The sequence below is a fragment of the Scyliorhinus torazame genome, chromosome 7 (assembly GCF_047496885.1).
Source record: "Scyliorhinus torazame isolate Kashiwa2021f chromosome 7, sScyTor2.1, whole genome shotgun sequence".
Classification (NCBI taxonomy): Eukaryota; Metazoa; Chordata; class Chondrichthyes; order Carcharhiniformes; family Scyliorhinidae; genus Scyliorhinus; species Scyliorhinus torazame.
This window is the reverse complement of record NC_092713.1, coordinates 263,321,073-263,393,161: the sequence shown is the minus strand read 5'-3', so window position 1 is coordinate 263,393,161 and position 72,089 is coordinate 263,321,073.

Below are 72,089 nucleotides of genomic sequence, written 5' to 3'. Positions count from 1 at the left end.
CTGTTCCGGTCGGGTGGGGGGGAGCTGCGCGGCCTTATGAGCCGTCATGCCGTGCAGCGCGTATGACGCTGCACGGCGTGAACCACTGCGCAAGCGCGGATCCCGTTACGTCGCTGCTAGCCCATTTCGGGCCGCAGACTATCGGCCCATTTTTATGACGTGACGCAAGTGGGATTTGCGCCGTTTTTTGCGCCGATCGGCGGAGTTTCCGCCGATAACGGAGAATTTCGCCCCAGATGTGGGGAGTATTTCTTAAATGCTAAGGGAAAGCACAGATATACAAAGGAACTTGGGTGCCTTCGTTAATAAATCACTGAAAGTTAATTGTCAGATGCAGCTAGCAATTAGGGAGGCTAATGGAATGTTAGCCTTTATCGCAAGAGGATTTAAGTACAGGAGTAGTGAAGTCTTGCTTTAATGGTATAAAAGCTTGATTAGATAGCACCTGAAGGTAAAGTGGTCCCCTTACCTTCAGAAAGATATTGGCCGGAATTCTCTATCCTTTCATGCCGTTGGGAATCTCCGTTCCTGCTGCAGTGAATAGAGTTCGTTCTTGCTGGCAGAGGTTGCAGGGAAAACTGAGATTCGTGAATCCCGGCCATAAGGCACAATTCTCCCATTTTGAGTCGAAGTGCTCCCGCCTGCAGAGAATCTGGACTGTTTCCCGCTGGCACTAGGAGCGATGCTGATGTGCAATTTTTTTTTTATTCGTTCATGGGATGTGGGCATCGCAGGATTTGCCAGCATTTATTGCCCATCCCCAATTGCCCTTGAGTGGCAAGCTTGGGGGGCTGGAGCATCCCCATTGCTGTGGGTCTGGAGTCAGGCATAGGCCAGACCAGGTAATGACAGCAGATTTCCTGCCTAAAGGACATTAATGAATCAGATGTTTTTTTATGACAATCGACAATGGTTTTATGATCATCATTAGACTTTTAATTCCAGATTTCTATTGAATTCAAATTTCACCATATGCAGAGCATTGCCCTGGGTCCTCTGGTTAACTAGTCCAGTGACAATAACACTATGCCACCGCTTCCCCTAATTCAATGATTTCATAAGGATTGAGTTTTTCGCTGGACTTGAGAGGAGAAGGGCTTAATCTTAAGGGTGCCCAGATCTCAGAATACTGTTGCAGCTACCTGCACCCCCTCCCCCACCCAATTGCTGACAAGGCCCCCCCACTTACCAAATAGCTGGAAAGGCCCTCCCCCCACCTTTCATATTGACATGCTGGCAGAGAGTTTAATGATTTTGAAGACAACAGATGAGAAACGACCAAACGACCCCATCCTAGGAATGACTCCCGACCTGACCCCTCCAGCTCAGCCCAAGTCTCCCTGACTCACACCTCCCCTGAAGGACACCACTCAATGCCCTGGAGGCAATTATGGGGTGGGTACTCACCCACTTTCTCGCCCTTTGGGGTGCAAGGTGCCAGATCCCTGCTTGTCAGGACTTACACCAATTCACGCCACCGTGACTCCCAGCTTGGGGTACTGAGGCATCCCAAGAGGCCGGTGCATCAGACTTCCTGTCCGAGAATGATATTTAAAGTTTAATTAGGTGTTATTCTTGCCTGCTCTGGGCTGGGAGACTCGCAACGTCAAACCCATTTTTGGCCTCACGCCCGATTCAACGGGCCATCGCGATTCTCACCTGAGATTAGCAGGCCTCGATTATGCCTCCCATTATTGCCATGGAGGGAGTGCAACAAAGGTTCATGAGACTTGTTCCCTGGATGGCAACTGACCTATGAAGAGGGATTGAGGAAACTGTGATTGTATTCTCTAAAGTTTTGAAGAATGAGAAGTAATCTCATTGAAACAAAGTACTTTGAAGGATAGGGAGGGTAGATGTAGATAAGATGCTTCCCCTGATTGAGGACTCTAGAACTAGAGGACACAATTTCAAATTAAGAGGAAAGCCACTTACGTCCGAGAAGAGGCAAAACATTTTTACACAGAGGGTTGTGAACTTTTGGAATTCTCTACCCTACATTTATTGTGCATGTTTAAAGCAGAGATTGATAGATTTCTAAATACCATTGATATGAAATGAAATGGGTATAGTGTGGGGAAAAAGGCATTGAAGTGGATGACTAACTCTGAACGTACTGAATGGTGGAACAGGCTCAATAGGCTGAATGTCCTGCTCCTGCTCCCATGTTCATATGATAGCTTTCACCATCCAGCAGCCACCCTCATAGTAGTACAGTGGTTCGCACTGTTGCTTCACAGCGCAAGGTACCCGGATTTAATTCCCGGTTTGGGCCACTGTCTCTGCGCAGTCTGCACATTCTCCCCGGGTCTGCGTGGGTTTCCTCCGGGCGTTCCCATTTCCTCCCACAAGTCCTGAAAAACGTGCTGTTAGGTAAATTGGACAGCCTGAATTCTCCCGCAGTGTACCCAAACAGGCGCCGGAATGTGGCGACGAGGGGATTTTCACTGTAACTTCATTGCAGTGTTAATGTAAGCCTACTTGCGACACTAATAAAGATTATTTTTATTACTCTGGTCTCTCACCGTGGCTCAAAAACAGATGTCATCGCAAAGTGGCACAGAATAAAGGCATCATGACCAGGATGATACGCTGAGCATGGCTGGAACCAGCCAGACATTGAGGAAGTGGAAGCTTTTGTGGTTGTAATACAACTTTGAATTTGCATGTGGCCCAAAGCATTATGTTGTGCAGTCAATGGCATCCTGCACTATGGGGAAGCCACTCTCCTGGTGAAGGCACTGCATTCTCAACTTCTTCACTCTGAAAAGGGAGAATCCAATGTGTAGTGATCTGCATATCTGTATATATGTAAGGGGTCAATGTAAATGCAATACAACTAAGTAGTCACGAGAGGGAGCACGGGAGATGTATAATTACAGACAAACAGGAAGTCAGGGACTCTTCACAGGAACGGCAGCTGGTGAGCAGGACAGAGACAGGCAGCTCAGATGTAACATAGTATAAGCGCTGGAGAGAGAATGAACTCACAATAAAGCATCTACTTTTACTGTAAGACTACGAGCTTTATTCAGACACAAGGAATAACACATGGTACCAGGAGACTTCAGAACACTTAATATAGGATTACACAAGATGCAGAAAAAGAAAGATCGAAATGACAAGAAAACTCGTACCGGACATTCGACGTGGGAAGACTTCGCTGATTTAATGGAATTTATTGGAATTCCACCGCAGCTGAACACAACCAGTAATTTAAGTCATAGCTGGAAAAGTTTTAAACAAATGTTCGACATATATATCATAGCTTATGATTTGAAAGCAGCCTCAGAAGAAATGAAAATTGCACTGCTCCTCGCGGGACATGAAGCTAGAGAAATATATAACAGCTTTAAATACTTGAAAGTTGAAGACAACACCAAATTTGAAGTAATACTGAAAAATTTGAAGAGTACTGTAACACCAGTAACAATGCTGCTTTAAGACATTCAATGCTTGGAGACCAAATTGCACAGGGAATGAGTGATGCAAATCTCAACCAATCATTACCAGAACAGAAAGGTTTAACACTGGAAATCGTGATTGACAAGTGCAGATCGCAAGAAAAAAGTAACTTCAAGTGCTTACCTAGAAAAAACAATGATAAAGTTCTTTTCCACGGGTCTGAACAAGTTAAAATGGCGTCTGAGCACATTTTAAACTGCCCGGGGAACAAAAGACGCAAATCTGGGTCTGCGCATGTGCAGGAAACCGCATCCGCGCATGCGCAGTTGAAATCAACCATTTTGCATTAAAAAAGACGTTTGGGGTGCAGATCGATCTGCGCATGCGGAAGCCGCACATGCGCAGTCAGCAGAACATCGAACACCATTCGTCAATCTGCGCATGCGCAGTTGAAAGAAAAGGCTGCACCGTGCAGAAATTGATCTGCGCATGCGCAAGCCGCGCACGCGCAGTTTATAAAAAAGCGCACAGTAAAGGAAACTCGATTTGCGCATGCGCAATCGTTTCCTACGCTTTATGTCACGAGCATCATGACGTCATCAGACACAGACCACGCCCACTTAAAGGGGAAATGCCCGAAAATCACAAACAAGACTTTTAAAGACACAAAACCACCAAATTCAACCTCAAAAGGCACAACATTGCCTGAACTTCTACCAGCAGTTGAAAATAACTTTCGCAGCACCCTGGAACAAGCAGTTTGCTCCACCCAAAGTGAAGAGCGCAATGCCAAATCCAAAACCAAAGAAGATGATTTATTCATTGAACATGAAGAGAATGATAACAAATCCGAAACAAAAAAAGATGATTTGTTTGTCGAACAATACTACCCAGACATGGCTGAACTATTCGGATATGCTGATCACAGCATCAGCAACACTGTTGCAAAGCTCAACACAACTCTACTCATGGTAGATGAATCCAATACCATGATGCAATGGCAGATCATCGATACATTGGATGACAGCAACCTGTCAAATACCCAAGAAGAAAACAATGCCACACAGCAAGTACTGACCGACTCCGTTGAGAGAGCACAGATCAACTCCACAAAGAGGACACTGCACGACTCCACACAGAGAGCGATGAAAGACTCCACAAAGAGAGCGACGCAAGCCTCCACAGAGAACTCATTGACAGATTCCAAAATGGAAGCAACCAAACGCTCCACAGCGAACTCCATGCATTATCAAGACTGTGACGGTCTACCCACCGTATCTGAGCAACCAGAAGAAGACAATGTAAGTCTACCCACTGTATGTGAAAAAAGTGACAATGTGATCACAATCGACATACAGGGTGTGCAGGATCACAGCGAGACTGACAGATCTCAGCTCGTCTGTACAGAAGCACAGAGTAGAGCTACTTATGAGTCCAGAGAGACCACGTCAATTGAAACCTCATCCACTCTAAACTAACCACAAGAAAATGAAACCTTGAAGATTTTGACTCCAGAAGAGGCGCACCAAGACCCACAACAAAATGAAATCTTGAAGATTTAGACTCCAGAAGAGGAGCACCAAGGAAGCGAAGAAGAGGAATCAAATCCACCACAGATGACTGATGTCACCAAGATCAATGCAACATCAGATCATTCTCACAATCCTCAAGAAAGAACGCTCACTGAAACAGCAGATACCACAGAGGACAATGACACCAATAACTTGGAGAATGACTCAAATTATCCACACGGAGCAGTCATTGAGCGCAACAGGAACAATAAAAACAACAACAAGAAGCATAACAAAGACAACAACAGCAACAACAAAGACAATAACAAGCATGACAAAAACAACAACAAAAACAACAAAGACAGAAACGACAGAAACAACAACAATGAAACAACGACCTGTACAACATGGTACAACTCTGCACATGAAGGACAATGCAACATTACACTCAAAAACAATGACAAGAGTACAAACATACCATGGCATGACAACGAATCTCACAATTTCACATTTGCTCCAGAACAAACAAGAACACCAGCTTTCAAGGCAGATGACACACTAAATTGATACCACAAGCACAGAAAAAAGTATGTCATAATATGCACCCATGCAAATCATGAGGTAAAAGCAAGCAGTGACAGACACCAAGGTGAGCCAATCAACATACAGAACAGAACACGACCAATCACCAGCCAGAACACCATAGGGGGGCTTCCAACTATAAAACACACGAGGCATCAGCACTCTGTTTCCTTCCACAGGTGACAACTGTACTGACAGTCAGGATGTACAAATCATTCAACACCTTCTACACGTGAATCAGAGCTAGCCTGGTCTCGATAGTTAATTTTAGTTTACTTAGAGTAGTACAGAGCCAACCCACAGGCAGCTGTGTGCTTCGTTACTGAAGTTCAATAAATCTTATTGAACCAACACCTAAGTTTGGTGTAAGCTTGATCATTTTACTGCATCGTGTTGCAGCCCGTGTTACCCCAGGGTGAATAACACAACATGATACCAGGCGTGGCTACTGCTTCTTAAGTAATTTATCTTCAAAAATTCACTGACAGCCAGCAACTGCCTTCCAGTGACATGGAAATGATCCAGGCACCTCCACAGCTCCAGATCTCCGGGAACCTTGGCGCCAACTGGCGGGTCTTCAAGCAGAAATTCAGTCTACATCTTGAGGCCTCGGGCCTTGAAAGTGCGTCCGATGCCCGAAAAACCATGCTGCTGCTATCTACTGCGAGGGATCAGGCCATCCAAATCTTCAATTCGCTCACTTTTGCCGACGGTGAGGACAAGACCAAGTTCCAGACTGTCTTAGTCAAATTCGACAGCCACTGTGAGGTCGAGATGAATGAAAGCTTTGAGCATTATGTCTTCCAGCAGCGCCTTCAGGATAAGGATGAGCCTTTCCAGTCTTTTCTCACTCATCTTCGCATTCTAGCGCAATCCTGCAACTACGGTGACACCGCTGACTCCATCATCAGGGATCAGATCGTGTTTGGCGTCCACTCCGACGCCCTGCGGGAGCAGCTCCTAAAAATAAAAAATATGACCCTGCCTGTGGCCATCGAGACGTGCAAAGTCCACGAACAGGCGAAAAGTCACTATTCCTGTCTTAAGTCGGTAGAGCAGGACCAACTTGCCTCTCATGAGGCTGAGTGTGTACAGGCCATCGCCCAAATGCGGAGCCTGAGCATCAATGAGGGTGGCCATTTTGCGCGCTTTTCCAGGGGTCCCACGCATGCGCACCACGGTCGGAAGAATGAAGCGGCCAAAGATTAAATTGCGCAGGTGCGAGCGGCGGCTGATCGCACTTCGCATGTGCGACGACGCACCGAGCGTCACGACGTCAACGTGATGACGTGCCCCAACTGCGGCACCGCCCATTTAATGTGGCAAAGCCCTGCAAGAGGCAGGCGATGTCTCAAATACAAGAATCTTGGCCATTATGCGGCTTTGTGCAGGTCTGCACCTCCGATAGGGGGCCAACGATCCCAGTTCCAATGCAGATGCGTTCGAAGTGTGCAGCAGGGGCTGCTGGATTTGGAACCTGATCCCGTCACGGATCCAGAGGACGACTGTTCCGGCCATTCATGTACCTGACCTGGATCACCTTCCAGTGCTGCAAAAGATGCAGCAGATCAGAACCCGGCAAAAGCTGACATATGGTACTCATGCTACTGATCTGCCCGTGCTCTCTCCGAAGGATGCTGTTCGCATCAAATTGCCTGGTGGAGGCTGGTCAGCTCCAGCTGTTGTTGTTCGACAGGCTGCTCCCAGGTTGTTTGTGGTTCACATGGCTGATGGATCTATTGTCAGACGCAACAGAAGGGCACTACGCAAACTTGCCTGCCCACCACCGGATCTCACGTTCCCAGATATCGTTCTGCCTTTTCTAGACACCTCGCTCCACGGGGCCACCAATCTGGTTACATGCCAACCTGTCAAGACACCATCATCCCCGCCTCCACCTCTTAGGTGGTCCACAAGAATCCGACGACAGCCCCAACGACTGGGCGTATAAATAGTTTCTTTGTTTATATACTGTTATGTTTCTGCATGCTAGATACCTTGGGCGGGATTCTCCGACCACCCCCCGACGGGTCGGAGAATCTCCGGGGGCTGGCGTGAATCCCGCCCCCGCCGTGTCCCGAAGTGTCCGCCACCAGAAATTCGGCGGGGGTGGTAATCGCGCCCCGCCGGTCGGCGGGCCCACCACCGCCGATTCTCCGGCCCGCCACCGCCGATTCTCCGGCCCGCGATGGGCCGAAGTCCTGCTGCTGGAATGCCTGTCCCGCCAGCGTGGATTAAACCACCTTTTGAATGGCGGGACAAGGCGGCGCGGGTGGGCTCCGGGGTCCTGGGGGGGGGCGGCGCGGGGCGATCTGGCCACGGGGGGTGCCCCCACAGTGGCCTGGCCCGCGATCGGGGCCCACCGATCCGCGGGCTGGCCTGTGCCGTGGGGGCACTCATTTTCTTCCGCCTTCGCCATGGTCCTCACTATGGCAGAGACGGAAGAGACCCCCTCCCCTGCGCATGCGCGGGGATGACGTCAGCAGCCGCTGATGCTCCCTCACATGCGTGGAACCGCGTCGCCCGGCCCGCCCAAGACCCGGCCCCGGCTGGCGTGGCGCCAAAGGCCTTTTTCGCCAGACGGTGGAGCGGAAACCACCCAGGCGCGGGCCTAGCCCCTCAAGGTGAGGGTTTGGCCCCTAAAGGTGGGGAGACTTCTGCACCTTTGGGGCGGCCCGACACTGGAGTGGGTCCCGCCACTCCATCACGCCGGGACCCCCCGCCCCGCCAGGTAGGGGAGAATCCCGCCCCTTACATCTACATATCCATTCATTCACCAATTGCTGTATATAGTTACTTTTGTAAATATGTCATATATGCTCTAAGCAGCCGACAAATCTTTTAAAAAGGGGGAATGTCATAATATGCACCCATGCATATCATGAGGTAAAAGCAGGCAATGACAGACACCCAGTTGAGCCAATCAATATACAGAACAGAACACAACCAGTCACCAGACAGAACACCAGAGGGTGGCTTCCACCTATAAAACACACGAGGCATCAGCACTCTGTCTCTTTCCACTGGTGACCACTGTAGTGACAGTCAGGGTGTACAAATCATTCAACACCTTCTACACGTGGATCAGAGCTAGCCTGGTCTAGATAGTTAATGTTAGTTTACTTAGAGTAGTACAGAGCCAACCCAGAGGCAGCTGTGTGCTTCATTACTGAAGTTCAATAAATCTTATTGAACCAACGCCTACGTTTGGTGTGTGCTTGATCATTTTACTGCATCGTGTTGCAGTCCGTGTTACCCCAGGGTGAATAACACGACAAAGTCCACGTCAGTCAACATCAGTGGTTCGACCATTCGAACACCTCGTGATGACTCGTTGGTTACTTAAAACACAAGAACACTTGACGACATTCACAAAGAAGTTACAATATCAATATCACCACATTAACAACAGAAAAAAAAACTCAACCGAACAAATTCATAAAGTTTGGACTCATGAATGTTTTTATCACGATTGGACTCATAAATATTAATTGGCTTTGTATAATAACCAATATCATCACCACTTGTACAGATATACATATCAAAAGTAATCTAACTGTTTTGTACAATTTTCTTTAACACTGTACAAAAAGTATGTAAAAGAAAAAATGGAGGATGTAGTAATCTGCATATCTGCATATATACAAGGGGTCAATGTAAATGCAATACAAATAAGCAATCACGAGAGGGAGCACGGGAGATGTATAAATACAGACAAACAGGAAGTCAGGGACTCTTCACAGGAACAGCAGCTGGTGAGCAGGACACAGACAAGCAGCTCAGATGTAACATAGCATAAGCACTGGAGAGAGAACAAACTCACAATAAGCCATCTACTTCAACTGTAAGACTACGAGCTTTATTCAGACACAAGGAATAACACACAATGTATTAAACCCCTTTCTTTGCATAAGGACTATCTGTGACTTTCCTCAAATAACTATGAACTGCAAGGTGAGGGGATTGCATAAGGATCCTCGACAGAGCCAGACATGAAAAGGTTCATTGGCTTGTTCACTTTTATACCTACTGAAAAACTGTTCTAACTCTCTTCTGAAGTTGCAATCTGCCTGCAACAGGTTGCAGATTTAAGTGAGAACGTTGATCTTGAAACAGAAGAATGACGTATACTGACTTAGGTTCCAGTAGGAGAATTTCTCCCTGAAGCCCCTGAATAAATATGTTCTCCAGCAGAGTACCTTTCTCACTCCGTCCTCCTCCACTCTCTTCTGTTTTGCCTCTATTCTTCTCCCTGACACGCTGTAGCTCAAGGAGGATGGAAACTGCAGCAGCCCAGACATGGAGCAAAGCTTCTGAATGAAAATCTTGAAGTGAGACCAAGGTCTCCACCATGTGCCTCTCCACCCCCTTTATACTCACAAACTGTAAATGGCTGTGCGGCATGGTGGTACAGTAGTTAGCACTGCTGCCTCACAGCACCAGGGACCCAGGTTCAATTCCAGCCTTGGGTGACTGTGTGGAGTTTGCACATTCTCCCCGTGTCTGCGTGGGTTTCTTCCAGGTGCTCCGGTTTCCTCCCACAGTCCAAAGCTGTGCAGGATAGGTGGATTGGCCATGATAAATTGCCCCTCATTGGCATGATCAATGTGCCGAGTTACGGGGATAGGGCAGGGGAATGGGCCTAGGTGGAGTGTTCTTTCACAGGGTAGGTGCAGACTCGATGGGCTGAATTGCCTCCTTTTGCAGTGTAGGGGTTCTATGGGATTCTATGGGAGACCCATCCGTACATTCAGAAATAGTCAATTGAAATCAATAACAAGACTCACTGTTGATCCTCCCGCCAAGTTATGTAACTGTGGAGTTGTACAACAACCCAAATGTTCCCACACAGGCCACGCAAGTCAGTCCCTTTAAAGTGCTCGTATGTACAACTGTGCAAAACAAAAATTAAAAGGCCTGTGCACTTGAGTGAATTGGCCACATATTACTAAAAAACAATTAGAGGGTGTAGCGCACAAAGACTCACGAGAGACGAATAGAGATGAAGTCGATGAGGCTTTATTAAGCGTGACTTGTTCCCCGCAGTTCAGTAACAGACTGGCCTGCGGGGGAGAACTCCTGGTTCTTATACTCCGCCTTCAGGGCGGAGCTAGAGGTCAACAGCCAACCAGGACCCGGGATCTGTCAGCCAATGACATCACGGCTTCACAGTCCCACATGACCCCTAATGCATACTACCACAGAGGGTATGCTGTTTCATCATAAAATTGTCGAGAGGAGGGTGTGGTTAGCCTGTTGGGAAAGCCAGCTGAGCAATTTTGCAGCCTCCAACCTCACCTCTGCCTGAAAACCCACCGGCGAGGGGAATGTAAAATTCTGCCATCGGTGGTACAATGGGTTGCACTATGTCAGGTTTCATAGTGAAATCCTATGGGGCACCGCTTTCTTCCAGGATATCTTACTCCTGGCTATCTTCCTTGGGTTAGGAGAGTCAGGAAGGCTGCGCCGTGTACTTGTCCTCCTTGAATCACTGGACCATATTGTAGCCGTGGACTAATTTTTTCCTCAAACTGTTTTGTCGAGCTTTGTGTAATTCTTATCGACCACAGATCATCAAATATTCCAGAAAATATTCTCATATGAATAAATTTCCAGTTCTTATCTTTTCAATGAATTAGTGTCTCTGACATTTGATTGTTGTCATCTTCTCCATCAAAGTGTGAGAAATACTTTCACATCAACTGAATCTCTGTGAGCAGCCATGTCATCTGGTAGTTTCAGGGGCTGGATTCTCCGCACCCCGACGCCGAAATCGTGTTCGGCGATGGGGCAGAGAATCTAGTTCCCCGCACGAAACCGGAACCGACGTCGGTTTCGTGATTCTCCGCCCCCCGAAAAGAGGCGTACTCCGCCGCTTATCCACCGTCTCAGGCCATTGCCTGAGGCCTGCCCCGCTATTCTCCAATGCCGACTGGCCAAATTCCCGATGGCGTGGACCACTCATGGTCCCGCCGTCCGTGATACTCGCATGGCGGCTGTGGAATCAGTCCGGGGCCGTGGCGGTCGAGGGAGGGCCGATCAGAGGACAGGGGGGGGCCTCATCCAGGACTGGGTTGGGGGCTATGTGTGCGGGAGGTCCAGGTCAGGCGAGCACGATGCGGGGCACTATTTCTGACCCCGTGCGCATGCACGGCCTCTGACCCAGAAGTGCGAGGGGCCGTATCGGCACCTGGAGCTGCGAGCTCCATGACAGCTGCCTGCTAGCCCCCTGCAAGGCTGCGAATTTGTGGCCTTTTGACGCCAGATTTCCTGACGTAAAAAACCACAGTTTTCACGACGGCGTGGGGATTTAGCCCCGAAAACAGAGACTCCCGCCCCAGATTTGAGAAATCAGAACAATTCAATATATTTAAAAGAAATGATAGGCAGGATGTACTGGAATGGCTGGCAATGCTTAGAGTGGATAAATGGCCTGGCCTGGATGGTTTGCATTCCAGGTTGCTGGAGCAAATGTGGGAGAGAAGCCTTGCCATAATCTTCCAAACTTCCCTAGATATGGGAGAGATGCCGGAGGATTGAAAAGTGGTGAATGTGACCTTGTTTAAGAAAGTGTGTAAGGATATTTCTCACAACTACAAACTGGTCAGTTTAATATCAGTGGCGGATTAGATCTTGGAAACAATTATCAAGGAACCAAATAACTGGCACTTGGAGAGGTGTCAGTTAATTAAGGAGAGACCACATGGATTTCCAAAAGGCAAATGATGTTTGACTGGTGTAGTTGATTTTCTGTTAGAGTATCAAAGAAGGAAAAGCAGTGGATGTTGTCTGTGGATTACAAGAAAGTGTTGGGCGGTACTGTGGCACAGTGGTTAGCACTGCTGCCTAACAGCAACAGGGACCCGGATTCAATTCCAGCCTTGAGTGACTCGCCCTGTAGAGTATGTACGTTCTCTCCATGTCTGCGTGGATTTCCTCCCACAGTCCAAAGATGTGCAGGTTAGGGGGATTGGCCATGCTAAATTGCCCCTTAGTGTCCAAAGATGTGTAGGTTAGGTTAAGTAGGTTAAGGGGTTATTGGGATAGGGCGGTGGACTGGGCTGCTTTTGAGTGCTCTTTCAGAGGGTCAGTGCAGACTTGATGAGCTGAATATCCTCCTTCTGCATTGTAGGGATTCTGTGATTCTAAGTACCAAATAAAATTAAAGCTCACTGAATAGGAGGGTCAGTGTCAGCTAGGATTAAAACAATTGGCTTATGGACAGAAAATGGCAAATTGTGAAAAATGGTTGTTTCTCAGGCTGGAGGAAGGTAGACATTGTTTCCCAGGATTAGAGCTCGGACCACAGCTTTCTTTGATATATACAGACAACTTCAATATTGGAGTATGAAGAAAAAATTCAAAATTTACCAAATTTCGAGATGTGGCAAATATGATCCCAACGAACTGCAACAAGGCAGACTGGGCAAACAAATATCAGATGAAACTTAATACAAAGTATTGTGAGATGATGTGTTTTGGCAGAGGGATAGGGGGAGGCAATATATACTTGATGGCACAGTTTCTGAAGATTCAGAGGACAAAGCGACCTGGGGTTCATGTACATAGATCTTTGAAGCTGGAAAACATATTCAGAGAGTAGTTAGCAAAGCAGATGGGATCTTGAACTTCATGAATAGACGTAGAGCAAAAAATTAGGGAACTGATGTACAAATTGGAAAAAATGGAGTCATTCATCTTGGAGTAAAGTAACAAAGTCACCATAGTCCCAGATGACCATTAGCTGCTTCTCCCTCTGAGGGGGAGAGCTGACTGGTGGTGATTTAACCTGAGGATCACCACACCTCAGGTGAGGGGCAAGGTTGAGAAGGTGGGCCTCACATCCTTTAAAAAGTACCTGGATGAGCATTTGGCACGTTATAACATTCAAGGCTGTGGGCCAATTGCTAGCAAATGGGATTAGGTAGGCAGGTCAGGTGTTTTTCACCTGTTAGTGCATACTCGATGGGCCAAAGGGCCTCTTCTGCACTGTCTGATTCTGAGATGATCAAAGATTTCAAAGTAAATCGTATCGGCACTTGAGAGAAGGAAACTTGCAAAGAGCAGGGGAATGGGCCTGAATGGACCTGACTGGATTGCTGCACAGAGAGTCTCCATCTATGCCATAATGACAATACATAGGGCTGGATTCTACGTTCAGGAGATGAAGTGCTACCACCAGTGTAGAAATGCAGGAACTGCACGCCCCCTCATGGAGCACCGGCCAGGAGAAATTCATGTGATGCTACTGGGCCAGTACGTTGCCATGTGCAGCCTGCCCGATTCCCAGCCCTGCAGGTTCACTGGGTGTGGTAGACCACTGTTGCACCTCTATTAGGTGATGTATGGTAGGACCCGTACTACAGGTACGTTGGTAGTCCCTGCCCAGTAGGCGGAGTATAAATATGTGTGTCCTCCATGCTGCAGCCATTTTGCCAGCTGCTGTGCGAGGCCACACATCTCAATTGATCGTATGGTTTTCTTTACATTTACATTTACAATATTTGATAGAGAGAGGAGAAAAAAAATGTCTTTTGAAGTCCAGTGGACCAGTTAGAAGTGTAACCGGTCCGGGGCCTTGATGTGCTGCTGGGAGCGACGTAGTGGTGGCAGCGATGCCGATGCTGGTCTGATGTCCGGTGCCTCCGGGAGCGTGCCAAAATCCTCTTCATCCTCGTGCATGGGCAGGGGGAGGACGGATGGTCTCGGGGGAGGTTGCTGCTGGGAGCACTGGGGGAGGGGAGGGAGACAGTATCCTGGCGGCCGTCAGGGTACGCCACATAAGCGTACTGGGGGTTTGCATGGAGCAATTGCACCAACGGGTCCGCCTTGTGGAGTCGGACGTGCCTACAGAGCAGGAGGGGTCCTGGGGCTGCAAGCCAAGTCGGGAGCAACACTCCGGATGTGGGGCGAAATTCTCCGGAAACGGCGCGATGTCCGCCGACTGGCGCCCAAAACGGCGCAAATCAGACGGGCATCGCGCTGCCCCAAAGGTGCGGAATGCTCCGCATCTTTGGGGGCCGGGCCCCAACATTGAGGGGCGAGGCCGGCGCCGGACGAATTTCCGCCCCGCCAGCTGGCGGGAAAGGCCTTTGGTGCCCCGCCAGCTGGCGCGGAAATGACATCTCCGGGCGGCGCATGCGCGGGAGCGTTAGCGGCAGCTGACAGCATTCCCGCGCAGTGGAGGGAGTCTCTTCCGCCTCCGCCATGGTGGAGACCACGGCGGAGGCGGAAGGGAAAGAGTGCCCCCACGGGCACAGGCCCACCCGCGGATCGTTGGGCCCCAGATCGCCCCGCGCCCCCCCCCAGTACCCCGGAGCCTGCCCATGCCGCCTTGTCCCGCCGGTAAGGTAGGTGATTTAATTTACGCCGGCGGGACAGGCATTTTAGCGGCGGGACTTCGGCCCATACGGGCCGGAGAATCGAGCGGGGGGGCCCGCCAACCGGCGCGGCGCGATTCCCGCCCCCGCTGAATATCCGGTGCCGGAGACTTCGGCAATCGGCGGGGGCGGGATTCACACCAGCCCCCGGCGATTCTCCGACCCGGCGGGGGGTCGGAGAATTTCGCCCATGGACTTCCGTATCCGGGTGGATGAAGCTTTCGATGCTCCCGGAGTCCAGCAGGCAAGAGGACACGTGTCAGTTGATTTTAACGCTGGTCGATGCGGTGGCCAGGACGAGACTGGTCGATGGTCACTGAGGTGAGTTGTGGTCGGTCGTCGCTGGTGCCGGATGATGGGGAGCCCGGGCGGCACAGGTCCTGGAACGCTGGCGGTGCCCATGTGCCGTGGGGGAGAAAAGATGGCGACGCCTGAAGATCTTGAGGAGGACAAAATGGCGGCACCCATGGGCCACACGTGGCGGGGATTGAACAAGGTGGCGGTGCCTATGGGCCGCACGTGTTGCTTGGAGGGGAAGATGGTGGCACCCACTGGCTGCGCTTGGTCTGAGGGGGAGAAGATGGCAGCACCCACTGGCTGCGTGTGGTCTGAGGGGGGGAAGATAGCGGCGCTCATTGTCCATAAACGAGAGGGGTGAGGGCGATAGCGGTGACTGCATGGGCCTGGCACACCGTGGCGAAGTGCCCCTTCTCGCCACAAGCCTTACGAAGGGCAGCGCAGGCCGGGCAGCGTTGGCGGGGGTGTTTCTGCTGGCTGCAAAAGTAGCATCGGGGACCCCCGGGGTTCGCTGCCTGGCGCGTGGCGCAGGCGTATTGACTGGGTAAGGCCCCCGCTGGGGCAGCCTTCTGTGGGGTCCACTATGCGTAGGAGGGGTGGGCCGCGCGGCTGGGGGTGTAGGCCTGAACGTTGCGAGGTGACCGTCATAGAGAGCGCTAGTTTCATTGTCTCTGCTAGGTCGAGTGTGGCCCCCTCTAACAGTCTCTGGCGTATGAGGTCCGTTCCAATCCCCGTAACAAACGCGTCCCGCATAAGGAGGTTTGAATGTTCCGTGGCCGTAACGGCCTGACAGTCACAGTCCCGGACGAGTGAGATTAGGGCCCGCCAGAAGTCTTCTATGCACTCACCAGGGAGTTGAGAGCGAGTGGCGAGTACATGCCTGGCGAAGAGCGTGTTCGTCTTATGAGTGTAATGCTCTTTGAGAAGCGTCATGGCTTCAGCGTAGTTTGGCACGTCATGGATTAGCGGAAAGACGCTGGAGCTCAACCTTGAGTACAGGATCTGTATCTTCTGAGCCTCCGAGACAGGGCAGGGCGCCGAGTTGATGTGCGCCTCAAAACAAGCTAGCCAGTGTTGGAAGTCCTTTTTGGCATTGCTTGAATGCGGATCCAGCTGCAGGCGATCCGGTTTGATACGAAGGTCCACCTTTTGAAAATTTTAGAGCAAGAAAGCCTCAGTTGTACTCAACTCAAGTCTTTGTGCAATTGATCGTGCATCACTGGGTATAGAATCGCATTCAGAGCCTGACAAGCTGAAGCATCTTTTAAGCGCCTCACTTAGCACAGATTGTCATTCCAGCCAAGAGGATGGCTACTAAAAGATCAGCTCCCAGGTTCCTGGAATCAGAGATATACTGAATGCTGGATGCCATTGAGGAGGGAAGGGACACCCTCTTCCTCAGGATAGGGCAGAGACTCAAGCCCTAGACCTGGGATGAGGTGTGAAAGGGTATCAGTGCTGCCAACCTTACCAAGAGGACAGGCACGTAATGGCTAAGAAAATGCACAACCTCCTTGGAGCAACTCAGTTGAGTAACCACCTCTGTGCCCCGCCATCATTCCCGTCCCTCATTCCTCACATCTGCCCCCAAACCGCGAGAGGCCAACAACACCCCCACATTCCTGCATCTCCCTTACCACCCACCCTCCACATGTATTGTCCTCTTTGGCCAGGAGCCTTGCACACACATGGGCAGCACGGTAGCATTGTGGATAGCACAATTGTTTCACAGCTCCAGGGTCCCAGGTTCGATTCCGGCTTGGGTCACTGTCTGTGCGGAGTCTGCACATCCTCCCCGTGTGTGCGTGGGTTTCCTCCGGGTGCTCCGGTTTCCTCCCACAGTCCAAAGATGTGCAGGTTAGGTGGATTGGCCATGATAAATTGCCCTTAGTGTCCAAAATTGCCCTTAGTGTTGGGTCGGGTTACTGGGTTATGGGGATAGGGTGGAGGTGTTGACCTTGGGTAGGGTGCTCTTTCCAAGAGCCGCTGCAGACTCGATGGGCCGAATGGCCTCCTTCTGCACTGTAAATTCTATGATAAACCTCCCATAAAACACCGAGACCCAGCATCTCACTATGTCCTTGTGGTGAATGTAAATACAGTTAATTCACCAGTTATGTTCTATGTTATTAACCCTGTGGGTTTTATCTGTGGGCCATTGTATGGCTTCACCCACACGGGGAGATGTTGGAGGATGTTGGAGCATGTACGTGCTCCGCCCATGGCTCCGCCCCTTTGAAGGAGTATAAGAGTTGCTGGCCTGTGGGACTTTCCTCCGTATGTACCAGTCGCAGTCAGGCAAAGTTGATAGTGAATTAAAACCACTGTTTTACTCCGACATGAGTCCTTGAGTGAATTGATGGTCGCATCAATTTAATTAACTATCTGAACAAAAACGATTATGGAGTCAGCCCTCAAACCTGGCAGACTGGAGTTCGGTCCACAGGCCGCGGAGGCGAAGGAAATTTTTTCACGCTGGCTGCGGTGTTTCAAGGCCTACCTTGCCGCGTCGTCGTCATCCGTCACGGACGAACAAAAATTGAGTCTCCTCCATGCACGGGTGAGTCACCGCATTTCTGTGCAACTCGAAGAGGTCACCTCATATACCGCCGCTCTCGCAATCCTCGAGCGCATCTACGTGCGGCCTGTGAACGAGGTCTATGCGCGACATATTCTCACTACTCGACGCCAGCGCCCCGGGGAGTCACTCGACGACTATCTGCGCGACCTCAAAGCCCTCGCGCGCAAATGCAACTATCGGGCCGTTACAGCCACTCAGCACATGGAGCTCGCCGTCTGAGACGTCTACGTTGCGGGGGTCAGATCAAATTACGTGCGGCAGCGACTGCTCAAGAAAGGGGCCCAGGACCTGGACGAGACGGTGAAACTGGCGACTTCACTGGAGGTCGCTGCATTTGCCTCACTGCATTTCCGGCTGAACACTCAACCCCCTCGTGGGCTCCCGACCAGAGACTACCCCAGGCCTGTGCTGCGCGCCCACCCGCTTATCAAGGAGGATTGCCTTGTTATTTTTGCGGCCAGCCTCAACACCCTCGACAGCACTGACAGGCCCGCAACGCGCACTGCAACAGTTGCGGCCGAAAGGGCATTTCGCCAAGGTCTGTCTCGCCAAGCCTAAGCACGTGAACTCTCAGACACGGACTACCAACTCTCAGGCCCGCAGACCTCACAATGTGGCAGCGTGCCTGCCGACTCCGACTCCGCACAGCACGTGCGACTCACGGGGGCCGCCATTTTGTCCATCCGCCCCCACGCGGCCAGCCACGTGCGATCCATGGGGGCCGCCATCTTGGACACTAGCTTCCTCGACGCTCGACGCGCACGACCTGCTCGGACAGTCACCGGGGGGGGTCGCCCCAACACAGCCGACCACGCCACCGGTTACCCTCAACTCAGCGCAGTCACCTTGGACCAGTCGCGACCCAAGCACCTCAAGAGCTCAATTATGGCCGTCCGGGTTAACGGGTACGAGACACCTTGCCTGTTCGACTCCGGGAGCACCGAGAGTTTCATCCACCCGGATCTGGTAAGCCGCTGCTCGCTCCCGATATTCCTGGCGCAACAAACAATTTCCCTCGCCTCCGGGTCGCATTCGGTACAAATCTGAGGGAGCACTACGGTAACCTTCGCAGTACAGGGCGCTGAGTACACTAATTTCCAGCTGTACGTGCTACTAGACCTCTGCGCCCCCCCTCCTTTTCGGGCTTGATTTTCAATGTAATCTCAAGAACCTGACGCTTAGCTTTGGCGGATCCCTGCCCCCACTCACTGTGTGCAGCCTAGCCACTCTGAAAGTCGACCCTCCTTCCCTCTTTGCTAATCTCACTGCTGATTGCAAGCCAGTAGCCGCTCGCAGCAGGCGATATAGCACGCAGGACAGAATATTTATTAGGTCTGAGATCCTGTGTCTCTTGCGGGAAGGAGCCATAGAGGCCAGCAATAGCCCCTGGAGAGCTCAGGTGGTGGTCGTCAAGACCGGGGAGAAGCTCCGGATGGTGGTTGATTACAGCCAGACCATTAACCGGTTTATGCAACTTGATGCGTAACCCCTTCCCCGGATTGCAGACATAGTCAATCAGATCGCTCACTACCGCGTGTTCTCCACGGTGGATCTGAAGTCTGCATACCACCAGCTCCCAATCCGCCCGGAGGATCGCCACTGCACGGCGTTTGAGGCAGACGGCCGCCTTTTTCATTTCCTCCGGGTCCCTTTTGGCGTCACAAACGGGGTTTCGGTGTTCCATCGAGCAATGGACCGAATGGTGGACCAGTACGGGCTGCGGGCCACGTTTCCGTACTTGGACAAAGTCACCATCTGCGGCCATGATCAGCAGGACCACGACATCAACCTCCACCGATTTCTCCAAACCGCCCAAAAACTTAATCTCACCTATAATAGGAGAAATGCATTTTCCGCACCACCAGGCTAGCCATCCTCGGCTACGTTGTGGAAAACGGAGTCCTAGGGCCCAACCCTGACCGTCTGCGCCCCCTCCTGCAACTCCTTCTCCCTCACTGTCCCAAGGCCCTCAAGAGGTGCCTTGGATTTTTTTCATACTACGCCCAGTGGGTCCCCCAGTATGCGGACAAAGCCCACCCACTATTTAAGGCCACCCTTTTCCCTCTGGCAGCCGAGGCCCGCCAGGCCTTCAACTGCATCAAGGCGGACATCGCCAAAGCCGCGATGTGCACGGTGGACAAGTCCGTCCCTTTTCAGGTGGAGAGCACTGCATTAGAGGTCGCTCTCGCCGCCACTCTCAATCAAGCAGGCAGACCGGTTGCGTTTTTTTCACGCACCCTCATCGCCTCTGAAATCCGACACTCCTCGGTCGAAAAAGAGACTCAAGCCATCGTGGAAGCCGTGCGGCACTGGAGGCACTACCTCGCTGGTAGGAGGTTTACCCTCGTCACTGACCAACGATCGGTAGCCTTCATGTTCGACAATACGCAGCGGGGCAAAATCAAGAACGATAAGATCTTGAGGTGGAGAATCGAACTCTCCACCTATAATTACGATATAGTTGTAGGACCATCGATCACACACGAGGCGAGACGTAAAGAACTTCAATCGAGGCTTTATTGAGCAGACTTGTTCAGACACGTTCCCCAGCAGCTCAGTCACAGAATGCAGCTGCGGGGATTAAACCCAGGTTCTTATACCCCGCCTATCTGGGTGGAGCCCAGTAGGCGGCGGATCCAATCGGGATCCAGCATCTGTCCTCCAATGGCTCCTCGGTATTCATGGTGTACCGTATTACCCTTAATACATACCACCACATTCTCCCCTTGTTAAAAAAGAACCCGGCGGGGTGGTGGGTGGTATGGTGGTAGGGGTTTACAGGGTCGGTACCTTAACCATTGAACTATATACAATCATGCCGCTTTTACTGGGCCACCGAATTATTCACATTTTACCCAATTTGCAGCGTTAACTATTTACAACAATGCCGCTTTACTGGGCCACTGAATTATATACATCTTAAGTCGATTTGATGAGTCGAGATGGTGCTCTGGTCGCCCTTTCCGATCGTCTCAGCCCGGGTGGTGGTGGTGGTGGTGCTGGCTCGGGTCCGGTCGACTCTGGAAGCATTCTGTGACTGAGCTGCTGGGGAACGAGTCTGAGCAAGTCTGCTCAATAAATTGTAGCACCATCGATCACACACGAGGCGAGACGTAGAGAACTTCAATCGAGGCTTTATTGAGCAGACTTGTTCAGACTCGTTCCCCAGCAGCTCAGTCACAGAATGCAGCTGCGGGGATTAAACCCAGGTTCTTATACCCCGCCTATCTGGGTGGAGCCCAGTAGGCGGCGGATCCAATCGGGATCCAGCATCTGTCCTCCAATGGCTCCTCGGTATTCATGGTGTCCCGTATTACCCTTAATACATACCACCACAATAGTATATCATCCTGGGAAGCTCAACGAGTCCCCAGATGCCCTGTCCCGCGGCACATGCGCAAGAGGACCGACTACGGGCTATCCACGACGACCTCTGCCACCCAGGGGTCACCCGGCTCGCCCATTATATCAAGGCCCGCAACCTGCCCTACTCCACCGGGAAGGTCAAAGCTGTAACCAGGGACCGCCAAATCTGTGCGGAGTGTAATCTGCACTTCTATCGACCAGATAAGGCCCACCTGGTGAAGGCGTCCCGGCCCTTTGAACGCCTCAGTATCGATTTCAAAGGGCCCCTCCCCTCGAATAATCGCACAACCTACTTTCTCAATATTATTGACGAGTTCTCCCGTTTCCCGTTTGCCATCCCATGCCCTGACATGACCACCCCCACTGTTATCAGAGCCCTGCACAGTGTCTTCACCCTGTTTGGTTTCCCCAACTACGTCCACAGCGACAGGAGCTCGTCGTTCATGAGCGACGAACTGCGTCAGTACCTGCTCAGTAAAGGGCATCGCCTCGAGCAGGAGTACCAGTTACAACCCCCAGGGAAACGGACAGGTGGAGAGGAGAACCCGACGGTCTGGAAGACCGTGACCCTACGGTCCAGAATCTCCCGGTTTCCCACTGGCAGGAAGTCGTCCCCGATGCGCTCCATGCGATTAGGTCCCTCCTTTGCACGGCCACAAACCAGACTCCTCATGACCGCTTGTTCATTTTCCCTAGGGGGACTACCTCAGGGGCCTCGCTCCCACCCTGGCTGATGACACCGGGTCCGGTTCTCCTCCAGAAACACGTTTGGATCTATAAGACCGATCCCCTGGTAGAGAGGGTCCAGCTCCTGCACTCAAACCCGCACTACGCATATGTTGAGCACCCCGATGATCTACAGGATACTGTCTCCCTCCGAGACCTTGCGCCCGCAGGCTCCGCCACCACTACGTCCACAGTACCCCCCGCGCTGTACCCCGCTCTTTCTCCCATGCCCAGCGCCCCCACGCCCATTTGGCTCCCGCGCTCCCTTCCACCCGGCACACCAATCCGCAGGAATGAAGCTCAGGAAGAGCCACTCCCGGAGTCCACCCCTGGGGCTGCACCGGACCCATTTCCACAGCCACCTGAAGCGGCTGCAACACCAATGCTTCGGCGGTCGCAGCGTACGATCAGGGCGCCGGACCGGCTGAACTTGTGACCCCCTCACCACCGCCGGACTTTATTTTTTTTACAGGGGGTGTATGTGGTGAATGTAAATACAGTTAATTCACCAGTTATGTTCTATGTTTGTAAATACAGTTAATTCACCAGTTATGTTCTATGTTATTAACCCTGTGGGTTTTATCTGAGGGCCATTGTATGGCTTCACCCACACGGGGAGATGTTGGAGGATGTTGGAGCATGTACGGGCTCAGCCCATGGCTCCGCCCCTTTGAAGGAGTATAAGAGTAGCTGGCCTGTGGGACTGTCCTCAGTATGTACCAGTCGCAGGCAGGCAAAATTGATAGTTAATTATAACCACTGTTTTACTCCGACACAAGTCCTTGAGTGAATTGATGGTCGCATCAGTCCTTTCTGTGGCCACAAGGATAAAGCATCCCATAATCGCCAGGATCGCCAGAACACAGGAGGGGGCATCCCAGATATTCAGATGCAAACTCGTAGAGGAGGCCGAAGAGAGGGCAGTGGCTGCAATGGAGTTCGGCATGAGTCAAATAAGTGAGAGTCCAATGCGAGTCACCCATCTCCCACAGACCAGTCCATCCGGCAGGGTCGCACAGTGATTAGCACTGTTGCTTCACAGCGCCAGAGACCTGAGTTTGATTCTCAGCTTGGGTCATTGTCTGTGCGGAGTCTGCACGTTCTCCCCGTGTCTGCCTGGGTTTCCTCCGGGTGCTCGGGTTTCCTCTCACAAGTCCCGAAAGACGTGCTTGTTAGGTGAATTGGACATTCTGAATTCTCCCTCAGTGTACCCGCACAGGCGCCGGACTGTGGCAACTAGGGGATTTTCACAGTAACTTCATTGGAGTGTTGAAGTCAGCCTACTTGTGACACTAATAAAGATTATTATTCTCCCAAGATCTCACCCCATGTCTTTTGTCTTGCAGGGTCACCTTCAGATGAAGCCGGCTGCCCGGGTCACTGCCCCCATCCGGACCCTCAGAACAGCCGAGACCACCACTCCGGAGACGATAATGACCAGTTGCAGCTGTGGTAGTCACCACTGTTGTATATAGTGCACGTATGAGATGTAATACGGTACTACAGGTACGGGGGTAGATCCCTGCCTGCTGGCTCCGCCCAGTAGGCGGAGTTTAAATGTGTGTGCTCACCGAGCTAGTGGCCAGATGTAGGAGGCCACACATCTCTGTGTAATAAAGCCTCGATTACTCTCTACTCTCATCTCGTCGTAATTGATAGTGCATCAGCAGCACAACAGGTGGTGGTAGGGACGCCTGAGGGAGTAGACGGTCGGCTGCTCGATCCCAGGGAACAGCTGTCACACAGGCAGATGTTGCGCTTCTGGAAAAGACGATCCCATCACTGTTGCAGATGCAGAAGCAGAGCCAGAATCTAAAGGAGGGGTGTCAGCAACATTCCAGCACCTGCAAGTACAGCTGGTGCAGGAGATGTTGCCGACAATGCTTGGACCCAGGCCAACAGTGAAAGGGTGGCGTCCACAGTGGAAGGCCTGAGGCAAGATGTCAGAGCTATGTGTCAGGATGTCCAAGACTTTGGGCACACTGTTCATGGCTGAGGTGCAGGACAGGAGAGCCCAGTCATAGGCGGACATGTTCCGGGTGCAGATGAACTTTGCTGTGGCGCTTCAGAGCTTGGCTCATTCACAAAGGGTCATGGCCAAGGGCATTGAGAGCCTTGGTCGGGTGCTGACTGACCTTAGCCAATCACAGCAGGGCATGTCACAGGCACTGAGGGACATGACCGAGGCAGTGAGGGACATGGCTCACTCGGTGAGGGACAACCTTATTTCAGTGCGCCAGGGCTGAGGGCATCAAGACCATGATTCAGATGAGGGCAGGCCTCCAGGACTGGAAGCGGCAGGCGACGGTGGTGCCTCTGGACCTCACTCTGGCCTCCCCACCCTCCCGTGAAGTCATTAAGGGGGCAGCGAGCACCCCGAAGGAGGAGGAAGTAACGGGGCCCTTGCCGGGGCCTCCCACAGGGGAGACTCTGGAACATCTCAGTCCTTCTGAATGCCCCCCCCCACCCCCACCTGATATCTCACGGGCAGCAGGAAGAACAGGCTGATACCTCATTACTTGTGACACCTGAAAGTCAGCCGATCCCATCCAGGCCCAGGCCCTCCAGAGGACGATCACCAAGGGCATCACAGGGCAGAGGGTGAGACAAGCAACCGGCTGCCTCCACTTCTGGGGTAACACCGAGAAGAAGTGGTAGGCCATGAAAGAGTAGAGAGATAGATGACACTTACATTGGCAGGGGTGTGGTAGATAGTAAAGGGGAAGGGCACAAACATTGTAAATATTCACCACTTTTGCACCAGTCCGACCTTCCCCTAATCTCTGTCTCATGGGTGTGAAGGATGGGCTGGAACTGGGTGTTGTGCGGCAGCCGGGTGGGATGGGGCACCCATGATTTATGAACACCCCAAATGGTTGCACCCTCACCAGGAAGTGGCAAGGTATACGGGCAGCAGTGTGGGCCTGCCTTGTATCACAGCATCGCCAGTGAGTGAGCCCTCACCGTTCACCATCTCCCACAACTCCACACCCCCTCCCAACGTATTTGGGCCTTCGAGAAGGAATTTCTGGCATATATTCAGGGATCATCCACTGGGACAGTGGTATATTAACTTAGAGACAGAAGTCAGGCTTTTCAGACAATGAGGAGCAGCAGAACTCATCTCATAATGAGTCGCCAACATCCTCTTCTGTGCGGTGGGCAAGATCTGCTGATACTACCTGCCCAGGCCCAACACCTTGTGGTGATGCTGGTTTGACCCTCAGAGTCGGGAGGGGGAGCTCTGGTAGTGAAAAAGATTGGAAAGCTATGGGGAAGGTGAGAGAAGGACTAAGGGAGAGGGAAGGGTTGGGATTCTCAGGGAAAGGTGGATTTCTTTTTTGGGGGGGGTCGTATGAAGTAAGGGGAGGGGAGAAAGAGGTGGGACAGGTCAGCAGAACTGCCGCTGGCCTGGCCAGGCGCTGACAAGTGTGCCAGGATGTGTGCGTCGTGCACACTGCCTGGATAGCGGGCGCAGACGTACATGATGTGCAGCTGGTGGTCGAGCACAAACTGTACATTCATGGAGTGGAAGCCCCTCCTATTGATGAAAGGCATCTCATGTTGAACTGGTGATCGGAGGGCGACAGGCGTGCCATCCATCGTCCCCAGGCATAGGATATGCCAGCGATGGCAGCAAATCCTGTGCGTGGGCATCTTGTTGGGCCTGGTCCAGGTTGAAGGTGATGTAGTCTGATATCCGTGCACATAGGTCATATGTGACAGCGCGGATGCACCTCTGTGCAGACATTTGTGAGATTCCACACAGGTCCATGCTCGAGCCCTGGAATGAGCTAAAGGCATAAAAATTCAGGACCACCATCACCTTGACAGCCACGGGGAGCAGGTGGCCTCCTCCATACCCCTGCGGTGCCAGGTGCGTCACCATCTGACACAGGAGTGCACAATCTCCCTGCTGAGCCGGAGTCAGCGACAGCACACGGGGTCCAGCAACTCCTGGAAGGACAGGAGTCACCTTCGCACCTTCTTCCTCGGCCTGTTGGACAGCCAGCACTGGACCCTCACTGGCTGGACCCTGCCTTCCTGGGGCAGCCTCATCTTGTGCACAGTCCCTCCTTGCTGGCCATGGCGCTCTATCCTCCGTGCATCGGCAATGGCTGCAGTGGCCAAGTAGTTAGCGAGCATTGCTAGCTGTGTGCCAAATCCATGTATCTGCTGGGGGGAGAGACAGAGAATATCAGCAAGCTGAAGATTCCCTTGGCCATCCAATGCCATCCCGTTACATGCACCACCCTCAACATGCCCACCCCTCTCTCCTCCCAACCCCTTTGAGATGATGTATTCCGCATTGTACTCCTGTCCCTATAAGTGCCTGCACTCAGTTTGTGATGTGGGGAGCCTCAATCCTCACCACCCATCCCTGCCAACAGGGGGCCTGATGGCTGCCACAACTAGGGTTAGCGAGAGACCCTGTGGACCAGTCCTTTTTCTCCCAGTGTGGTCTACTGTGGGTCTCCTCACTGAATAAGCCTTTGCTATCCAGCCAGGAGGGTGGCAAGTGGTTGTGTGGAAGAGAAGTTCATACTGTGCAGCTGATTGCCTCCATGCTAAGAGCCTGGTGTGTGGGCAGGTCCAAAAGATGGGGGTGAGCGTGGGATGTGTGCATTTGCTGGGGCCTTAGCTGTCGTGTTATGTGGAGCCTGGGTTTTACACACAGGCTGTGACAGGGAGCTGGTCAGTTTTCCTGTCAGGGGGTGGAATGGATGATATTGGGGGTGCAGAGGACAGGCAGGGCTTGTAGACATCTCATGATCCTCAGAGTGGGCTAGCTGATAGTGTCACTGGTGAGCCTATTACTCTGGGAGGGGCTGTGTGCCAGGGAGGAGTCCAGCGATAACGATGCATGTGTTATTTGTTTGGGGTGAGCTCTGCTATTCCTCTGCTCTCTCTGCTGTGGGACTGCACTTCTGAGGAATGAACTGAGGAGTGCCAACACCTGGTGGGAGGGCAATTGAGTATGGCCATGCCCATCCCCCTGATGATGCTGCTGGGATATGAGGGTTTCCCGATGGGTGGGCTGGTGCACATGACCGGAAGTCCTTAGAGCATTTCTGAGGCGTTCAAGTCAGACGACCCTGACCTTTACAAGAAATCCAGGTACGACCTCCGCAAAGCCATCCGAGATGCCAAGAGAGAATATCAAACCAAGCTAGAGATACAGACAGACTCTCGGTGGTTGTGGCAAGGACTAAACAACATAACGAGCTATAAAGCGAAGCCGAGCAGTGTCTCCGGCAGCAGCGCACCCCTCCCCGATGAACTCAATGCATTCTATGCTCGGTTCGAGCAGGAAACCAACAAGCCGCTGTCGAGTGCCCCAGCTGCCCATAACTCGCCCATACCCACCATCACAGCTTCCAAAGTCAGATCGGCCTTCCTGAAAGTGAACCCTCGGAAGGCGACGGGCCCGGTCAGGATCCCTGCTCGTGCACTCAGAGCCTGCGCGGACCAGCTGGCAGAGGTGTTCGCGGACATCTTTAATTTGTCCCTACTGCACTCTGAGGTCCCCACCTGCCTCAAGAAGATGACCATCATACCGGTGCCAAAGAAGAACCAGGCAACGTGCCTCAATGACTACCGTCCGGTGGCCCTGACTTCAGTCGGAATTAAGTGCTTCGAGTGGTTGGTCATGAAGCGCATCACCTCCATACTCCCAGAATGTCTTGATCCACTGCAATTTGCATACCACCGCAACCGTTCCACAGCAGATGCCATTTCCCTGGCCCTACACTCATTCCTAGAGCATCTCGACAACAAGGACTCCTACATCAGACTACAGCTCTGCCTTCAACACCATAATCCCAGCCAAGCTCATATCAAAGCTCCAAAACCTAGGACTTGGCTCCCCACTCTGCAACTGGATCCTCGATTTTCTGACCCACAGACCACAATCAGTAAGAATGAACAACAACACCTCCTCCACAATAGTCCTCAATACCGGGGCCCCGCAAGGCTGTGTACTTAGCCCCCTACTCTACTCCCTGTACACACACGACTGCGTGGCAAAATTTTGGTTCCAACTCCATTTGCAAGTTTGCTGACGATACGACCATAGTGGACCGGATCTCGAATAACGACAAGTCAGAATACAGGAGGGAGATTGAGAACCTAGTGGGGTGATGCAGCAACAACAATCTCTCCCTCAATGCCAGCAAAACTAAAGAGCTGGTCATTGACTTCAGGAGGCAAAGTACTATACACACCCCTGTCAGCATCAATGGGGCCGAGGTGGAGATGGTTCGCAGTTTCAAATTCCTAGGGGTGCACATCTCCATAAATCTGTCCTGGTACACCCACATCGACGCTACCACTAAGAAAGCACAACAGCGCCTATACTTCCTCAGAAAAGGAAACTAAGGAAATTTGGCATGTCCACATTGACTCTTACCAACTTTTACAGATGCACCATTGAAAGCATCCTATCTGGCTGCATCACAGCCTGGTATGGCAACTGCACGGCCCAGGACCGCAAGAAACTTCAGAGAGTTGTGAACACAGCCCAGTCCATCACAGAAAACTGCCTCCCATTCATTGACTCCATCTACACCTCCTGCTGCCTGGGGAAAGCGGGCAGCATAATTAAAGACCCCTCCCACCCGGCTTACTCACTCTTCAAACTTCTTCCATCGGGCAGGAGATACAGAAGTCTGAGAACACGCACGAACAGACTCAAAAAACAGCTTCTTCCCCGCTGTTACCAGACTCCTAAACGACCCTCTTATGGACTGACCTCATTAACACTACACCCTGTATGCTTCATCCAATGCCGGTTCTTATGTAGTTACATTGTGTACCTTGTGTTGCCCTATTATGTATTTTCTTTTAATCCCTTTTCTTTCCATATACTTAATGATCTGTTGTGCTGCTCACAGAAAAATACTTTTAACTGTACCTCGGTACACGTGACAATAAACAAATCCAATCCAACCCAATCCAATTTGCAGGATTGTCAGCAGTCTCAACTGCCTGCCTGCAATCTGCAGCTATGGGCTGGTTTAAATGATTTTATAGCAGCAATGGGGGTCTCAGCCAGGATGCCCCGCTTCCGAGGGGGACACCTCGAGTCCACGCACATGCCACCAGGTCATTCCACGCTACGCCCTGAGGTCCAGGCATACAACCCCCTGCAAGCCCAAAATCACATCCACGTGACTCCTGGCTACGAGGGCTGGAGCTTCATGGAAGGGTGGAAATCGGGCACCCAGCCTGCTAATCATATTAGAATCCATGCAAATCATCGTTTTGCATGGTGCCACCGATGTGGGGTGTGTAGCTCGCTGCAGCCACTGACAGGGGACTGGAGCAGAGCAACGGGATTAGCACCCGCCGCTCCATTCTCTGCCAGATCGAGAAAGCTGCTCCTCACGTCGGGTAACAGATAATCCACCCCCATTTCTGTAAGATTCTTTCTATAAGTCTGTACACTGTTGACTATTAAAAGTGTAATTGCTATTGTATTTGATCGCTGATGTATGCATTTCTAAAATTCAGATTTGACAAATGTTAGAACATTATTCCGCACACTTTGCACTTCTGTAGTTGCTGAACATTTAAGCAGACTATTATTATTCACCACAGCATGACTATAACACAGTCATCAATTGTTGGCTGATCCAGCAAACAGCAGGTAAGCCCCAATGTGATATGATTGTGTCGCATCAATCACATAGCTTTTAAAAAAACACTTTTACATTGAGTGTTGGAAATCACTATGACATCATGACATTAGCCTGCCAGATTGATTTATATGTTTATCCTTGACATTTGGAATGAGTTTGAAGACAGATTATTTCATTTCTAGTGTAATTGCTTGCAGGTTTGAGTCTTTTGAAGCTGTATGTAGCCTGATGATTGATGGGGTTGTTGTGCCAAATTGTAAACCTGAACTTCGTATGAATGAGGAATTCCAGCATGAGGAGGAATGAATGCACATGGCCAGCCTGGAAAATAGTTTGGTCATTTACCACCTTAAATGGGGAGGGAGATGGTGGAGTAATGGTCATGTCACTGGAATAGTAATCCAGAGTTCCAGGCTGATGCTCTGGGGAAATGGGTTTAAATCCCACTACGGCAGCTGGTGGAATTTATATTAAATTAATACATTTGGAATATAGAATCATAGAATTTACAGTGCAGAAGGAGGCCATTCGGCCCATCGAGTCTGCACTGGCACTTGGAAAGAGTGCTCTACCCAAGCCCACACCTCCACCCTCCACCCCATCCCCATAACCCAGTGACCCCATCTAACCTTTTTGGACATTAAGGGCAATTTAGCATGGCCAATCCACTTAACCTGCACATCTTTTGGACTCTGGGAGGAAACCGGAGCACCCAGAGGAAACCCACGCAGACACAAGGAGAACGTGCAGACTCCGCACAGACAGTGACCCAAGCTAGGAATCAAACCTGGGACCCTGGAGCTGTGAAGCAACTGTGCTAACCACTATGCTACCGTGCCACCCTAATATAAAGCTCGTCCCAATAAGGGTGACCATGCCAATTATCATCAATAGCTGTAAAACCCATCTGGTTCGTGAATGCCCTTTAGGGAAGGAAATCGGTCATCCTTACCTGGTCTGGCCCTCATGTGACTCCAGATCCACAGCAATGTGGTTAATACTTAACCTCCCACTCAAATGGCTTAGCACACTCAGTTCAAGGACATTAGGTCTGGCCTTGCCAGTAACGTTAGCATCCCATGAAAGAAGTTTTAAACAAGTGTATATATAAATGTTTCTGGTTAGGAAGTGTGATTTTGCTGACCATTCACAGTTATTTGTGCCTGAGGATTCAGCTTATTTCTAGCTGTCTTCCTTTGATATAGGAGGGTCAGGAAAGCAAACCAGTACTCAATTATTTTATTTTATTTTAATTTAAAAAAAAAAAAATTTAGAGTACCCAATTCATTTTTTTTCCAATTAAGGGGCAATTTAGCGTGGCCAATTCACCTACCCTGCACATCTTTGGGTTGTGGGGGCGAAACCCATGCAAACACGGGGAGAATATGCAAACTCCACATGGCCAGTGACCCAGGGCCGGGATCGAACCTGGAACCTCAGCGCCATGAGGCAGCAATGCTATCCACTGCGCCACTGTGTTGCCTCTACCAGTACTCAATTATATCGGCTTCCTTGAGTCAGCAGTCCAAATTATGGCTATGAACTAATTTTTGCTTCAATCTATTTTACCCACATTTGGGTAACAAACCCCAAATACATATGGGGCAGCACAGTAGCACAAGTGGTTAGCATAATTGCTTCACAGCTCCAGGGTCACAGGTTTGATTCCCGGCTTGGGTCACTGCCTGTACGGAGTCTGCACATTCTCCCCGTGTCTGCGTGGGTTTCCTCCGGGTGCTCCGGTTTCCTCCCACAGCCCAAAGATGTGCAGGTTAGGTGGATTGGCCATGATAAATTGCCCTTGGTGTCCCAAAAACGTTAGGTGGGGTTACTGAGTTACGGGGATAGAGTGGAGATGTGGGCTTAAGTCCGGTGCTCTTTCCAAGAGCCGGTGCAGACTCGATGGGCTGAATGGCCTCCTTCAGCACTGCAAATTCTATGGCAAACTCAGCACCAACTATCTCACCTGTTTGCCTCTCTCTCGACCCTAATCCACTGTAGCATGCTCCTTTTCATTTAACCCCACAATAGCACTGCCGGTGCAAGAGTAATAGGCGCCCTCGGAAAATATTCTATCTTACCCCAACTACCACGAATATCTTTGAAAAATGAATATTTTGAAAAAGACTATTAGTATGAATTAAAATTCTGCATTTACAATTACAAATTAATTTTACATGATAAAGGCGATTATTACGATATTGCTTGTACATTCTCATTGCTCTACATTTTTCACAGGATATGTACCAGAAGAAATGCACATTGTATTTAGTAATATGGCTCACATGATGTAATACTATTGCACAATTTACACAACAATCATTACGATAGAGTGGGCTGGACTGAATTACCTTCTTTGATATGATACACTGTTTCAGAGTTCTAAAATAGTCATGTCGATGTATACATTTGTTAAACTGTTCTATGAACAGGATGAGGAACACCATATAAAATTTGGGAAAGACTGCAATGTAAATACATGGAAATCTATACGTTTGTCAGTATATGTAGATGTGTATCAGTAGGTCTAGACTTTTATTCCACTGCTGAAGACTGTTTGTATGCTTATGTAGTTTCATTCAGTTCATTCAAAGTTCATTCAGTTTTTTGCGCCCCCCCCCCCGCAAAGTTTTTGCTGGACTCGGCAACCGCTTAGTTTGCCCAGTGGTTGCGCCAGCTCTGCTCAATAATGGTGCTTTCTCTCTCTCTCTCTCTTTCTTCATTACCCAGAATGGTGTCTGTCTCTTACATCCCCAGAACAGATCTCCTTCCCTTGCTCTTGCTTTTCCATGTGCAACGGGGGCAGTCTCCTTCCACATTCTCTTTTGTTTCCCTATTTCTCCTGAGTCGGACCCAGAGCTAGAGGTGGGTGACACAGCAGATTGGCAATTGGAGCTAGAGTGCAACATTCTATCCACTGAACTGGATTTTGATACCTGCAAAGTGGTCAGGTGCGGAACATGGCATAGCAAAGTGGTGCACAGAGGTAGAACCAATAATGTTGCAGTGAAGGTTTACTGGGAACCAGTCAAAAATGGCAATGTCCCAGGGCTTCAGGAAGTCCGCCTGGGATCAAGGGCAGAAACAGAAGCCATGGATTGTGGGCCGGCCTGATGGACTGGACTGGAATTAAATTAAAACAATCAGTGTAGGCCTGGGCAACCATGGCACACTTAAGCAACAGGGAGTACGAGGCCCAATAAACAGGCATTGCATCTGGAATATTCATTTGTACGGTTCAGTACCACACAATGTCACCAATTAATGCAATGAATAAATTAACTATGCAGTGTTTAAAAAATGTATTCTCTGATGGGCAGCACGGTAGCACAAGTGGATAGCACTGTGGCTTCACAGCGCCAGGGTCCCAGGTTCGATTCTCCGCTGGGTCACTGTCTGTGCGGAGTCTGCACGTTCTCCCCTTGTCTGCGTGGGTTTCCTCCGGGTGCTCTGGTTTCCTCCCACTGTCCAAAGACGTGCGGGTTAGGTGGATTGGCCATGATAAATTGCTCTTAGTGACCAAAAAGGTTAGGGGGGGTTATTGGGTTATGGGGATAGGGTGGAAGTGAGAGCTTAAGTGGAACTGTGCAGACTCGATGGACTGAATGGCCTCCTTCTGAACTGTATGTTCTATGTTCTATGATGTGGGTGTCATGAGAAGCAAACATTTGTCGCCCATCCCTGTTTGCCCTGCTAGGCCATTGCAGGGGCAATTAAGAGTCAACCATTGTTGTGGACCTGGTGTCACATGTAGACCAGATTGGATAAGGATGGCAAAGTTTATTCCCTAAATGACATTAATGAACCAGAGATTTCACGGTCACCATTACACAGGCAAGTTTTAATGAAAAATCCTGCCCAGCTTGTCCATGCCGCCCAGTTTCTATCACTAAGCTAGTCCCACTTGCCCGTATTTGGTCCATTTCCCTCGATACCCACACTGCCCATGTAACTGTCTAACTGTTTTCTAAAGGAAAAAATTGTACCTGCCTCTACCACTGCCTCTGGCAGCTCATTCCAGATGCTCACCACTCTCTGTGTGAAGAGATTTCCCCTCTGGTCTCTTTTGTATCTCTCCCCTCTCACCTTAAACCTATGCCCTCTAGTTCTAGACTCCTCTACCTTTGGGAAAAGATGTTGACTATCTAACCTTATCTATGCCCCTCATTATTTTATAGATCTCTATAAGATCACCCCTAAGCCTCCTACGCTCCAGGGAAAAAAGTCCCAGCCTATCCAGCCTCTCCTTATATCTCAGACCATCAAGTCCTGGTAGCATCCTTGTAAATCTCTTCTGCACTCTTTCGAGTTTAATAATATCCTTCCTATAATAGGGTGACCAGAACTGAACACAGTATACTATGTGTGGTCTTACTAATATCTTGTACAACTTCAACAAGATGCCCCAACTCCTGTATTCAATATTCTGACCAATTAAACCTAGCATGATGAATGCCTTCTTCGCCACCCTGTCCACCTGCGACTCCACCTTCAAGGAGCTATGCCCATGCCCCTGTACCCATAGATCTCTTTGTTCTGTAACTCTACCCAACTCCCTACCATTAACTGAATAGGTCCTGCCCTGATTTGATCTACCAAAATGCATCACCTCACATTTATCCAAATTAAACTCCATGTGCCATTCATTGGCCCACTGGCCAATTGGTCAAGACCCTGTTGCAATCTTATATAACCTTCGCTATCCACTATGCCACCAATCTTGGTGTCATCTGCAAACTTACTAACCATGCCTCCTACATTCTCATCCAAATCATTAACATATATAAAAAATAACAGTGGACCCAGCACCAAACCCTGAGGCACACCACTGGTCAAAGGCCTCCAGTTTTAAAAACCACCCTCCACAACTGCCCTTTGTCTTCGTTTGGCAAGCCAATTTTGTATCCAATTGGCTACTTCACCCTTGATTCCGTGAGATTTAACCTTTTGCGACAACCTACCATGCGGTATCTTATCAAAGACCTTGCTAAAGTCCATGTAGATAATGTCGACTACACTGCCCTCATTTACCTTCTTGGTTACCTCTTCAAAAAACTCATTCAAATTGGTGAGACATGACTTTCCCCTTACAAAGCCATGCTGACTTTCCCTAATTAGCCTTTGTCTAAATGCCTGTAGATCCTGTTCCTCAGAATAACTTCTAACAATTTACCTACTACAGAAGTAAGGCTAACTGGCCTGTAATTCTCAGGGTTATCCCTACAGCCCTTCTTAAACAAGGGCACAACATTTGCTATCCTCCAATATTCAGGCACCTCTTCTGCTACTGTCGATGATTCAAATATCTCAGCTCGGTGGCCGGCACTTTCTTCCCTAGCCTCCCACAGTGTCCTGGGATACATTTCATCAGGTCTCAGAGATTTATCTATCTGGATGCGCTGTAATACCTCCAGCACCTCCTTCTCTGTAATATGTACACTCCTCAAGACATCACTTTTTATTTCCCCAATTTCCCTAACATTCGTGCCTTTCTCAACAGTGAATGCGGACAAGAAATATTCACTTAGGACCTCTCCCATCACTTGTGGATCTGCACATAGATGACCCTGTTAATCCTTAAGAGGCCCTACCCTCTCCCTAGTCACCCTTTTACCCTTTATGTATCTGCAAAAGCTCTTTGGATTTTCCTTTCCCTATCTGCCTAGACAATCTCATGTTCCCTTTGTGTCCTCCTGATTTCTTTCTTAACTCTATTTTACGAATTAAATTTAAATTCTCACTCAGTTCAGAATTTAAAGAGCACTGCAGGAAAACATGTAACATATATAAAATGAACATATGAAAAGGAATATATTTAACTAAAACTAAGCATTAAAATCTGTTTTTCCTTCACTATTGTCTCCCCTCCCCACTAGGGCCACCTCTTCCCGGTTCCAAGTTGTCCTTTGACATACTGGTCACCTGTTTTTTCTGCCATCAACACATTCGGATCTCTTAACGTGCCATGATCAGCACCCTCCTAAGTCATTATTTCCACCATTTACATTCCCTTTGTCTTTTTGCCCACGACATTTTTGTCAATCTCCACCTATCGCTGGCCCGCTATCCAGCCCCAATGCCCCCTACCCTCACAGCAGTATAAATTTGATCCTATTTCCAGTTCCCTTTAGCTTTGGCAAAGAGTCATCCAGACTCAAAACATTAGCATCCTTCTTTGTCCACAGATGCTGTCAGACCTGCTGAGATTGTCCAGCATTTTTTAATTGTAGACTTTGATGCAACAATTAAGGTTTTTCCAAGCAAACTTTAGACTTAGTCAAAACATAGGGAAGCATAGAATACGAAAAAGCTACCCAGCTGACATTTACACAGATCATGTGTACAATCTGCTCCATCATCAATTCTACCCAACTTACATACATCTTCATGGAAACATTTCATACAAGTATAGTTGAGCCGTGCAGTTTCACATGCACATTTTGGTATGCCTATCTATTTTCACATCTCCACTATCCAACACTGCCTTACTGCTACTGGAATATAAGAATCATTTCCCAAATCCATCAAAAAAGACACTGTGGAGCTGGATTCTCCGTTACTGAGTGTTGGCTCCGGACAGGATTCATGGACTTTCACGATAGCAAAACTGGCGCTTAATCTGGACCAATTCAGTGACTTTGGAGGGGCTAGCACTGGCGCCACGTGGAACACACTCGATTCCAATGAAAAACGGTGCGGGATTCGCCAGGTCCATGATTGACACTCGGGAGGCTGACAAGCTGCAGCCACGTATGCACATGACAATCCCCGCACACACTCATCCCAGCCAACAAGATGGCACTGGTTGTGCTGGAGCGCGCCCACACAGCTGATGGGTGGGCTGGGGCCAAAGGGCACCTGGGCGGGTGGCCTGGGGGGACACCTACATGACCCATGGCCCGATATGTCCCATAGTGCGCAGCTGCATGGCTGCCTTTCTGGCTGCAATAATGGTGCTCCGTACCCGTCCACCCCGATCTCACAGCCCAACCTGGCCACCCCCAGCTACTCTCCCAGCCCTGGCAGAAGCCCCCCAGCCAGTGGCACAACTGTCAGCAAATCATGGCGATGTTGGACACTTTCCGTACCCCCTCTCTCTCCCTCAGCAGCCACTACGCCGGTTTCACAATTTTTAAAAGCACAAGTGAACAGCGCCGTTGGGCAGTACCGGAAAATACCGGGTCAAGCTCGCTAACGATAAGCAAATGGTGTTTACTGTACATGCGTTCCAGACCGCATTGATGCCACAGTGGAAGTGACCGAGAATTGCAATTTGGGGTAAAATCAGCATCCGCCGCGATTTTGGCGTCGGAACCTATTCTCCACCCAATCACGTTTCCCGATTTTGCTGTCAGCCAACAGAGAATCTCGCCCAAGGTGTCCCATATGGTATCACCTCAGTTTGTACTAATTGGCTCAAAACCGGTTCTCCATGTCCTGGTATCTTTACTGATGATAGTTACCCCAGTTTAAAAATAAATTTGTGCCATAAAGTGTTTTGAGATAATCCAAAGTAGTACAAAGAGTTCAGAAGGTTCAAGAAGGCAATTCACCACCACCTTCTGAACGGAAACTAGAGATGGGCAATAAATTCTGGCCTAACCAGTGACGCCCACATCCCGTAAACGAATAAAAAAAACAAGCATTGTATATATTTGTCCAGCCAGTTTTTTTTGACTGACTTATTAACCAAAATAATTGGGCAGCACGGTAGCACAAGTGGCTAGCACTGTGGCATCACAGCACCAGGGTCCCAGGTTTGCTTCCCCGCTGGGTCACTGTCTGTGCGGAGTCTGCACGTTCTCCCCGTGTCTGCGTGGGTTTCCTCCGGGTGCTCCGGTTTCCTCCCACAGTCCAAAGATTTGCAGGTTAGGTGGATTGAACATGCTAAAATTGCCTTTAGTGTCCAAAAAAGGTTTGAGGGGGTTATTGGGTTACAGGGATAGGGTGGAAGTGAGGGCTTTAGTGTGTCGATGCAGACCAATGGGCTGAATGGCCTCCTTCTGCACTGTTCTGTGTTCTATGTAAAACATCAAATGCTTTACTGACAGTCTGCTTCATATCCATTACTCTTTTGGAATAAAAAATATTACCAAATTTGCATCTCATATAGGGATGCCGATTCACAAATTCCATTCTCTATATCTGTGTCCACAGTTTAAATGAGACGGTCTGTTTGAAGGTATGTTTTATACACATTCAAAATTTATTAATAACTGGATCACGTTCCCTCCTCAATCTTGGTTTAGCTAATCACAACAAGTCTCGTAGTACAAACATCTCTTAACCATTTTTAAAACATAACCATTCATGAGATATGGGTATTGCTGGCAAAGCTTGAATCCTCTGGAAGTCCCCAGCATCACAGAGGCCAATTCAGTCCATTTGATTCATTACGTGATATTAAGAAATGGTTGAATGCACTGGATACTGCAAAACCCAGGAACATGCCAGCAATAGTACCAAAGACTTATGCTCCAGAACTTGTCACACCCCTAACCAAGCTGATCCAGTACAGCTACAACACTGACACCTACCTAGCAAAGTAGAAATTGTCCAGGTATGCCATGTACATAATATTCCGTACAAATCCGATCCAACTAATTCTCTCCCCATCAGCCTACTGTTGATCATCAGTGGAGAGATGGAAGGAGTCATCAACAGTGCTATCAAGCAGCACTTACCCAGCAATAATCTGCTCACTGACACTCATTTAGGGTGCCACCAGGTTCACTCAGATCCTGACCTCGTTACAGCCTTGGTTCAAACATGGATAAAAAAGCTGCATGCCAGAAGTGAGGTGAGAGTGGCTGATCTTGACATTCAGAGAGCATTTGATCAAGTGTGGCATTAAGGAGACGTAGCAAAACTGGAATAAATGTGAATCAGGGGGAAAACTCTCTGCTGGTTGGGGTCATACCTGGCCCAAAAGAAGGTGGCTGTGGTTGTTGGTGGTCAATGATCTCACTTCCAGGACATCACTGCAGGAATTCCTCGGGGTAGTGTCCTAGGCATAACCATCTTCAGCTGCTTCATCAATGACCTTCCTACCATAATAAGGTCATAACTGGGGATATTCGATGATGGTTGCACAATGTTAAGTACTATTTTCAACTCCACAGATACTGAAGCAGTCCATGTCCATATGTAACAAGACCTAGACAATATCCAAACTTGGATGACACCATCAAGGACAAAACAGTCTGTATGATTGCTATCCCACCCACAAACACTCACTCCCTCCACCACTGAAACACAGTGGTAGCAGTGTGCACCATCCACAAGATGCACCAAGTGCAACTCACCAAGACTTTTCAAACACCACATTCCAAACTCATGATTGCTACCATCTAGAAGGAGAAGGGCAGCAGATGGATTGGAATGCCGTGTGTTGAAAGTTCCCCTCAAAGCCACACACCATCCTGATTTGGAAGTATTTCACTGTTCCTTCTCTGACACGGAGTCAAAATGCTGGATATCCCTCTGTTGTAACTGCATGAGATGTACGGGGTTGGACTAATTAGTCTCCCCATGTGTTTTGTTGAGTTTGAGCTTGTCCACTGTGGGGCATGGGCTTTCACCACCACCAGTGTGGAAGGCAGCATCCTCCTCTGGGGGACTCGCATTGTGGTCCCATACAAAGGTCAGGACCCCATACTGAGGTTCCTCATAAAGGACACCCGGGAGTGCCAAAATGAAAATGTTCGCCCACAGCTATGTCTGGTGGCCGGGCCTGGATGGGGAGATAGAGCGATTGGCCCAACAATGTAATGTGTGCCTGGAACTGCAGAAGCTTCCATCCACTGCATCTCTTCATCCCGGAGAGTGGCTGGGAAGGCCTTGGGTACAGCTTCATGCCGATTTTGTCAGCCCCTTTCAAGGCTCCATTTTCCTGATCATAATCCATGTGCATTCAAAATGGCTGGAGGTCCACAGGATGACGTCTACAACTTTGAGGGCTACTATAGTGAAGTTGCGCCTCTCGTTTAGCATTAACAGCATCCCATAAGCGTTTGTCACTAACAATGGCATGCCATTTATGGATGGGAAGCTCAGGGATATAGGAAAACTAACGGGGTGCGACACATCTATACAACCCCGTATCACCCAGCTTCAAATGGGCTGGCTGAAAGAGTGGTTCAAATGGGCTGGCTGAACGTTCAGGAGAGGTTTGAAAAAGCAGACCGCGGGCTCCCTTGACACGCGTTTCTCCAGATTCTTATTCTGTTATCGAACCACTCTACATGCTACAACCGGTGTAGCACCGGCAGAACTTCTGATGGGCCACAGAGTTCAGACCCGCCTCAGCCTTGCTTTACCAGATATTGGCGGGAAATTTCATTGTGGTGAAGAGCAACTAGGGTGTTGCCCAGACAAGTGTAAACAGACCAGACGGTTCATACCAGGTGACACAATCTACGTTAGGAACTTCGGTGACAGCGCCAAGCGGGTTCCAGTTCCGGTAGTTCGACAAACAGGACCATTATTGTACCAGGTTCAGGTACAGGAGCACGAAATGAAAAGACACCGAGATCATCTCCGAACCAGTAGACAAGCGATGTCCAAAACTAACCCAGAGGAGTCAGCTTTGGCTTAGACAGCCTCAGCACCAGTAGCTTTAGGGGCGTTGCCCCCCGAGGGAATAGCTGCAGAAATGAAAGAGGTCGAGGATTCCGACACTGACATGGAGACCCAGGCATCGGAGGTTTCTGACCGTGAACAGACCGACGAGCAGCAACTAGTGGTTTTCCAACCACGATGGTCAGCGAGGAAACGGCGATCATCATCTCGATATCCACCGTCTGATCCAGCTCCACATGCGCATGAAGCGCAGCCGTAGGCGAAAAGAAGCAAACGCCCTCCTTCTCTGCCTTCACTGGAGGAGTCTTCGGACTTTGGGGGGGAGGGATGGTATAACCCGCAAGAGACCTACATGGTTGGACTAGTTTGTCTTCCCGTGGATCTTGTTGAGTCTGAGCTTGCCTGCTGGGGGGCAGGAGCTCCATCAGCCAGTCCATGGACACTATGTATAAAAGCTCGGCCTGAGTGGGAGCCGAGTAGAGAAGTGCCGACTGGGACCTGTGCACAATGTGTAAACAGTTTCTTAGTCAATAAGCAAACAGTTTCACTTAGCCTCCCGTATGGACTCCTCTGTGGACACAATATCCTCCCTAACAGCACTGTGGGAGCAGATGGACTGCAAAGGTTCAAGAAGGCAGCTCACGACCACCCTCTCAATTGCAATTAGGGATTGTAAGAAAAATACTGGCCTAGCCAGCGAAGCCCTCATCCCACCAATAAATATAAAAATTCATGGGGGGAGGATTTCCCGCTCCCGTTTCGAGGGGGTGGGACAGCGAAGGGGATCGAGAATCCTGCATGTGTCCCAAAATAGCTTTTACACTGGCAATATTTCCTGTTGCGACTCCCCCCTCTCCCGCCAATGACGTACCAGGATACCCAACTTCAAAAGTCGGTATCCTATTTGCATCAATTTAAATTTCATTATCAGGGCAAAATTATCCATTTGGGAGGCTGTTCTTCCACCGGGAGTTCAAATCAGGGAGTGAGTCACAATCCTTGTAAATTTATGCATGGCGAAGATTTTGAGGGATTCCTGATCTTGAGCGGGTGACCCGATAGCGAGGTCCAGCGGCTGGGCCCACAACGATGTTTATAAACATCTAACTTTCTGCAGAGAAAAATAAGAAGCGAGAGCACCTAATGTACTTAACTGGTTAGTTTCACAGCTGAGTACTTGAAAGCCACTCAAGCCTGAATGGAGATGAATGAAACAATGCTGACAGCTGTGTGTGTGTGGAAGCTGTCAATCACTGTCCAGTGAAAGCAATTTCACAGAGAAATGAAGAAAAGGGTTGCAGGTTAAAGATCTGAAGGGGTTTAAACCCAGCTGTCTGGTTTTCTCTTTCCAGGAATTGACAGGTGCTGTTTCCTGTGCCTGAGCCAGCAGGTGTATTGCACAGAAACAGGTGAGTTTTAAAGCAGTGATTGTTTTCACTGCCTCTGTCTGGACTGCTCTCTAACTTCAGTTTAAGCCTCCATCTTTCAGGAAGCCTCACGGAGAGTTTCTTGCCGCCAAGGCTACACTTTAGTTGACTCGCCGGCAGGAATGGCTGTTCGAGTGGGTGGCATGGTAGCACAGTGGTTAGCACTGTTGCTTCACAGCACCAGGGACCTGGGTACGATTCCCGGTTTGGGTAACTGTCTGTGCGGAGTCTGCACATTCTCCCCGTGTCTGCGTGGGTTTCCTCCGGGTGCTCTGGTTTCCTCCCACAAGTCCCAAAAGATGTGCTTGTTAGGTGAATTGGACATTCTAAATTCTCCCTCAGTGTACCCGAACAGGCACCGGAGTGTGGCGACTAGGGGATTTTCACAGTAACTTCATTGCAGTGTTAATGTAAGCCTACTTGTGACACTAATAAAGATTATTATTATTATTCTCCAGAGAGTAACTCACCTCCTGACTCCTCAAAGCGTGTTCAGCATCTACAAGGTATAAATCAGGAATGTGAGGGAATACTATGCCCTGGATACACTTGCCTGGATGAATGTAGTTCCAACAACATTCAAGAAGCTCGATATTATCCAGGAGGAACCAACCTTCTTGGTTGGCACCCATCCACAATGTTAAACATTCACTCCCTCCACCACCGATGCGCAGTGGCGGCAATGTGTACCATCTACAAGATGGGTTCCTTCAACAAAGGGCGGCATGTGGCGCAGTGGATAGCACTGGGACTGCGGCGCTGAGGACCCGGGTTCGAATCCTGGCCCTGGTTCACTGTCCATGTGGAGTTTGCAAATTCTCCCCATGTCTGCGTGTGTTTCACCCCCCCAACCTAAAGATGTGCAGGTTAGGTGGATTGGCCACGCTAAATTGCCCCTTAATTGGAAAAAAAATAATTGGATACTCTAAATTTATATTAAAAAAAGGTTCCTTCAACTGCATCTTCCAAACCTGTGAGCCCCTGCCATCTCAGAGGACAAGGGCAGCAGATGCACTAAGGGGAACAGCACTAAGTTCCCCTCCAGTATACCGCTGTCCTTTCACTGTTGCTGAGTCAAAATCCTGCAACTTATTTTGAAAAGGTGTCCCATGATTCTAGACTCCCCAACCAGGGCAAGCATCTTATCTGCATCTACCCTGTCTATTCCTTTAAGTATTTTATAAATTTCAATAAGATCACTTCTTATTCTTTGAAACTCTACAGAATACAGGCCAGTTTCCCCAATCCCTCTTCATAGGACAATCCCACTACTCCAGAAACAAATCTGGTGAATCTTTGTTGCACTCCCCCCATGGCAGTAATATCCTTCTAGAGGTAAGGAGGTCAAAACTGCATGTAGTACTCCAGGTGCAGTCTAACCAAGGTTTGCACAATTGAAAAATGACCTTACTACTCCTGTACTCAAATCGTCTTGTGATAAATACTAATTTACAATTGTCCTTCCTAATAGCCGGTTGCACCTGCATGTTAGCCTTCAGTGACTTATTAACAAAAACACTTTGGTCTCTTTGTACATAGACACTTTGTAATCTCTTAATATTTAAGAAGTACTCCGCACATTTGTTCCTCCTACCAAATGGATAACCTCGTGTTTTTCCACATTATATTCCATCTGCCAAGTTTTTCCCCACATTAAGTCCATCCAAACACACTTGGAGCTGCTTTACATCTTCCTCACAACACACATTCCCACTTAGCTTTGCATCATCCATGAACTTGGAAATATTACACATCCAAATCATTGAGATACATTGTGAACAGCTGGGACCCAGATACTGATCCTTACAGCACCCTACTAGCCACAGCCTGCCAATGCGTGAACACTCCATTTATTATTACCCTTTGTTTTTTGCCTGTTAGCCAATCCTTAATCCAAGTGTATTTATTGGCTCCTCTCCCATGGGAATACATTTTGCAACCTCCTGTAGGGAACTTTATCAAAAGCCTTCTGAAAATCAAAGGGCTGGATTCTCCCGCCCCGCCTGCCGCAGCAATGCCACAGGCGAGAGGTCAACAATGGAAAAATCCATCGAGCTCGGGCGGCATTCTCCGGTCGCTGGGTGAATGCGGCTGGAGAATCCCGCCCCAAGTTTGCTATGTCCAATTCTGTAAGTAACATCTTCAGGAAGCTCCCCCAGATTCAACAAACATGATTTACTATTCATAAATCCATGTTAACTATGCCTAAACAGATCATTATTATCGATGTGTCCATTTATCGCATCTTTTATAATGGATTCTAGCATTTTTCCTACTACTGATATAGGTCTGTGGTTCCCATTTTCTCTCTCCCTCCCTTCTTAAATAGTGGGGCGACTGGTAGAAATAAATTACATATCTGTGCTGTAACCCAGTTAATCCCACTTTCCAATCTCGGTTTCAGGTGAAGATTGCTCTTGGTCTTTATTCCCCACGCTCAATGCCACAGGGAAACAATTCATTATTAATTCATTTCTGTTTTAATGTGCCTTTCCAGATAATTACATAAAAGAAAATCCACCTTTCATTTGCACATCTGTTTAATTGATCCAAATACCTTTGAATCCAGTTTATTTCCCTTCGCACTTGCTATAGTTTAGCGCTCATAGGAACTGTGTAATATTACAAGAATTATTCCCCAAGACATTTATGAATTGTGTGACCAGTGGAGCATACAGACCAGATTGCAGCAAACTTTCATTGGTCATTGCCTTGCAAACAGAACTTTTCCAATTTTTCACTTGTTGTTACTTGGTATTTTAACCCAGTTTTTAAGCCAGCTGGCAAATCGTGACAAGCCCTAAGTTGAAGAAACAGTTCAGATAAAAGATCAACAGTGAGCAGCTTCAAGAGCCAAGCAGGCTGGTGAACCTCCAACAATATCTTCTCCAAAATCTCCAAAGTGCCTATTCTAATGGAATGGAGGAAAACTGGAAAGAACTGAAGACAGCCATCATCTCAAACTGTGAAGAAACCATCAGCTACAAGACCAGGAAACACCGAGACAGGTTGGACAAGAATTACCACATCATCCAAGACCTCATCGACAAGAAGAGGAAAGTTCTCTGCACCTGGCAAAATGACTGGCAAAGAGGAGACCTCATCATTCAGGCAAGGCGGAGGTACAAAGAGGGACCAGGGAAATCAAGAAGCAATGGTAGACTAAGAAAGCTAAGGAGCTGCAAGCCCTTGCCAACAAGCACAACGACCGGGACTTCTTCAGTGGCAGCAAGGCAACACTGGAACCAACACTATGGGCCTCAAACTGGTGCGGAGTAAGGATGAAACCCTCTTGAGCGACAAAGAAAACATCAGCCTTTGATGGAGAGCATATATCAAAGAACTCCTAAATCATGTTACAATCATAGATGAGGGCGTGTTTGAAGAAATCCCCCAACTCCCCATCAAAGATGATCTTGGTTTCCCACCAAGCATGGACGAAGTCGAAGCCACCATTAAACACATGAAGAATGGGAAAGCGCAGGACGGGATTCCAGTGAATATTTTCAAATATGGAGGAGAAGAGATCACCTATCATCTCCATCAGCTGTTCCTGAAAATCAGAGACCAAGAAGAAATTCCTTCTGACCTCAGGGATGACGCCATCGCCACCATCTTCAAGAAAGGAGACAAAGTGGACTGTGGAACTACCAAGGAATCTCCTTATGCTCCATCACCGGGAAGATCACCACCCGAGCCCTCGCTAACCGCCTTCTTCCAGACTCAGAAAAAAGCCAGTGTGACTTCCGACCAATACATGGAACAGCGGACATGATTTTCACTGCTCGGCAACTTCAAGAAAAATGCCAGGAGCAATATCAACATGGCTTTCATCGATCTGACCAAGGTTTTTGACTCAGTCAATCGGTAAGTGCTATGGACGACCCTGTCAAAGGCCAGCTGTCCACAGAAATTAATCAACACCATCCGACTCCTCCACAACAAGATGTCAGCGACAGTCCTCACTGGTGGAAATAAGGCAGAAAACTTCAAGGTCAAGTTTGGTGTCAAGCAAGTATGTGTCATCACCTCAATCATTTTCTCCATCTTCATCATTGCCACCTTCGTTCACCTTGTCAAGAACAAGCTTCCCAGTGGAGTGGAAAATGTCTCCAGGATGGATGGAAAACTTTTCAACTTCAACCGGTTGAAGTCCAAGATGAAAACGACACTGCCATTGCTCGTGGAACTTCAGTGTGTGGGTGACATCGCCATTTCCTCTCTTTCAGAAGAGAATCTCCAAGCCATGTGTGGCACCTTCACGGAAGCGTCCCAAAGAATCGGTCTCAGCTTCAATCTCAACAAAACTTTACCAACCCACCCCAGGAAAAGATCTGGGCCGGGATTCTCCAATCCCTTGGCCAAGTTCTGACCCCGGCGTGACCGCGAGCCACTCCGGCGTCAACGGGCCTCAAGTGGCAGGTATTCACCCCTTCCTAGGAGGCTAGTATGATGCCGGAGTGGTGTCCGCAGCTCCGGCGCCCGAAAGCCAGCCCACCACAACTATCGCGAGTCCGCGCATGCGCGCCACGGCCGGCGCGAGTCCGCGCGCACATATGGGTTCCCATCTCCGTGCCGGCCCCCAGGCAATATAGCGGATCCCAACAGGGGCCCGGCACGGACGAACATAGGGCCCCCACAGAACTAGCCCATCGGCCGATCGGTAAGCCCCGATCAAGGGCGAGGCCACCGTGGAGGCCACCGTGGAGGCCCCCCCCCCCCCCCCCCCCCCCACCCCCGGGGTCGGATCCCTCCCACCCCCCCACCAGGATGGCCCCCGCAGCCAGAACTCCGAGGTCCCGCCGGGTGGGACCATATGTAACCCATGCCGGCGGGACTCGGCTGAACTCAGCGGGCACTCGGCTCGTTGGGGCCCGGATAATCTCCGGGGGGGGCTGCTTTCAACGGCCCCCGCCCAGCGCGGCGCCGAGAATCGGCGCTGGAGAATCGGCAGGCCGGCATCGGGGTGGCGTGGCGCGATTCTCGCGCCCCCCTGCCGATTCTCCGACCCGGCGACGGTCGGAGAATCCCGGCCCTGGTCTCCCCCTCCATCAAGGTCAATGGGGAAACCCTATCAAAATGGAACATTTCTCCTACCTGGGGTGCCACTTTTCATCAAGGGCTGACATCGATGCGGAGATCCAAAATCACATCTAATCCATGAGCACTTCCTTCGGATGCCTAAGGGCAAAGATATTTTGTGATGGTAACATCCATGCTGGTACCAAGATTCTTCTGTATAAAGCAGATGTCCTCCCTCTTCTTCTATATGGCTCAGAAACGTGGACCACATACAGACACCACCTCAAAGCCCTGGAGAGGTAGCATCAATGCTGTCTGAGACAGATTCTCTGCATCAGCTGGGAGGACAGGTGTACTAACATCAGCATCCTTGAAGGAGCCAAAAGCACCAGCATTGAGACCATGATCATCCAAAACCAACTCCGCTGGGCCTGCCACGTGCTTAGGATGTCAGAGTCCTGACTGTCAAAGCAAATATTCTTCTCCCAGCTCAAGGAAGGCTCCTGAACAAGAGGAAAGCAAAGGATGCGCTTCAAAGACACCCTGAAAGCTTACATCAAGAAATGCAACAGATACGTCAATGCTTTGCTCAGAAGAGACCTACCTGGAGGAACCTCCTGATTGTAGGGACACAATTCTTCGAGGACACTTGATGGCAAGAGGAGGCCTATAGGAGGAGCCTGAGAATGGAATACAAGTGATCTAGAGTCTACGGACCGATCCCACCTCCCAAAACACCTGCCAAGTGTGCGGTCGAAGATACGGCTCTAGGATCAGGCTCATCAGCCATGCAAGGACCCATGAACCCATGACCAGTGACACAGGGTTTCTCAGGTGGACAATCATACTCATTAGCGAGTGTTCGCCGAAGACTGACCAGATCGCAGCAAACTTCCATTAGTCATTGCCTTGCAAACAGAGCTTTTCCCATTTTTCACTTGTTGCTGGCAACATCTTGGAACTCCCTCCCTAACAGCACAATGGGTGCTGTGGAAAAGTTAAAGGAAAACTATACCAACTTTGACATGGACGAATCCCAGCAAGATGCCTGGGCAGCAGTTTCTCTGCCCTCGCCAGGATGCCCCAGGTCCAGGGGATGAGAGACTGTACGCATGTTGCCTTGTGCTCACCGGCCATCTGGGAGTGCCCTACGTTAACATGAAGGGGTTCCACTCCCTGAACATGTGTGACCACCACATGAAGATCATGCATGTGTGCGCACGCTTCCCAGGGGGTTTCCACGACAGCTACTTCTTGGGGCAGTCAGGCATCCCCAGCCTCTTCGAGGACCACCCCAGGATGCACGACTGGCTCTTGGGGGATAAGGGGTACCCACTGAGGACCTGGCTGATGACACCAGTACGGAGGCTGGAGACCAAACGGGAGACCCGATACAACGAGGCCCATTTGGCCACCCGGGCTGACATTGGTTGGTGCATTTATCTGCTCAAAACGTGTTTTCGATGCATCGACTGCTCTGGTGGTGCCCTGCAGTACACCATACGGAGGGTTGCCCACTTTGTGGTGGTCTGCTGTGTCCGCCACCTGGCGGGGTGGCACGCTGGAGGTTGAGGATGAGGAACATGTGCCCAGCTCAGAGCAGGGGCAGGACGAGAATGATGAGGTAGCGCCGGACGGGCAAGGGCAGGACGATCCCAGCGATGAACCAGAGAAGCAGCTGGAGACTGCAGGACAGGCAGCAGCGGCGAGAGTCTGGCAAGCCCGGAAGACCAGGTAGGCCCTCATACTCACTTGCTTCACATGGGACGTGGCCTGGTCTGTCTTCGATACGTTATCCATCCCTACCCCATCTCCCACCCTCCCGGGGTCAGTGTCATATCACTGCAGGGTACTGGGACTGTGTCGGCACTGTCAGCGGGTCACTGTTGAGGGCAGCGGGGTGATGACAGCTCGCAGAGAGCTGCGCACTGCTGCTCCTCAATCTATGCCATACTCCGAGCCCTGTCTGTCTGCTGAGTGCTCGTTCCCAGCCCACCCATCACCTGCATGCTGTGTGCTGGGAGGGGTGGGGGGGGGGGGGGGGGGGGGGTGGTGGGGGTGGGGGGGGGGGGGGGGGGGGGGGCTACGTGCTCTGGATTCACCTCGGGATGGAGAGGCATCTGTTTCGGGCCCCAGCTGCCTCTGCATCATCTGGCTCTGCCAGCCCTGGAGGCTCCCTGAAGGCATGGGGAAAACGTGCAGACTCCGCACAGTGACCCAAGCGAGAATCGAACCTGGGACCCTGGTGCTGTGAAGCAACAGTGCTGACACTGTGCTACCCTGCCACTGCTAAATAAAGGGAGGCCATTGGATATGGAGTGACTCCAATTAATTGTATAGAAATAGGGCTTAAGTGGTGATAATTTGTTTCTTGCCACGCTCCGACGAGATCCCGATCTCGCCCATGGGAGCCGGCCGGTTGCATTGCAAATTGTTTGGTGCCTGGCGTGGTTCCCGTTTTCAGCCACTCCCGCTATTCACCAGGCTAGTTTCACTTGAGCAAGAGCGTAGCGAGGCCTGAGAACTGCGCCCTAAGTGGTGTTAGAGCAATTTACCCCATCTACTCCTTTCCTAATTGTACTATACCAAATGGATTGTAGCAGTTTAAGAAGGCAGTTCAACACCACATTCTCACGGACAATTAGGGATGAGCAACAAATGCTGGCTTTGCCAGCGACACCAACATTCAATGAAAGAATTAAAAATGCACACTGTTTCAGGAATTTCAAGCCTTTAACGCCACTGCAGATGTTAGACAAACTATAATTTCCAGGCTCATTTTCGGCTACTTATCTTTAAGTGTTTTTATAACATTTTTTATCTTCCAGTCCCAAGAATGAATGTTGTCCAGGTAAAATTCTGAATAATATTTATTGAAGCCTTATCCATGTCTTCCCTTATCTCATTAAGAATTCGAAGTGCATACCACTTTTGGCACATGTGCCTTTGACACTGTCAATTCTTTGAGTTTCCTTATAACAAATACATACCGGTCTTTGCTTGTGCTGTAGTTTGTGAGGTGACTGAAAAATTTAATAATTAAAGCTTTGGTTGAAGTTTGCAACCCTCTATCCATGCACAATGTTTTCTTGAGTTTGTTGAAATGTGCAGAGGTGGTCAGATGCTCATTTTGTGGCCTTATTGATTTCGCAATGATCATTCATCCAATCACATGCTGCCCAACAATGGGTATAAGCCCAATAAACCTGTGGAGTGCTGGGTATGTTTGCGATTATTTGATAATCTGTTAGTTCTTTGCCAAATTTCCTGCTGCTTTAATGAGATCCACTTCATGCATTTCTTTAGATATGACAACTGGTCTCCTTGGGCGCGATCCTCCGGCCACACTGCACTGGAAAAGCATCACGCTGCGGCGCAAAGTGGCCGGTGATAGCTGGGAGACCCCGCTCCCAGGATCCACCCGGCTCACAATACCTCGCGAGATTCAATGCAATTTCATGAGATATTGCAAGGAGAAGCCCACCCACAATGGGAGGGATAACTTTTTGGCAAATTAGCATATTAAAGCGAGGCAGTAAGCCTTCATAGAATTTACAGTGCAGAAGGAGGCCATTCGGCCCATCGAGTCTGCACCGGCTCTTGGAAAGATTACCCTACCCAAGGTCAACACCTACACCCTATCCCCATAACCCAGTAACCCCACCCAACACTAAGGGCAATTTTGGACATTACAGGCAATTTATCATGGCCAATCCACCTAACCTGCACATCTTTGGACTTTGGGAGGAAACCGGAGCACCCGGAGGAAACCCACGCACACACGGGGAGGATGTGCAGACTCCGCATAGACAGTGACCCAAGCCGGAATTGAACCTGGGACCTTGGCGCTGTGAAGCAATTGTGCTATCCACAATGCTACCGTGCTGCCCAACTCTAATGTGCCTTACTCTAATGTGCAGATTCTCTACGTTCCTGAGGCTTTGCGATTCAATGCCTGTACCTCGGGGACCCTAGGCGAGCGCTCCCATGTTTCATTCGGGCTTGGGAGAGGTCAGACTTTTTTTATGGCCGTCAGAGATCAGGACGCCGTTTAAAAATGGCGTCCCAATTTCTCACTACAACGGGCAGTTCCGGTAAGCGGAGGTCCCTGTTGTAAAAAACGGGACCATGTGCAATCATGGCCGCGCGTTCCCCGTTAAGGCCCCTTAATCAACACGTGTAGCGTTGAATAGCCACGTGTTTCTCGGCACTACGAGTGCCGGGAAACACGCGGCTAAATACTCTCTCGGAAACTTTGTTCCCTTTTGGGTGATCGCGCAACTTATATCAGGTCAACTAATGTCACTTTGGGCAAGCTGTGTGCATGTTGGGCACAGAGATTAATTGTGGTTCTTTAGACTTCACTTTCAGAAAATTATCATTTAACATTGGAAAAATTAAATCAAATTGAATCAGGAATTCTAGTTAAAGTGACAATTTTGCTCGTAAATTGAGTATTACTACTTAGTACTAAATATCTGTTTATCGAGGCAGGTAATGGCTGATAAATGAGTAACTTATTTCATACTCAGATTAGGATCATATTTGATAAATATTTACTTGAAGTGCTTATGGGTCATTAGGTGATACAGTCGGAAGTTAAGTGGTACTGAACGCTATAAAGCAGAAGCTCCCAGTTGAATCCATGCTTTGTGCTTAAGTTGGCTGATTATAACCAGGACAATGCAGGGAAGTGCTATAATTGATTACAGTTTGGTGATACCTTGCACATTGTGAACTGTTGGTTGATATATGTTTGCTTCTGTTCATACAACCGCTCATTCCTCCTACACTCAAACTTGACGCTTGGATTCCAAATTCAACCAACTAAAGTGAGGAGGAAGTGGTTTAATGCACTGAATTTACAAAAGAAAAAATGCCTACACATGATAAGCTTACAGGGAAACTTAATGAATGTATGCTTTAATTTTCTTTGAACACATATGCACAATATTTTGCATGCATCATGAAAATTAAATGATTTAAATCAAGGAATAAAAATGCCACAAATGGCGCAACTGCTGATACAGATGATATTAAATAGAAATTTTATCACATATCAAATCTTCCTTTGAGGTTCAAAAATAACCTTCTATGACTGCATGATAATCATTTTACGGTCCTACTTAATTTTCCCATTGTGAAATGATGAGAAGGAGATAATGTGAGTCAACAAACTTTTACAAAATTTCTTGTTGTACAATAGGAAAATTAATACTCACCTGTCCATTTACTTATCTCTCTACAAGGGACCTCCCCTTAGACTAGGAATTTCTGAACAAGATTTGATTTAAATGCATGGCAGCATGGTCACAGATCAAGATTTTGTTTGGCACAGAAGCGTTCTCTCCTCTTAGTGACAATTTGAGGTGCACACGTTCAAACAGTAAAATGCTGAAGTATGCAGCATTCAGATTTAGTCTGATCCTCGGTGTTCTACGTGTTGCAGAGTGTGTTTGCAGCTTATATGAAATGCATTTCTTGACAATCGATTTAATCAAATCACTCGAACAGGTATTCTAACAATAATCAATAATATTATTCTCAACATTTTCATATTGTTTTTTAAACTCCAGAGGGTGAGAAAATAATTGTTCTTCTTCCTTCCTGCAGCAACACACGGTGGATCGAGAAGAATTGGAGGTAAACAGTATTCAAAAGTTAATCTCACTATAAAAAATATAATGTAACAGGGTGGCACAGTGGTGCAGTGGTTAACACTGCTGCCTCACGGTGCCAAGGATCCAGGTTCAATGTCCGTGAGGAGTTTGAACATTCTCCCCTTGTCTGCGTGGATCTCACCCCCACAACCCAAAAAGATGTGCACGGTAGGTGGATTGGCCATGCTAAATTGCCCCTTAATTGGAAAAAAAGAATCGGCTCCTCTAAATTTATTTTTAAAATTTGTATAATACAAAAAGTTGCAAACTTTTATGTTGTGCGTGATGTGGATAAATAAAGAATGATCCATTGTTGGATTATGATGTAATATAAATTGTGATTGATTGAGACAGATTGCTGTGTGAAGTTAAACAACTGTTCTTTCTCTCTCCCTCTGTTCAGAAAATGACATTTCAAATCCCTGACATCAATTTGGAAACAAGGGTTGGTGGTTTTATTTTGAAATGTTTAAAGATTACAGTTTTGTTTTGTTGTTCAGCTAAGAAAAAAGTTAAAATGTCAATATAATGCAGCCACTCCGCATGATTAAGACCAGCAGAGCTTTGTGATGAGTTGTGTGCTATGAGCAGTCTACAGCATTGTCTATTTGAGTACATATGGGCATCGTTGCCACAATATTGCACAACCCGCTGCCTGGACTGTTTTATATCTCGCAGCAAGAAAAGTTTTGAATCTGTCTCTTTATTTCATGTACATACCACTAGAGGTCAGAGTGGAGTTAATTTGTATATCTTTAAAATAATCGTAAATAGCGAGAGCTACTGGGTGGAGATATTGGGGGAACTTAATTATCCAACTATCGATTGATATAATGTTAGAGCCAAGGGAAATTTCATAAATGTGTTGTGTAGCACTTGCTTGTCCAGCATGTTACTGGTCCAATTCTAAATGAGACATTGCTGGTTTAGATGTCGGGGAGCGAGGTGGCCAAAATGTGCTACGTTTCTGTGGGGCAACTCTTCAAATAGATCGACATGTCATAATGCTTATATTAGTGAGGAAGAAGAACAAGGATCAATCTAAAGTTGTATTTCTAAATTGGAAGTGCATAGGCTAACTTCAATGGGGTGAGAGGAAATCTAGCTAGGATAATATGGAACAAAAGACTGGCAGGAAAACCTGAAAGAGAATAATGACTGATCAGTAAGGAAAAGATGTTTCATACATAAACCTGACTCGTCCCAATAACAGGGCAAGGTTAGGGAGACAGAGGGGTGAGAGAGACAGAGAACATGGTGAAACAAAAGAAAAGATCATGATGCATTTAGGTGAATTTGTCCAGTGAGAACTAGACCAAATGCAATAAATTGAGAGAGGTGATGAGGAAAATAAGATTGGCAAAGAGAGAATATGTGAAGAGAATGGGAGTGATCATAAAAAGAAAGAAAAAAATGTTCTATCGACAAATAAATAGGAAGAGGTGTTATAGATCTATTTGGGACAACAAGAATTATGTGTACTCAGTGGCACAGTTAGGGCAAGCTTAGATACTTGACGAGTACTTTGAATGGATGATTGCAAGGGAAGGGAATGCTTACAGAATAATGGTGGAAAAAGAGACAGCAGAGGTAACGTTCGAGGGGAAAATTGATTGGCAAGATGTACTGGAAGGGCTGGCTATGCTAAGCGTGAATAGGTTGCCTGGTCGCGATGACTAGCATTCCAGTTAGCTAAGGGAAGTGATGGCTTGCTTCTTCCCTAGATCCAGGGTTGGTGCCAGAGGATTTAAAAGTAGCAACTGTGACACTCGAGCTCGAAAAACAGTGTGAGGACTTTCCTTATTGCTGCAAATCAGTCAGTTTAGCATCAGTGGTGGTCAAGAAATCAAGAGGCACTTGAGAGGAGGTTTCAGTTAAATAAGGAGCACCATCACTGATTTGTAAAAGGCAGTTCAGGTTTGACTAATCTCATTTGTTTTTTTCTGTTGACATAAAAGAGAAGGCTATTGAAGGGAATGCATTGGATATTTTAAGGGTGTGCTGGAAAGGTATCACACAAAAGGCTGCCGAACAAAATTGAGGCTCATTGAATAGGAGGATCAGTGTCAATTTAGATAAAACCAATGATACCATACTTGGAGGTGTGGCATAATAATCGACTGCATCAGGACATGGGCTCGCAGAATAGGCAAACAAATGGCAGATAGAATTCAATACAGACAAGTGTGAGGAGAGGCATTTTGGCAGGTGTAGGAAAGGAAATATAGACTTAATGGCACAGTTCTAAAGAGTGTATGGGGACAAAGAGCCCTGGGCGTCCATGAGCATAGACCTATGAAGGGAGCAACACATAATGAGAGAATAGTTAGCGAAGTATATGGGATCTTGTACTTCATAAAAAAGGTACTAAAGCAGAGAATTTATGCTGAACCTTTATAAAGCTCTGGTTAGGCCATGACAGGTCAGCATACTTTTGGATGGATATGTAGGGCATAGAATTCCTATGCTGTAGAAGGAGGCCATTCAGCCCATCGAGTCTGCACCGTACCTCTGAAAGACCACTCCACCCAAGCCCACTCCCCCGCCCGATCCCAATAACTCCTTAACCTAACCAATACAGCTTTGGATGCTAAGGGGCAATTTATCATGGCCAATCCACCTAACCTGCACATCTTAGGACTGTGGGAGGAAACCAGAGCACCTGCAGGAAACCCACGCAGACACGCGGAGAATGGACAAACTCCACAGAAACAGTCACCCAAGGCTGGAATTGAATTGAACACAGTGCTAACCACTGTGCCACAGTGCCATCCCTGAGAGGATGCTGAGGAAAATTATCAGAATGGTTCCATGGATGAGGGATTTTAGCTCCAGGGTTAAGCTGGAGATGCTCGGGTTGTTCTCTTTGGAGAAAAAATGTAGATGGCAGTTTTAATGAAGGTGCATAAGATTATGACAGGTTTAGATAAGTTAGACGAGGAAACCCAGGGCGGAATTCTCCCCCAACAGCGCGATGTCCGCCGACTGGCGCCAAAAACGGAATGCTCCGCATCTTTGGGAGCCGAGCCCCAACATTGAGGGGCTAGGCCGACGCCGGAGGGATTTCCGCCCCGCCAGCTGGCAGAAATGGCGTTTGTTGCCCCGCCAGCTGGCGGAAATGGCATTCGTTGCCCCGCCAGCTGGCGCGGAAATGCGGCGCATGCGCGGGAGCGTCAGCGGCCGCCGACAGTTTCCCGCGCATGCGCAGTGGGGAGAGTCTCTTCCGCCTCCGCCATGGTGGAGACCGCGGCGGAGGCGGAAGGGAAAGAGTGCCCCCACGGCACAGGCCCGCCCGCGGATCGGTGGGCCCCGATCGCGGGCCAGGCCACCGTGGGGGCACCCCCTGGGGTCAGATCGCCCCGCCCCCCCCCCCCCCCAGGACCCCGGAGCCCGCCCACGCCGCCTGGTCCAGCCGGTAAATACCAGCTTTGATTTACGCCGGCGGGACAGGCAATTTCTGGGCGGGACTTCGGCCCATCCGGGCCGGAGAATTGAGCGGGGGTTCCCGCCAACCGGCGCAGCCCGATTCCCGCCCCCGCCCAATCTCCGGTACCGGAGACTTCGGCGGGGGCCGGGGCGAGATTCACGGCGGCCAACGGCCATTCTCCGACCCGGCGGGGGGTCGGAGAATGACGCCCACTGTTTCTGTTAGCCGATCATACCAGAACGAGGGGACACAAATTTAAGGTTGTGGGCAAAAGGGAAATTTGAAAAAGAAGTTTTTTATACAGTGAGTGATAATGACTTGGAACTTGTTGCCTACTCACTGACACTGGTAGAAGCAGAGGCAATCAATGTCTTCAAAAAGAAAATAAATGTGCAGAACTTTGGATATAGTGCAATGGGATAGAACTGGCTAATTGCTCTACAGGGAGCCAGTATGGATTCAATGGCCTGAATAGCGTCCCTCAGTGCCTTAATGACCCTGACTAGTTAAGCAATTTACTGGTTGACCTACGGAGTGTTAAGCAAAATATCAGGCATTATTGTAGGTTGGCAATTTAGTGAACTAGAGTTGATTCAGTTAGAAACTTGCGGACATGGGCGGCACAGTGTTGCAGTGGTTAGCGCGGCTGCCTACGGTGCTGAGGACCCAGGTTCGATCCCGGCCCTGCATCACTCTCTGTGTGGAGTTTGCACATTCTCCCCGTGTCTGCGTGGGTTTCACCCCCACAACCCAAAGATGTGCAGGGTAGGTGGATTGGCCACACTAAATTAGCCCGGTAATAGGAAAAAAATAAATGGGTACTCTAAATATTTTTTTTTTTAAAAGGAATTCGTGGACAGGAGCAAATCTGAACAAGACTTTGAAAAAACTGGAAGATCTTTAATGAACAATTACTGTACACTCTCTTGTAAAAGTCTTGTTTTTGAGACCTGCGGCGGGATTCTCCGACCCCCCCCGTCGGGTCGGAGAATTGCCGGGGGGGGACGGCATGAATCCTGCCCCGCCAACGCCGGCTGCCGCATTCTCCAGCGGCGGTTTTTGGGCGAGGGTGGGGATCATGCCCCGCCGGTCGGGGGCCATTGGCAGTGGCCTCCCTGGCGATTCTCCGGGCCCTGATGGACCGAGCGGCTGCCCATTTTCGGCCAATCCTGCCGCCACGGACTAGACAAGGTCCATACCGGCGGGACCTGGCTTGGAGGGCGGCCTGCGGAGTCCTCGGTGTGGGGGGGGGTCGTGGGGGGATCCTGGCCTGCGATCGGTGCCCACCGATCGGCGGGCGGGCCTGTGCTGTGGGGACACTCCTTCCCTCCGCGCCGGCCTGTGTAAAGCTCCGCGATGGCCGGCGCGAAGAAGAAACCCCCTGCACATGCGCAGGAAACACGGCAGCGGCTCTGCGCAAGCGCCAGAACACGCTGGCGCTTCTGCGCATGCAGCAACTCGCGCCGGCCGGCGGAGGCCCTTTGGTGCCAGTTGGCACGACGCCAACCACTCCAGCGCCGGCCTAGCCCCCGGACGTGCGGAGGATTCCGCACCTTCCGGGCGGCCCGAAGCAGGAGTGGTTCACGCCACTCTTTGGCGCCGGTACGGCCCGCCCTGCCAATTGCGGGAGAAACCCGCCCCAGATTTCTAGACAAAAAGTAGGTGTTGATTTATACATAAATACTTCAGGGATTGAAATTCAAGCATTAATTGCCATATTCCACATGAAATCTGTTTATCAGTAAAACTGATCACGGTAGTACATGATCTTTTGCCAAGAATTTTATCTGAGAGATTTTTATTTCTAATTAATTTCAGTTGAAGAGATTTTTTATACTTTTATTAATTTTAGTTCATCAAAGTTTTATTCTCTTTCTTGGTCTCCCTGAAATATTCAAGCTTTAAAGCTGCAGGTAGTTCTGACAGTACACGGGACAGAGGAGATTCAGAGCCTTTGGAGGTGACAGTGTTGTTTTATTTATCGTCAGCCAAAAATTGGTGCTGCCATTATCAATCAAGTTACTGTGCACTAAATGTAGCAATGGTATCACTGCCACATAAGAACCTTAAAGCACCTGGTGTGAAGGTTTCTCATACAGAAGCACTGCTACTTCTCGCCAGCAAAATAAATTAATCTCAATTTTGTTGTTTCAAATTCTCTAGGGAATCTGCAACGATTCTGTTATGGCTTGTTTTGGGGAGCAACTGCAAAACTCGACTGCACCCCAATTAAACATATTAAAATTCTACTATGAAGAGTGGAGTGAAGAATATATGGTAAGTGTCTTTCTTTAAATTTTTATTTATGTTTCCAATTAAGGGGCAATTTAGAGTGGCCAATTCACCTACCCTGCACATCTTTGGATTGTGGTGGGGAGACTCACGCAGACACGGGAGAATGTGCAAACTCTACATAGACAGTGACCCGGGTCTGGATCGAACCCGGGTCCTCGCCGCTGGGTGAGGCAGCACCACTAACCACTGCACCACTGTGCCGCCCTGCAAGTGTCTTCCTGTGCAGACTGCTTGAAACTTCAAAATTTACTAAAAGCCAACCAAAATAATTCTTGCAAACTTCCTCTCACTTTCATAACAAAAGAACATAGAACACACAGTGCAGAAGGAGGCCATTCGGCCCATCAAGTCTGCACCAACCCACTTAAGACCCCACTTCCAACCCACCCCCGCAACCCAATAACTCCTCCCAACCTTTTTGGACACTAAGGGCAATTTATCATGGCCAATTCACCTAACCTGCATATCTTTGGACTGTGGGAGGAAACCAGAGTACCCCGGAGGAAACCCAAGCAGACACGAAGAGAACGTGCAGACTCCGCACATATAGTGACCCAGCGGGGAATCGAACCTGGGACCCTGGCGCTGTGAAGCCACAGCGCTATCCACTTGTGCTACCCCTGTATATTAATGCAGCTTTCACAATCTCAGGAGATCCCAAAGCACTATCCCACAAATGCAGTGTCTTTTCTTCTTGGTTAAGTAATAAATATTGGCCAGGGACCAGTGAGCTACCCACTGATCTTCTTTAAAAGTAGTGTCATGGGATTTAGATTGCTGTGCTTGTTTCAGTGGTGAGGAGAAGAACATAGGAACATAGAAATCAGGAGCAGAAGTAGGCAATTCGACCACTCGAGCCTGCTCCGCCATTCAATCAGATCATGGCTGATCTCTCCCTGGTCTCAAATACACCTCCCTGCCTGTTCCCCATTTCCCTTTAATCCATTTTTAAAAATCAGAAATATATCTAGTTCTTTCTTGAAACCATTTAATGACTCAGATTCCACTGTACTATGGAGCAGCGATTTCCACAAATTCACCACCCTCTGCGAGAAGTAGGTCCTCCTCATTTCAGTTGTAAATCTACCACCTCTCAAACTATATCCATGACCGGGAAGCACGGTGGCACAGTGGTTAGCACTGCAGCCTCATGGCGCCGAGGTCCCAGGTTCGATCCCGGCCCTGGGTCACTGTCCGTGTGGAGTTTGTACATTCTCCCCGTGTTTGCATGGGTTACGCCCCCGCAAACCAAAGATGTGCAGGGTAGATGGATTGGCCACTTTAAATTGTCCCTTAATTGGAAAAAATGAATTGGATACTCTAAATTTATTTTTTAAAACTATATCCATGACCTCTCGTTCTAGATTGCCCTACAAGGGGGAACATTTGGTCTACATTTACTTTATCAAACCCTTTTAGTATTTTATATACTTCGATCAGATCCTCTCTCATCCTTCTAAACTCCAGCGAGTATAAGCCCAAACTGCTTAGTCTCACCTCATTCCCTGGAATCAATCTGATGAACCTTCTCTGAACTGCCTCCAATGCTATCACATCCTTCCTCAAATAACAAGACAAAAACTGGTTCCAATACTCCAGATGCGGTCTCACCAACTCTCGATACAATTGCAACAACATTTCTCTACTCTTATACACCAAAGTGTTAGCCATGGAACTGCAGCTGAAACAGAAATAAATTACCCAGTTAAGTACGAGCAAGTTGACTGCCTGCATTCAACTGCCCAGTTGCAGAAGTACAAAAGAACAAAGAACAAAGAAATGTACAGCACAGGAACAGGCCCTTCGGCCCTCCAAGCCCGCGCCGACCATACTGCCCGACTAAACTACAATCTTCTACACTTCCTGGGTCCGTATCCTTCTATTCCCATCCTATTCATATATTTGTCAAGATGCCCCTTAAATGTCCCTATCGTCCCTGCTTCCACTACCTCCTCCGGTAGCGAGTTCCAGGCACCCACTACCCTCTGCGTAAAAAACTTGCCTCGTACATCTACTCTAAACCTTGCCCCTCTCACCTTAAACCTATGCCCCCTAGTAATTGACCCCTCTACCCTGGGGAAAAGCCTCTGACTATCCACTCTGTCTATGCCCCTCATAATTTTGTAGACCTCTATCAGGTCGCCCCTCAACCTCCTTCGTTCCAGAGAGAACAAACCGAGTTTATTCAATCGCTCCTCATAGCTTATGCCCTCCATACCAGGCAACATTCTGGTAAATCTCTTCTGCACCCTCTCTAAAGCCTCCACATCCTTCTGGTAGTGTGGCGACCAGAATTGAACACTATACTCCAAGTGTGGCCTAACTAAGGTTCTATACAGCTGCAACATGACTTGCCAATTCTTATACTCAATGCCCCGTCCAATGAAGGCAAGCATGCCGTATGCCTTCTTGACTACCTTCTCCACCTGTGTTGCCCCTTTCAATGACCTGTGGACCTGTACTCCTAGATCTCTTTGACTTTCAATACTCTTGAGGGTTCTACCATTTACTGTATATTCCCTACCTGCATTAGCCCTTCCAAAATGCATTACCTCACATTTGTCCGGATTAAACTCCATCTGCCATATCTCCGCCCAAGTCTCCAGACAATCTAAATCCTGCTTTATCCTCAGACAGTCCTCATCGCTATCCGCAATTCCACCAACCTTTGTGTCGTCTGCAAACTTACTAATCAGACCAGTTACATTTTCCTCCAAATCATTTATATATACTACAAACAGCAAAGGTCCCAGCACTGATCCCTGTGGAACACCACTGGTCACAGCCCTCCAATTAGAAAAGCATCCCTCCATTGCTACCCTCTGCCTTCTATGGCCTAGCCAGTTCTGAATCCACCTTGCCAGCTCACCCCTGATCCCGTGTGACTTCACCTTTTGTACTAGTCTACCATGAGGGACCTTGTCAAAGGCCTTACTGAAGTCCATGTAGACAACATCCACTGCCCTACCTGCATCAATCATCTTAGTGACCTCCTCGAAAAACTCTATCAAGTTAGTGAGACACGACCTCCCCTTCACAAAACCGTGCTGCCTCTCACTAATACGTCCATTTGCTTCCAAATGGGAGTAGATCCTGTCTCGAAGAATTCTCTCCAGTAATTTCCCTACCACTGAAGTAAGGCTCACCGGCCTGTAGTTCCCGGGATTATCCTTGCTACCCTTCTTAAACAGAGGAACAACATTGGCTATTCTCCAGTCCTCCGGGACATCCCCTGAAGACAGCGAGGATCCAAAGATTTCTGTCAAGGCCTCAGCAATTTCCTCTCCAGCCTCCTTCAGTATTCTGGGGTAGATCCCATCAGGCCCTGGGGACTTATCTACCTTAATATTTTTTAAGACACCCAACACCTCGTCTTTTTGGATCACAATGTGACCCAGGCTATCTACACCCCCTTCTCCAGACTCAACATCTACCAATTCCTTCTCTTTGGTGAATACTGATGCAAAGTATTCATTTAGTACCTCGCCCATTTCCTCTGGCTCCACACATAGATTCCCTTGCCTATCCTTCAGTGGGCCAACCCTTTCCCTGGCTACCCTCTTGCTTTTTATGTACGTGTAAAAAGCCTTGGGATTTTCCTTAACCCTATTTGCCAATGACTTTTCATGACCCCTTCTAGCCCTCCTGACTCCTTGCTTAAGTAATTGATAATGATAATTGATAAGTGATAATTTGTGAACGATGGAAAACACCAATGGGATACCAGATCTTCGACAGAATCAGGGGGCAGAGGTGAGTGTAGTGGCCATCACTAAGGAGAAAGATTTAGGGAAACTGAAAGGTTCGAAGTTGGATAAATCACCTGGTGATCTTTCAGGAATCACTGGGGACAGGGAGGATCCCAGAGGATTGGAAAGCAGCTGATGTAACACTCTTGTTTAAGAAGGGAGGGAGGCAGAAGATGGGAACCTATAGGCCGGTTAGCCTGACTTCAGTCATTGGTAAGATTTTAGAGTCCATTATTAAAGATGAGATTGTGGAGTACTTGGAAGTGCATGATAAAATAGGACTGAGTCAGCATGGCATCACCAAGGGGAGGTCATGTCTGATAAATCTGTTGGAGTTCTTTAGGTGGTAACAAGAAAGTTAGACAAAGGAGAAGCAGTGGACGTGATCTATTTAGATTTCCAAAAAGCCTTTGACAAGGTGTAATATAGGAGACTGTTAAATATGTTTAGAGCCCATGGTGTTAAGGATAAGATCCTGTCATGGATAGAAGATTGGCTGACTGGCAGAAGGCCGAGAGTGGAGATAAAGGGGTCTTTTTCAGGATGGCAGCTGATGACTAGTGGCATGCCTCAGTGCCACAACCTTTCACAATATACATTAATGATCTGGGAGAAGGAACTGAAGGCACTGTTGCTAAGTTTGCAGTTGATAGGGTTTGAATATGTGGGAGACCCCCACCCTTCCCCCATACCCTGCCGCCCCCCTCCCCTCCCCCTGGAGCACTGCCTGGGCACCAGGTGCAATGCCCACCCGCATCCCTCAAACCCTCTGGGGCTACAGGCCACTCCAAATCCCAGTGTGGTCATCATGTCTGATTTTCATTTTTGAAAATCAGTAGCGATTCGAGGGGGAGGAAGCGTCATGGGCAGGTGTTACAGTGTCAAGCTCTTTCAATGTGACTATAATTTATGTTACAATAAGAATAGTTCGTGTGAACCTGGGGGCAGGGTGATCGTAAACAGATTTTGCCGCGCAAATCCCGTTTTTTGGCCACTCACACGACTTAGCGGTCATTATGAGATTTGTGCCCGCAGCTAATCGGGTGGTTAGATCGTAGTCTGTATGTGAACTCTGCAGCATAGATATTCACACAGAAATGAGGGGTAGAGCCATGGTCTTGCCTGCTTCCTTAGCTCAGCAACACAGAGATATTTTCACTGCCTTTTGTACAGAGATCCAGGAATACAGCATCACCCAAGCATTAAGCTGGGGATCTTAATAATAATACTCGCTTATTGTCACGAGTATGTTTCAATGAAGTTACTGTGAAAAGCTCCTTACTGGTCTTGATGATCAGTACCATAGCATTAGATGCTTTTATTCCTGACTCCAGTTTACCTGGTACTAGCTGGTTAGAGACCTAAACTTCAAAGTAGTTACTGAGTTGTAAAATACAATTTGGTATACAAAACTAATGAAATCTTGAAACCTTTCTGACCAGAGATTCAGATTTTCTCCTCAACATTTTAGGGAGAAAATGATTAACTTCAGAAGGATCATGCATTTGCCATTAGAACATTGGCCCAATCCTCCCACACTAGTGATGACCATATTACAAGCCAGTTGACATTTCTACCCTTTTGCGTTTAAGTAAATATTGGTCTTGAAAGTCTTGTTTTCTATTGGGAGGCATGTTGCTTCAAGCTTCAGTTCAATAAAGTTAAAGTCAATGACCTAGGTTCCTGAACATTATATCGAAAATAGTGTTTTAAACAGTACTATACCTCCTCATACTGGATTCTTGCATGCACCTGTATGCATGTTTAAGCTGCTTATTGTAAATAGACTATCACCTGCATACAACAGGTAGAAATCTGAAAGGGGATGTTAAGCATTCGTTCACAGAATTTACTAACTGGATTTTATAAGCTCAAAAATTAATACCAGCTGCAGGTCAGAGTGAGGCAAAAGGAGAAAAGTCCACTGGACTAACAGACTGCACCTGTGCAATCAACCCCTCTTAATTCAAAATTGATGAGTTCAAATAATGTGATTCCTTTTCTCTTTAGAAAATTCCCACATTTACACGTCATTTGCGCAATTAATTCAAATCATTGGAATAACCATTTCTATATGGCACGCATCACTTAAATCATTTCTTTTTTTTTTAATCACACATTGCTGGGAAAGACTCAGTTAAGTTGTTCCTTAAATTCAGGGCCATAAAGAAAACTTGCTTCAAGATACAGACTGTACAGATTTGATAGTGTTTCCTCAAAACCTTAATTGTTTACAACACCAACAAAATAAAAACAAGTTACCAAGAAGCTTATCACACTACAAAACTTGGGACGTTCGTATGTTTGTTGAAGAGCAGCTGTATTTATTTTTAATGGTGCACTGAAGGACACACAGTGACAGTCACTTTTCCTGACCATATAATACATATTGGCATAAACTGTTTCCTGTTTATGGGCTGCACTGGTGTTTTGTTTTGTTTCAATTTCACTCTGGGCTGTGTGAATCTATGTTGCATGACTGTCAATTTTTCAATTAATTTTGCCAAGTGTCTTGCAAGTAGGTGATAGTCTCATTTGTAATAGGGGCGACGCGGTAGCACAGTGGGTAGCACTGTTGCTTCACAGCTCCAGGGTCTCAGGTTTGATTCCCGGCTTGGGTCACTGTCTGTGCGGAGTCTGCACATTCTCCCCATGCCTTCACGGGTTTCTTCCGGGTGCTCCGGTTTCCTCCCACAGTCCAAAGATGGGCAGGTTAGGTGGATTGGCCATGCTAAATTGCCCTAAGTGTCCAAAAACAAAGTTAAAGTGGGGTTACTGGGTTACGAGGATAGGGTGGAGATGTGGACTTAAGTAGGGTGCTCTTTCCAAGGGCCGATGCAGACTCGATGGGCCAAATGGCCTCCTTCTGCACTGTAAATTCTGCACTGTAAATTCTATGATCTACAATCTATGATCTATTTTCTGCTTTATCCCCCTAATCTTACTCTTGGCCTGAATATTCTATGATAGAAACATCAACCGGTATTCCAACTCCCAAACACTCATGCTGCAATTGCATTTGTGAGGTCATTCGCTAAGCACAGTAGTGGACTTAATTAAATTGGTCCCCAAGTAATAATAATAATTTTTATTACTGTCACAAGTAGGCTTACATTAACACAGCAATGAAGTTACTGTGAAAATCCCCTAGTCGCCACATTCCAGCACCTGTTCGGGTACACAGAGGGAGAATTCAGAATGTCCAATTCACCTAGTAAGCACGTCTTTCAGGACTTGTGGGAGGAAACCGGAGCACCCAGAGGAATCCCATGCAGACACAGGGAGAACTTGCAGAGTCCGCACAGACAGTGACCCAAGCCGGGAATCGAACCTGGAACCCTGCTCCTGTGAAGCAGCAGTGCTAGGCACTGTGCTACTGTGCTGCCCAGACCTGAATAATCTGTGTGTACTCACTTATTAGCTTAATCCATCGATAATGGATACTGGGAAGGGCAACAGGGCGCACTTAGCAGCATCATGATGTTGCCTTGCAGTAAACATTCCTGTTTTTGGAGTAAGGTATTAAGAAAATAAACCAGGTACCGGTAGCACAGTGGTTAGCACTGTTGTTTCAAAGCACTGGCTTGTGTCACTATCTGTGCGAAGTCTCCACGTTCTCCGCGTGTCTGCGTTGGTTTCCTCCGGGGTGCTCCGGTTTCCTCCCACAAGTCCCGAAAGACGTGCTTGTAAGGTGAATTGGACATTGTGAATTCTCCCTCAGTGTACCCGAACAGGTGGCAGAGTGTGGCGACTAGGGGATTTTCACAGTAACTTCATTGCAGTGTTAATGAAAGCCTACTTGTGACACTAATAAAGATTATTATTATTAAAATGTCTGTTCAGTCTTCATGTTTCAGGGTCATAATTATCAGAGATTTATATTTATTTTCATCAGCAATAAGGAAAATATGGCATCGAGATTTGGTATTGGCGAAGGCTGGGGGGCATGAAAGCAATAAATCTATCATGGATGTGTTTTGGATGTTCTACTAGCATAGGTTAGCATGGCATGAGGTACATTTGAAACTATTTATAGTTAACTGCCAAAGCTCGTATATCTTTTTGCTTACTTCGCAGCCTCACCTTTCATCACGAGACACCATTCGTTGTCCCCAGCAAAACCACAGTAAGCAGAACATTCTGGAATTCCTAAAGAAATTTAAGGAATTTCTAGATAAGAAAAACAAGGAAAATTAAATATTATTTAATATGAATATTTATTGCCGATATGAAGACTTAATAATTAATAATTTAACTTTTTTCTGTTCCATTTCATAAGTTATACTTTGTAAACCATGTAATAAAATTTTACGCATTTGTACAAAAATCAACGTTTCATGATTTCTTTTAAGCTGTTTTGCTTATATTTATTTTTTAAAATCTCACTGTTCAATGAAACTGTGTATCAATGAAATGTGTTATGAGTGCCATTCTGCAGCTCATGGTGCACTAGTTTAATGAACTGCTGGGTGATTGTCATAGGTCAGCCATGTAAGGTAGGAACACCTAATTGGGTGGGTCAGTTTTCACCTGGTTCCAGAGAATCACTTGCAAAAGCTTCTCTTCCTGCTCCCACACTGTTATTTTCATTGGAGGATCTATCTAAGCACCCTTCTATTTTTCCTCAACATGCTGTTCCTTAGCAACATCATCCCTTCATGGCCTTGCTCCTCCCGAGCTCTGTAATCTCCTCCAGTCCTGTAATCCTCGGCGCTCCTCCTATCTTGACCTCTTCAGCATATCTCATTTTAATTGCTCCACCGTAGGTGCACGTGTCTTCAGCTCCCGAGCTCTTGGCTCTGCAACTTCCCTCCTCAAACTTCTCCACCTTTAAGACGGTCCTTGAAATCCCCCTTTTTAAAAAAAATATATGTTTATTCAAGTTTTTCAATAAATTTTTACAAAACACTCCAAAAAGGAAAGAAAATATACATAAGAAAAGTAAAAAGGGAGGCCTTATGACATTCCCTCCAACAACTTAACCCACTAAACATTAAACTATCCAACAAACTGAGAGAACAAAATGGGGCAAACGCCCCTTACAATAATAAAAACAAACCAGACCCCCGCCCCCTCCCCCCCCGGGTTGCTGCTACTCTTGACCTCCACCTAATGTTCCGCGAGAAAGTCTAGGAACGGTTGCCACCGCCTGGAAAACCCCTGCACAGACCCTCGCAAGGCAAACTTTATCCTCTCCAACTTGATGAACCCTGCCATGTCACTAATCCAAACCTCCACGCTTGGGGGTTTCACATCCCTCCACATTAGTAAGATCCTTCTCCAGGCTACCAGGGACGCAAAGGTCCAGAACTCCGGCCTCTTTCGGCTCCTGTACTCTCGGCTCATCTGATACCCCTAATATTGCTATCCCCCAGCTCGGTTTTACCCGAGTATCCAAGACCTTGAACATAGCCTTTGCGAAGCCCTTCCAGTACCCCTCTAGCGCTGGGCACGCCCAGAACACATGGGCGTGATTTGCTGGGGTCCCCGAGCACCTCATGCATCTGTCCTTCACCCCAAAAAACCTGCACATCCTCGCCCCTGTCATATGTGCCCTGTGAACCACTTTGAACTGGATCAGGCTCAGTCTGGCGCAAGACGAGGAGGAGTTAACCTTACCCAGGGCCTCTGCCCACAAGCCCTCATCCAGTTCCTCACCCAGATCCTCCTCCCACTTGCCCTTCAGCTCCTCCACCGAGGCTTCCTCCACCTCCTGCAACTCCTGATAGATCGCCGAGACCTTGCCCTCTCCCACCCATACACCCGAGGTCACCCTGTCCTGAATCCTCCGTGCAGGGAGCAGCGGAAATTCACTTACCTGCTTTCTCACAAACGCCCTCACCTGCATGTATCTAAAAGCGTTTCCGGGGGGTAACCCAAATTTCTCCTCCAGCGCCCCCAGGCTAGCAAAAGCCCCGTCGATAAATAGGTCCCCCATCCTTTTAATTCCCGCCCGATGCCAGCTCAGGAATTCGCCATCTATCCTGCCCGGTGCAAACCTATGATTATTCCATATTGGGGACCAAATTGAGGCCCCCAACTCACCCCTGTGCCATCTCCACTGCCCCCAGATCCTCAGAGTCGCTGCCACCACCAGGCTCGTGGTGTACCGTGTCGGCGGTAGCAGCAAAGGTGCTGTCACCAACGCTCCCAAGCTAGTGCCCACGCATGACGCCGTCTCTAATCTTTTCCATGCCACCCCCTCTCCCTCCATTACCCATTTATGAATCATTACCACATTGGCTGCCCAGTAGTAACTACACAGGTTCGGTAGCGCCAGCCCACCCCTGTCCCGACTATGCTCCAGAAACCGCCTCTTGACCTTCGGGGTCTTACTTGCCCATACAAACCCCATAATGCTCCTGCTTACTCGCTTAAAAAAGGCCTTGGGGATGAGGATGGGCAGGCACTGGAACACAAACAGGAACCGAGGGAGGACTGTCATCTTAATGGACTGCACCCTGCCCCCAGGGAGAGTGGCAACACGTCCCATCTCCTAAAGTCTTCCTCCATCTGATCTACCAACCGTGCCAAATTAAACTTATACAGGGCCCCCCAACTCCTGGCCACCTGGATACCCAAATACCAGAAACTCCTCTCTGCCCTCTTAAGCGGCAGCTCCTCCAGCCCCCTTTCCTGGCCCCTCACATGCACCACACTCTTCCCCACGTTAAGCTTGTAGCCTGAGAAGACCCCAAACTCCCAAAGGATCTGCATGACCTCTACCATCCCCTCCACTGGATCTGTGATGTACAAAAGCAGGTCATCATCATACAAGGAGACCTGATGTTCCTCCCCTCCCCGGACCAACCCCCTCCAGTTTCTAGATTCCCTCAACGCCATGGCCAGCGGCTCAATTGCCAAAGCAAACAACAGAGGGGACAGAGGGCACCACTGTCTCGCCCCACGGTACAACCTAAAATATTCTGATATCCGCCGGTTCATAGTATCGCTCGCCACCGGGGCCTGATATAACAATTTGACCCACCCTATGAACCCCTCCCCGAACCCAAACCTACCAAGCACTTCTCATAGGTACTCCCACTCCACCAGATCAATGGCCCTCTCCGCATCCATTGCCGCCACCACGTCTGCGTCCCCACCCTCCGAGGGCATCATAATCATATTCAGGAGCCTCCGTACATTTGCATTTAACTGCCTGCCCTTCACGAACCCCGTCTGGTTCTCGTGTATCACTCCCGGGACACAATCCTCAATTCTTGTGGCTAGGACCTTTGCCAGCAACTTGGCATCTACATTAAGGAGCGAGATCGGCCTATACGAGCCACACTGCAGCGCGTCCTTGTCCTACTTAAGGATCAGCGAGATCAGCGCCCGAGACATTGTCGGGGGGGAGAATCCCTACCTCCCTCGCCTCGTTGAAGGTTCTCATCAGCAGCGGACCCAGCAGATCCACAAACTTCCTGTAGAATTCGACCAGGGAATCCATCAGGCCCCGGGGCCTTGCCCGCCTGCAGGCTCCCCAGCCCCGTAACCAGCTCCCCTATCCCAATCGGGGCCCCAGGCCTTCCCCTTGCCCCTCCTTCCCTCTTGGGAACCTCAACTGGTCCAGGAACCGCCACACCCCCCCCCCCCCCCTCACCGCCTCCCTCTTGCGTAGCTGATGCGCCAGCATCCGGCTCGCCTTCTCCCCATATTCGTATACTGCCCCCTGCACCTTCCTCCACAGGGTCTCAGCTTTCCCCGTGGTCAACAAATCAAATTCCGTTTGGAGGCTCCGTCGCTCCTTCAGCAGCCCCTCTTCAGGGGAATCCGCATACATCCTATCCACCCTTAATATCGCCCCCACCAACCTCTCCCTCTTCTCCCCGTGAGCCCTAATTGAGATTAACTCTCCCCTAACCACCGCTTTCAGAGCCTCCCAAACCACACCAACCGGTACTTCCCCATTATCATTGCCCTCTATGTATCTCTGAATGCACCCCCTGATGCGACCATCAATTCACTGAGAGACACGTTGAGAAGTAAACCGTGGTTTTAATCAGCTTCCAACTGAGCCTGCCTGTGACCGGTACAACAATCAATGCGGCCCCGCAGGTCAGCTGCCTTTATACTTCCTGTAAGGGGTGGAGCCATGGGCGAGCCCGTACATGCCCCGACATATCCCCCTGTGGGTGAAGCCGTACAATGGCCCATAGGTGGAGCCCACAGGGTTAAACACATAACGTAACACGATACAGCAGTAACCTGATATCACAGTGCACTGGTGAATTAACAGTAGTTCCATTCACCGCATTCACCCCCTGTTTAAAAAATGAAGTCCGGCGGGGGTGACGGTTTACAGATTCAGTCGGTCCGGTGCCCGGATCGTACGTTGCGGCCGCCGAAGCACTGGTGTTGCAGCCGTTTCGGGTGGCTGTGGAGCTGGGCCCGGAGCAGGCACAGGCGTGGACTCCTGGAGCGGCTCTTCCGGAGCTTCATTCCTGTGGACCGGTGCGGCGGGTGGGAGGGAGCGCGAGAACCATATCAGGGTAGGGGTGCTGAACATGGGAGGTTGGATAGGGGTAGGGGCGCTGAACATGGGAGGTTGAACGGGACCTAGTGTGGGGGATGCAGTAGTGGTCGTGGTGTCGGAGCCTGCGGCCGCCAGGTCCCGGAGGGAGACGGCATCCTGCCAGCCATCGGGATGTCTGATATACGCATAGTGTGGGTTGGAGTGCAGGAGCTGGACCCTCTCTACCAGGTCGGTCGGTCTTATGGCTCTGAACATGTTTTCGGAGGAGGACTGGACCCGGTGTCATCAGCCAGGGCGGAAGCGAGGCCCTGAGGTAGCTCCCCTCAGGAAAACAAACAAGCGGTCATGAGAGGTCTGGTTTGTGGCCGTGCAAAGGAGGGACCTAATAGAGTGGAGCGCATCGGGGAGGACCTCCTGCCAGTGAGAAACTGGGAGATTCCTGGACCGTAGGGTCAGTAGGACGGTCTTCCAGACCATCGTGTTCTCCCTCTCCACCTGCCCGTTTCCCCTGGGGTTATAGCTGGTAGTCCTGCTCGAGGCGATGCCCTTACTGAACAATTATTGACGAAGTTCGTCGCTCATGAACGACGAGCCCCTGTCGCTGTGGACATAGCTGGGGAAATCGAACAGGGTGAAGACACTATGCAGGTCTTTGATGACTGTGGGAGTGGTCATATCAGGGCAGGGAATGGCGAACGGAAAACGGGAGAACTTGTCTTTGATGTTCAGGAATTACGTGTTGCGATTATTGGAGGGGAGGGGCCCTTTGAAATCGATACTAAGGCCTTTACCAGGTGGGCCTTATCTGGTCGATAGAAGTGCAGTTTACACTCCATACAGATTTGGTAGTCTCTGGTTTCAGCTTTGACCTCCTCGATGGAGTAGGGCAGGTTGCGGGCCTTGATGTAGTGGGCGAGCCGGGTGACCCCCAGGTGGCAGAGGTCATCGTGGATAGCACGTAACCGGTCATCTTGCGCGCTGGCGCACGTGCCGCGGGACAGGGCATCTGGGGGCTCGTTGAGCTTCCCAGGACGATATACTATATCGTAGTTATAGGTGGAGAGTTTGATCCTCCCCCTCAAGATCTCGTCAGTCTTGATATTCCCGCGCTGCGTATTGTCAAACATAAAGGCAACCGATCGTTGGTCGGTGATGAGTGTAAACCTCCTACCAGCGAGGTAGTGCCTCCAGTGCCGTACGGCTTCCACGAAGTCTTGGGCTTCTTTTTCGACCGAGGAGTGTCGAATTTCAGAGGTGGTATGGGTGCGGGAAAAGAACACTACCGGTCTGCCTGCTTGGTTGAGAGTGGCGGCGAGAGTGACGTCTGAGGCATCGCTCTCCACCTGAAAGGGGGCGGACTCGTCCACCGCGCGCATTGCAGCTTTGGCGATGTCCGCCTTGATGCAGTTGAAGGCCTGGCGAGCCTCAGCTGCCAGTGGAAAAATGGTGACCTTAAATAGTGGGCGGGCTTTGTCCGCATACTGGGGGACCCACTGGGCGCAATAGGAGAAAGATCCAAGGCACCTCTTCAGGGCCTTGGGGCAGTGAGGGAGAGGGAATTGGAGGAATTGTATGCGAATATGCATACGGTCAGGGTCGGGCCCTAGGACCCCGTATTCCACGACGTAGCCGAGGATGGCTAGCCTGGTTGTGTGGAAAACGCATTTCTCCTTGTTGTAGGCGAGATTGAGTTTTCGGGCGGTTTGGAGAAATCGGTGGAGGTTGACGTCGTGGTCCTGCTGATCATGGCCGCAGATGATTACATTCTCCAAGTACGGAAACGTGGCCCGCAGCCCGTACTGGTCCACCATTCGGTCCATTGCTCGTTGGAACACCAAAACCCCGTTTGTGACGCCAAAGGGGACCCGGAGGAAATAGAAAAGGTGGCCATCTGCCTCAAACGCCGTGTAGTGGTGGTCCTCCGGGCGGATTGGGAGCTGGTGATATGCAGACTTCAGATCCAC